Source organism: Juglans microcarpa x Juglans regia, chromosome 3D (assembly GCF_004785595.1).
Source record: "Juglans microcarpa x Juglans regia isolate MS1-56 chromosome 3D, Jm3101_v1.0, whole genome shotgun sequence".
Classification (NCBI taxonomy): Eukaryota; Viridiplantae; Streptophyta; class Magnoliopsida; order Fagales; family Juglandaceae; genus Juglans; species Juglans microcarpa x Juglans regia.
In genome coordinates, this window is record NC_054598.1 from 15,032,711 (window position 1) to 15,104,519 (window position 71,809).

The window sequence follows — 71,809 nt, forward strand, 5'->3', positions numbered from 1 at the left end:
GTGTTTGTCTCAACAGACTTACATAAAGAAAGTCCTCGAGCGCTTCCTAATGAATGGATGTAAACCCATTGACACCCCTGTTGCAAAGAGCGATAACTTGTCTAAAGTGATGTGTCCTAAGACTCAAAAAGAAAAGGAAAAGATGGCTCGTGTCCCTTATGCTAATGCTGTGGGTAGTCTGATGTACGCAATGATGTGTACTCGACCTGACATATGCTATGCAGTTGGCTTAGTGAGTCGATTCCAATCAAACCCCGGACTAGCTCACTGGAAAGCGGTCAAAAGGATTATGCGATATCTCAAGGGAACTGCGGACTATGTGCTGTGCTATCAGGGTTCAGATTTGCAGCTAAGAGGTTACAGTGATGCCGATTGGGGCAGCGACCTTGATGAGCGCAAATCAACCACTGGGTATGTTTTTCTGCTCAACCAAGGCGCCATTACGTGGAGCAGCAAGAAACAACCCTGTATAGCTTTATCCACCATGGAGGCAGAATACATAGCTTGTTCTGCAGCAGTTCAAGAAGCTGTTTGGTTACGGAGGTTCCTCAAGCATTTAGACATTGGCACGGATACTTCAGATCCGGTGACAATATTCTGCGACAGCATGGCAGCTCTCGCATATGCTAAGGACTCAAAGTATCATGGAAGAACCAAACACATAGATATCAGATATCACTACATCAGAGACATGATAGCGCAAAAGGAAGTGGTTCTGAAACATCTTTCTACGAGTCGCATGATTGCTGATCCCTTAACGAAGCCTATAGCAAGAGATGTCTTCGAGTCTCATGTTAGGAATCTAGGACTGCGTAGACTATAAATGTAATTTGTGTTCCAAATGACATAAAGATGTAACATTTCCTTTGGGATATTAATACAATATGATTCAGTTCTTGTCTTTATCGTATTGTTTTTAATACGCATACACAAGATATGTCAACAGGCTTAGATCGGCTCACTCACACGAGCGATCGCCTCTAGCGCTTAAGTAGCGAGTAGAGATGAGACATTGTGTCCCTAGGTACTTGTCCAAAGAGATAAGTTGGTTGACACAAAGTTATGTCGCCTTAGTGGGAGCTAAGATGAGGTCCATTGATAGGACTATGCATGGGTTACCCCACCATCCATGTAACCTGTAGTAAGCCAGATGCGAGTTCCTCTTTGACGCCTTGGAGACTTGCAAATTGAGGAATTCGGGTTAGACGCTTAAGGAGCGGCTAGACTAAGATCTGTACGGTGTTGATATAGACATATGCTCTTTGAGAAAGAGAAATCCACCGTAGCATGTGTTTCATACTATATGTGCTTATACGACCATATGAGTAAGTGAGTAAAATATTTCCCTCTTTCTCACTGTGTGAGTCTCATTTCTTAAAAAAATGTCCTTTACTTTTGACTATGTCACGAGATGGAGGTTGTGATGTTTGCTACTTTGACATGCTGTCTATGGCCATGATTGATACGGTCTAAAGAGGCATTGTTGGGAAAGCAGTTCGACCAAAATTGAGTGATATGAGTGTAAAGGGAAGACTATTCGATATCGTATCTTCGATAGTGTTTGCTGACGTCATACAAATGACGCTACATCTTGGTAGCGGCTAAAGGTTGTGAACACATTGAAATATGGAGGTAGTCAAGCATTGTTCTGAGTTTTTTTTTAAACTCAAGAGGGTTTCGAAAATGCTTGATCTTGATGCGATCGAATAAGTCTAGGACATGACCAGACACCTTAGGGATGTTACTATGCTGGTCTTCTCTGGGAGAGATTTGGTGTATGTACTCCCTCCTTTCTACAATTGTGCTTGGTGGTCGCACGGCCTATTTATTTGTATGAACAAAATTGAGAACATTAGAGAGATGCTGACCTGGGGTCATGCCCACTGTGTGCGAGTGGGAGATATTAGTTGGAGGGGCGCCCACGTGGGGCTGACCCCTCCTGCTGGTAACGCATGGCTTTAAGCCATGCGTTACTTGTAACGTATGTAACGCATGGCTTAAAGCCATGCGTTACACAAGAATATTGAAGGCTGGCCTTTAAGGCCAGCCGTGCATAGGAGGACTATATATAGTCCTCCTCAATTGTGTTTTGTGTACACCTATCTAAAAACAATAGAAAAAAGACTCTCTCTCTTTTTGTTCTCTCTTGATAAAATACTTAGGCTGTGGATTTGTAAGTGTTACTCTAGTTCTATACTACGTAGTACACTTTCGCCACTAAGAGGAAACGCTTGGAGTTTATCAATCTGGAAAAACTCGTGGAGCAATTCTTGAAGCTGAGCTTGAGGTACTTTTTCCGCTGTGCATTCTAACACTCTTTAAATTAATTAATCTATTATTAGAGAATGCGTAGTTTGTATTCTGCATTATGGGGGAAGAATGTGGAGAAAGCAACTTAATTTAAACTCATGTCCTTTACATCAAGAACAATAGCCCCACCAACCAGGAACACCTCAGACTCCATTGTTTGCTAGGAAAGGGTTTTTAATTACAAATTAGGATGTCTAAGAGCCAATGTATATACAGACATACAGCAAGTTATGAACATTATTGGGTTGAAAAGCATGGAGGAGTTTGAATCCCATCAACTTCTATATTTAAAGCTGTCAAGCAATTACAATAACAAGAAGAAAAAAACTGACCCTTTAAGACCTTCCATTATTTAAAATGAATGGCTGCCACATCCTGAGCCACAACAAGTTAAGGGCCTTTGGTATTATAGTATTGAAGGTGTAGTCCCCTATACCAGCCATGTTTGAACAAGAAGTAGTCCATTCATCATTTAATATGCAAACCAAAGTTTCCCAACACCTCACATGGCTTACATACACTGACATTTATATCAGAGATGTTTACACACTTGAATTTTCACTAGAAGTCGATCATTAACTAATTTCAAACTTTGGGATTCTAAGAAGTTATTTTACAGATCAAGTGAGTCAAAGATATTGATCAGAAGCTTACCACTTGTCTCTGGATTCAAGCTGCAGGACCTTCCTCATAACCCAATAAAAATAAAAAAACACGCATCTTTTTCCTTGGATTTCTAAAGTTTCTTCATGTTTCATGATCTGGGTCTCAAAACCGACACTCTGACTGGAGTTGGTGAGTCTTGCAGAGTTATGCCTCCAAATTGCAGATTGATTTATTCGAATTATTGCCTGATGCTCGCCTTATTATTCAATTACAAATGTGTACTGTTCCATTGATTTGGTCCACATCACTTTCCACAAACTCACACGAGGGGGGGAGCAATGGAACAAAGTTCAACTTGTTGCGAAGAAGCAGCCTGAGACCGATGTCTGCTTGTACTAATAAAAAAAAAATATATATCAATTATTTGCTATGATTGCCACTTTGATGATCAGTTTACACGAACCTTTCACAAAAAGCTGTGCATTGTGGTGTGTTTATACATATATATATATATATATATATATATATATATATATATATTCCGCATGTAGATGGTGGGGGTGCTTTATTTGCCATTCCACTAGGTTTAGTGATTAAATTATAGAAAACATGGGATTTGAACGGGGGAGCAAATAAGCAAAATACATAAATTAAGTGATTAGAATTACACCAAAATGCTTTCCACCGGATTATGATCTTCAGTGCGTTTACTTTTTAGGTGATTCTATAGTTGAGGCCTTAAAATCTCAAGGAAAATGTATATTGTTTTGCCTTTTGTAGTACTTTCGTATCTTAGAATATCAAAATTGACACATTGCATTCTAAAACTATAAAAACAGTGAAACTTTGCATCATCAATAAATTCTAGCCATTAAAACAAATGAAAAATAGATAACGTGGAACAATCTTGGTGGACTTCAAATATTAATAGAGGGGAGTAGTGCTACACCTAGGGGTGTAACCGGTCTGGTTTGATCTGGTTTTGGACAAAATTAGGAATCGAACCGGTATGCACTGGTTTTATATTTTTAAGAACTAATTCCGCACCGGTATGGTCCTATTTTTCTAGTATATTAAAGTATATAATGCTATAGTGATAATATATTGTAGTATATTATAATTGTATTATAAACTATAGTGATATAAGATTTTAAAATTTAATATTATATTAATAAGTAATTTATCATATAATTCAAAACTATTTTATATATAATTATATATTATATATAAAAATTTTATACAATACAAAAAATTATAATGTATATATATATATGAATTGGTCTGGTCCGATTTAGGGCTGAACAAAAACTGACGAAACCGGCCGCCACCAATGCAAACCAATCGGCTGCATCAAGAACCGGCCGGAACCGGTGGAGAACCGATCGGCGTGCGGTGGTTATTTGCTCAAACCAAAGTTGATCAGTTCGGTCCCGATTTGAACCACTGTCAAATCACCGAACCGGCCGATGGTATATTATGTTTCAGTCTTATATATGATGCCGTTCCACTTAGGCGTTGTTTATGCATGTAGTTGTGTTTTAAACACAACTGAAACAACATCGTTTGGTATTAAATCAAACGGCGTCGTTTTAGCCTTAACGTATAAAAAGAAAATAAGTAGAACGACGACGTTTATTTTATCAAATGGCTTCGTTTCAATATTATATCGTCTTCAACCTTCGTTCTTCTTCCCCAATCGATTTCTAGTTTCTCTCATCCTCTCTCTCTCTCCTCTGCAACTCTCTCTCTCTACTCTCTCAAACCACCATCGCCGCTAGCTTAAACCGAGAAACCGATCGTGAATTGCCGGAGTTGATATGGCCGGTTTTCTCCTCTCCATCGACCGGTTACGGCTGGTTGCTCCTCTATATTTCCTCTTATCGGTCGGCATCGGTCTTGCCCAAAAACCACATTGAAGGTGTCGATTTTCACCCCTAGTCTGGTCCGATCCAGATTTAGAAAAAGAAAAATGGGAACCGGATCGAACCAAAGTCGGTATCGGACCAAACCCACAGGTCCGATTTACCGGTTCACCAGTTTTGTTTTACATCCCTAGCTACACCCACCAAGGGTGTAGCCCAAGCATGTTCCCGAGACGACCAAATCTTTATTTTTATAGATTTTTTTTTATATCTTTAAACATTTTAAAAAAAATTACAATATCATTAAAAAATACATCCTTAATCTCAAAGTAAAAAAAAAAGTGTCTGGACTCAACTCTGGGCAACTCTATCATTTTCCTAATAGAGGGTAGCAAAATATTAATTTTGTATATAGTTTGGGGAGAAAAGTGTTAAAAATCTCAGTAGTTTGAGTGTATAAAATGTAGTCATCCCAAATCTCAGTTAATCATCATTTTTAGATTATATTATCTAACGTTTATTGTTTTAATATTTATTATAGATGCTACACAATGAATTAAAAAAATACATAAGAATATTTTAAAATTAGTAAACGCTGAAATAATAAGATATAAACTAATTTTCTAAACAAAATTGTTGAAAACCAAATGGAACATTTGGGGCTTTCTAATTACCAATAGGTTTGAGACTTCCTAAACAAACTTTTGGGATTTTGTATCAATTCTAGGACTTAAGTTGTGTTTAGGTAGTAAGATAATTCAGGTATTCTGTAAATAGTAATGGAAAAGTAACGATATAATAATAAATATTAGTAAAATAATAAATAGTAGTGAGGCATTCTCAAATACCTATTTTCAGTACCTAAACTAAACCTTAGGACGAGAGATACAAACATACGGAATGAGATGAATATTATAACATTTATTAAATATTTAATATTATTTAAAAAAAACCACATACACATCAAAGAGTAGTATAAATTTGGTTTCACATATCTATCTATCTTGCTTTCCCACTCTATCATAGAAATCAAGAAAAACAGTGCAGAATCTTAAAACAGCGTGAGAAATGCGGATAAGTTGGCCGGATGTCCCAATCCACAGAGAAGAATCAAATTCGCACGCTTTTGGTATGGTCAGAACCTTAACTAGTTTAGAAACACCATCCTTCGTCATTCCCTAAGTCCAAAATCTTGACCCCGTCGACACCGCCGAGCAAGTACGTCCAATTTCACACCTTTCTCACTTTTTCCACGTGGCATTCACACCCACAACGGACGTACGTGCCGGTGCCTACTCGTCCTCGGCCTCCTCAAATACAGTAATCCCCATATTTACTTATTTATTTCATGCACATCTCACTAAACTCACTGTTTATATGAATCTTGCCGTTTATTGTCAATTTGAACTATATATATATTATATTGTATTGGCAATTGCATCAGCACAAGTTAGTTGGGACGGCCTGCTGAGAAAGGACCCGTTTTTACTATATTTGTTGGGGTGTGGGGTGGGAGCTGTGTAGAAAGAGACTGCTGCTTACTCGACGGCCTCCTTCCTTCCTTCCTTCTTCTCCTTATCTATCTTCGTCGTCTTCATCTTTTCGAAAGAGAAAAGAGAACAAAAAAAGGATAGAGAGAGAGTGAGTGATGGGCAATTGTCAGACCATAGATGCAGCAGCCCTGGTAATACAACACCCAAGTGGTAAGATAGAGAGGATGTATTGGCCTGTAAGCGCCAGTGAGGTGATGAAAACGAATCCCGGTCACTATGTTTCTTTGATCATCCCGTTGCCTGTACCTGAGGAAGAGAACAAGGAGCAGAAGACCGTCCGGTTCACCCGCGTAAAACTTCTCCGGCGAACTGATACGCTTGCTCTTGGCCATGCTTATCGGCTTGTCACTACTCAAGGTACTGTTTTTGCTCTATTTCATGAACTCAACAAACTTCTATTAGTTGGAGTGTCAGTAGTTGTTTTGCTTAAAATTAGCTTTAGATGTTTATTGCTGTTTGTAGAGGTCATGAAGGTGTTGCGGGCAAAAAAGCATGCCAAAACGAAGCAGCAGCAGCAGCAAGAATCAGCTGGGAAGTCACAGACAGTGCCAGAGAAGCCGCGTTCAGGTTGTGAGGCAGAAGGGAAATCAGATATGGAGAAGACATCTCAGGTATCTTATCTATCTGCAAGCCATTGAGCATCCAAGTTTTATTAGCTGTGCCTTCTTATTAAATATTATGTTACATATGATAGAATATTTTAAATACTGTGTCAATCTCTGAGTTAGTGAACTGGCCGTAATCCAAAACCATGCCTGCTTGAATTATCTGTGTTTATGACAGCTGTAAACATTATATGAGCTTGAAATCCTTCTTGTCGAAGTACCATTATATGATTACATCAAACACATATAGTTATGTCATTCAACTATATATATCACAATCATTTCGACATTAACAAATAAGCGATCTAGTTCTCAGAATGGAAAATGACCAACTAAACTGGCAGAGGTTCTGCTGATGGTATATCCACATAAGAGATATTACCTGCATAAAGTACTCATCTTCCATTTGAAAAGAAGCTGTTGTCATCCATCTGTACTGATCATATAAACATGCCAAAACTTTCAGGTGATGAAACATGAAAGACAGCGAGGAAGGACACCATCAACGAACTCAGCAGTAATGAGATCAAAATCTTGGCGCCCCTCATTGCAGAGCATCTCTGAGGCAGGAAGCTGACTGGTAATTTCACCATTCAATTGTACAATGGTGTGTGTCAGACTTGTTGGATAAAGTAAAGGATTGCCACTTTCATACCCTGATGATCCACATAGATGGACTCCCAAGATGAGCAGAAGGATTCCTCAAATCCATGAAGGTACCAAGATTTCAATCCATCATCAACCACAGCTCCAAATTCAAATAATTTCTAGTGGGACAACATCTCACTGTGGATACAAAAGGGGCGCTTACTGTATTGAAAGTGATATTTTGAAAAATATACAGAACTTGCCTCGACCTTTTCTTGTGAGTTCGTCCCAATGACCATGAGTTTAATTACAACACGGAATTTTGACTTTTAGTAATATAAAATTATGAAGAGAAATCAATTCGGTAGGTTGGAGTTCCAAACTTCCCAGTCCTGATCGACGTAGTTTTGTGCCCATAACAGGGATGCCCTTGCAGCCAAAGGTGCTCCAGGTAACTGTTTCTGCTTGAGAGCAACCAACATATTTGTGAAAGGCTCCACCAATAATGTCCCTGGTCCTCCATACTCCTTGTGCAAGAATTCACTAAATATCTGTCATCCAATTATGCGCTAGTTACGTCAATAAACTCATGATAAATTCAAATTGAATTTGAATGTTTCACTCGTAGCTCAAAGCATCACACAATACATATATAGTATCTCAGAATAATTGGAAAATCTGATGCAAGCTGTCAAGAATATGGTGTTGATTTGTAGTTAGGAAACATATTTCTTTTTGGGGTCAATAATTGAGTCAACTGTTTTCAAGTCAAGCAAATGCCACGCTCCCAAAAGAAAGGGAACAAATGCTAGTTTATGTCAGCAGAATCAGTGCTGTCAAACAGTCACTAGTGAGAGTAGAAGCAGTGTGATTTAAACAAGCTGCAATGACTACAAGACTTGGATTATGGGACAGATGGTGATGCGACCAGCATTGTCCATGAACCATGAGAAATTCTTTGGTAAACAGCCATAAGAGATCACATATAACTGGCAATAAAATCCTGTGATTGAAATGACAAAAGGAAGATACAAAATCTACTTTTTTCTCAGCAGTGCATCCAACCAAACCAAATTTAAAACTAAAGTCAATTTAAAAATTGGTAAGATGCGTATTGGAAATGCTTTGAACTAATTTCAACTCAAGCAAAAGCCAGGCTCGCTAAGAGAAAAGAAAGGGAACAAATGTCTGCTTATTTCAGCAGAATCAGTACCATGAGAACTATTATCCCAACTGAGGTTTTGAGCAATGTGATTTAAGCAAGCTGAGATGATTTTAGGTTTAATTATGGCTCAGATGCTGATAATGACCAGAAGTTTCCATTAGCATAAGAAATATTTTTAGACAACATCCTCGGATTGATACGACAAAAGGAACATACAAAATTTACTCTTTTTTTCCTCGACAGTGCATCCAACCAAATTTAAACTCTTGTCAATTTAAAATCTCAATTTACCATTTGCTGTTAACTTTTTTTTTTATAAGTGATTTACTATTTGCTGTTAACGACGGGACACCCATTGCTTTCTTCCCATAAAGCACGACCAGGTTGCACATTATAGGGAATTAGTATCGAGTCTGAATTTTTTTTTTCTTAAGTAGATTGATCCAACTATTTTAGGATTCATGTTTGTAGGATGTGCTTAACCATTTGCCTTAGCAATATACTAACATCATATTACATGAACTACTATGAAACCCGTAAGGTAATAACCGGCTAAAAAATAGGATCCACCATACGCTGCGGAGTATCTTTGCTCAGAGCTGCCAGCTTATGTATATAATCTTTAATCTTTTATCCCAGAAGATGCTTACAATAAATATCCGAAAACTAGAAATTTCCTTAATCTCTCCTGCTTTGAATTTTAACAAAATCAAGAGATACTTTAGGCTGCGTTTAGATGTTGAACTGAGTTCAGCTGATTTGAGTTCTTTATGAATAATAATGAGTAGAGTAATGGAGAGAGTTATGTGAGGCTCATCTAAACTGAGTTTAAAGTGTGTTTACATGTTTAGATGAGTTTAATACTTTTTATGAGAAATTGAAAAAAGTTGTGAGTCCCACGTATAAAGATGTTTGAGTTGGGATGAGTTTAGTAATTTGAGAGTTAGGTATTTAGATGTTAGATTCAGTTTAAAGTTAGACTGAACTCAGCTGATCTCAACTGAATTTAGGAACCAAACGCAGCCTTAGACACAATGGAAGGTCACAAAGTGACTTAGTGGAAGGTCACAAAGTATTATCACTTCCAGAACCATATCCTCATGTTAGTACTTAATTCTCAATCACCAAACAGTTCCCGAACAGCTTAGCCGACTGGTATAAACTCAACTGGAATCTGGGATGTCATTTATTAAACAATCTGATTTTGAATAGAAAGTTTAGCCTAATAAATGAGCCCAGCTCATACAAATTCACTGGAATCATCTAAGCTCATGAGCTGCTCGAATCCTAACTTAGCTCGATTTTTTTGAGCTCATCAAAATATATACATCTATGTATATCCCAGTAGCTGCATAAATATTAGAGATTTAATACTCTAAAAAAATTACAGATTTAGGGTTATGTGAAAAACAATAAATCTATAAGTTTAATGTAATTTTTATCAGCCAAAGCATAATGAATCAGCTAAATAAAGTCATTTTATAATGTTTGCCTTTTTGTTTTGCTATTTGGAATAATTTGAAACTGGAATCTGAATCGAGTTGAGCTTGAGCCAACACACACATATATTTGTCAAGCTTGAACAGTCTTTACTTGGCTCTATATGAAATGATCTTGATCATCGAGGAGAGGATAGCATATTGCTGAAGTAATAAAAAGGTAATAATCGCAAATATGGTTAAATGTGCACTAGATTATGAAGACTCAGCTTTTTTTCACTTCAAGCTGTGTATTGCCCGATGTAATATCTATTTTATATCTGTTAGAATATTACCATACTTATTCTAGAATATATTCATAATATTTTAGCATGAATGGTAATATGACTTATTCTCTACCATATTTAGTTAATTAAATCAATCAGCATCATCATTTCCATTCTTTCTCTAGCCTAATTCACCTATAAATAGGGACATATATTATGTATTTAAGAACAACTGACAATAACAAACATATAGCTCTTAAAGTCTCTCTTCCTCATTCTCTCTCCCTATTCTCCTTTTTTATTTTTATTTTCTACATAGTATTAGAGAATACCCAATCTTGGTATCTCTTATAGAATCGTTTGTGTCTGTGCTCCATCTTTTTGTTAGTAGACACATTCCTTCACTTTGCTATTTACATATCACACCACGTCCAGTTTAATAGTCTTTTAGCACTTGAAAGGTACGGTTTTTTTACATGCCAGTTACGTCCCTTTTTCAATCTGATTTTTCTCATATCAGACTACCAACCAACTGTATGAGTTGTCTTTGGCATTTTGACATAAGAGTCACTAATTTCCTAGTGTCTCTTGTAGCCTTTTTTTTCCCGTTCGTGATAAGTCTCATATTCAACGTGTTATTTTGTGTTGTTTCCTGTTCACCACATTTTTCCAGAGGTTTCCTACGCACTTAACATATCGCAATTCGTGATAAATCTCATAGGCTGCCCTCATTTTCATCATCAATCTCATGCATTGGTTTGTTTCTGCCCACCGTCCACTTGCCCCACGCACCACAGAGACACCTTTTGTCGGGTTGTTAGTTAGATCTCTAGGTTTCATCCACTGAGTTTGAGGGGATGTTAGAATATTATCATATTTATTATACAATACATTCATAATATTATAGTATGTATATGGTAATATGACTTATTCTCTACCATATTTAGTTTATTGTATAAATCAATTAGTATCATTGATTTATTATATTTTCATTCTTTCTCTAGTCTCTCATTTACCTATAAATAGGGACATATATTATGTATTCAAAGATAATTGACAATAGCAAATATGTAACCCTTGAAGTCTCTCTTGTTGTGAAGTCGCTCGAGCGGAGTGTCGGGAGCGTGACTCGAGCGAACATCCAAATGAACATCGGCTCGAGAGGATTGTCGAGCGAGTGTCGAGCTAACACTAGGGTTTGTATCTCGCTCGAGCGGAGTGTCGAGCTAGATTCGAGCGAACTCTCGGACTTAATCTTCGCTCGAGCGGTATGTCAAGTAAAGTCGAGCGAACTTGGTTCAAGCCAACTGTCGAGCCAACTTTCAGCAAACACATTTTTAACTCCAAAACCAGTCTCCATATATACCTCAACAATCTCCCACTAGGAGACTGGGTCTCCACAAGCCAGCCACTGTTTCCCGCCAAGCTCTATCATCTCTACAGCTCATAGCTCCCGTCTTCAAGCTAGAAGAAGCATTGAAGTCAAGTCCAACTTCAGTCTTCCATGTACATCGCCCTTAGTCAGCACATCCACAGGGCATTCATAACTCTCACTACACCAAGAGTATCCCGTCTCGAACCGATCTTGGCAACCTGAGCCAACTTTCCCGAGCTTTCATGAGGAACGGCAAAACTGACTCCCTTTGGCTTCCTCACAGGTTTTGCGCGATCAAACCTGCCTTTTTGCACTTTTGTATTTCCCTGCACATCACTGGATCCTAATGTTAAATACAAAGAGTTAGATCTCTTACCATGCGCTAGGACCAACGCACCCTTAGTGATCTTCCAAGCTCCTCCAGAGAACGCTACTGCAAAACCATTGTCATCAAACTGTCCCACAGAGATAAGGTTTTTCTTCAGATTTGGAACATGTCTGACTTACTGTAAAGTCCACACGCTCCTATTTGGAAGTGTGATGTGCACATCACCCACTCCCACTATATCCAGTGTCTCTCCATCAGCAGCATACATCTTCCCAAAATACCAACAACATAATTTTACATGATTTCTCGATGTGAGGTGCTATGGAACGAAGACCCTGAATCCAACACCCAATCATGAATCGGACTATGCATTGCAAGAAGTAAGGCATCCTGAATTTCATTTGCCACTACATTCACAGCATCATCATCAGAACTTTCTTGATTCCTGCAGTTTCTCTTGATGTAGCCCGGCTTGCCACAACTCCAGCACGTGATCTGCTGCCCAGATCTCGTCTTGCTCTTCCCTCTACTCTTGGAGTTTGACCTCTTATATCCTCTACCCCTATTGTCAACAATCAGGGCTGATCCAGAACCCAAGGACTCACCCAAGTCTCTTCTACGTACCTCTTCAGTAAGCACCATGTCACGTATGTCATCGTAGTTCAGTTTTGCCTTGCCGACTGAACTACTCACAGCCATCCCCATGGCCTCCCAACTATTTGGCAATGATGCCAACAGAATCAACGCTCTGATCTCATCATCAAACCCAATCTCTACAGAAGACGATTGATTTGTGATCGTATTGAATTCATTCAAGTGTTGGGCTACAGACATACCTTCAGACATCTTCAGATTGAACAATTTCTTCATCAAGTGTATCTTATTGTTCGCAAACGACTTTTCATACATACCTGACAAAGTTGGCATGAGATCTACCGTAGTTCTCTCCTTACTGACATTGTGTGCCACTGTTCTGGACAAATTCAGCCGAACAAGACCTAGAACCTGTCGATCTAACAGGGTCCACTCAGCATCAGCCATGCTCTCCGACTTCTTTCCCAATAGTGGAAGGTGGAGCCTCTTCCCATAAAGATAATCCTCAATCTACATCTTCTAGTACCCAAAATCAATTCCGTTGAACTTCTCGATCCCGGGTGCATTCATTTTATCTCTAGCCATTATTCTCCTTCAGATCCGACCTTGGCTCTTGATACCAGTTGTTGTGAAATGTTATGCAAAACACACACACCAACGATGACAAATAAAGTAAAAGCAACACAATCAAGAACATGACTCACAATATACGTGGTTCGGCAAATTGCTTATGTCCACAGAGCTATAGAAATCTTATTAACCAGAGGAAATTACAATCACTTAATCTCAACTCACACTCTCTAGAGCTTTTTGCTCTCTCACACAATATGCATTCACTAGACAATCGTTCTCTCTCAAAATATGCTTGAGGCCATCCAACACAAGTCTAATATGATATATTTATAGTGAGTGGTGCTAGAAACGTAATCTGGCAAAAAACTTCGCTCGAGTGTAGTGTCGAGCGTGACTCGAGCGAACATCCAAATGAACATTGGCTCGAGCGGAGTGTCGAGCGAGTGTCGAGCTAAGACTAGGGTTTGCGTCTCGCTCGAGCGGAGTGTCGAGCTATATTTGAGCGAACTCTCGGACTTGATCTTCGCTTGAGCGATATGTCGAGCAAAGTCGAGCGAACTTGGCTCGAGCCAACTGTCGAGCCAACTTTCAGCAAATACTTTTTCAGCTCCAAAACCAGTCTTTGCATATACCCCAACATCTCACCCCCTCGTTCTCTCTTCTCCATCTCCTTTTCTATATTATATGTTATTTCATACAATATCATCTTGGAATGCCAGAGCCTCAAATTTCATCATCATTTGCAGGAAAAGTTAACATTTTGGAACGATTCCATTATGATGATGATTCCATTCATGATGTGTTTACAGAGACTTGGAAAGATATATTAGTTATACTTCCATAATTATATGCTCTGGTTGAGTCAAGATGCTCCATTTGGATGCTAAGAGTATCTCAAATCATTTGTGAATAGTGAAATAATAGTAAATAATAGTGAACTGTTTATATACAGACGCTTATAGAACTTTTCGTGAATTATTTCTTGAGATCCTTTTCAGGAGTCTCGTAGCAAAATCGATTATCGACAATATCCTTCATTCGGACGTTTTTTCAAGTAGTTAGTGCTTAAGTACTTCTAAATTCAAGAGAAGGATGATCTCCCAAAAACATGATCATACGCGCATATGTATTAATGCAACAGGCACCCACTTCTAATTTATCTCAGATAACCAGAAAACGCCAGGGGAGCATTCAATTCTCCAAAGAGACCGATCTTATCTCATAATATCATTGCAAGCTGATTAACGGCCAGCACCGATTGATACTTAGAAAGTTAGAAACATCAAAGCACTCAATTGCTAAAAATAACAGACACCCACTCAATAATAACCTGAATATTTGGGCACATAAAGTAGAAGATCAGTACCTCTGTACAGATATCTATGACCTCATCAAGGTCATCCCCGAATGTATCCTTGTCCTTCAAAAGCTTCCTCATAAGCTCAGACCTGAACTTCTGTGTCTCCTGTAACAGTACACAATACGTAAGAAACAATAAGACCTACATAAATATACACCCGAGACATGTAGGTACGTACAGCTACAGCGAATTCTGGAATGGGGTCTAAGGTTGTATTTGAACGATGAGTTGAATTGAGTTGAGTTGAGTTGAGATAATAAAATATTATTAAAATATTATTTTTTAATATTAGTATTATTTTAAAATTTAAAAAATTTGAATTGTTTATTATATTTTGTATTGAGATTTGAAAAAGTTGTAATGATGAGTTGAAATGAGTTTGGATCTTAAAGCCTATTATAATTAAAAAAAAAAAAGGTTAAAATATCAATATATTTTAATATAATTTATACTGGACGCTTACCAATTTTAATATGTTAAAAATTAGACTTATAAATAATTTTAAAAAATAAAAGGGAAAGAAGTAGAAAAAGAAAGAAAAAAACAGGAGAGGGAATGACAGGAAGATTCTCAATATAGAAAGGCAAAAGAGCATGACAAGATTAAGCAAAAAGGATTTTATATTATGAAAAATACATTTGTCTAAAACTTAGAAAAACCTAGAGAGTTGCACTACAAAATTTCTTTTCTTTTTTTTTTTGTTGGAATAATTATTAAAAAAAACAAATGCATTGGAATAATTTATACAAATGAAATAAGAGCTGTTGAAGTATTTTCTGTTAAAATAAGCATCAGGTCATTTGTATTTTGAAACATTATATTTGATAATTCACAAAATTGATAGGAATTCCAACTTGGGCTACGTAAAAACAGAGAGAGTATTAATTCGAAAGCTTGCACATGAGTAGCACTAGCCACTAGCTCAGCGAAACTCGGGTCTAAATTCTTTTTTTAGATTAATATGGATGAAAAATGCACTTGAAATTTAACAAGTAATTTAAAAAAAGCTACGGGCCTAAAATTTCTTTTATTTTTATTTTAGTAGAATATGAATTTTTATTCAACTTTTAATTAGGTTAAAGCTCATTAAATAATTTATAGACCAAATTTACGTTTCTTTTGTAGTGGCCCAAGATTTATTCTAAAAGCCCAACGCGACTACTTAATATCTCATGCACGTTTCTTTATTTTGTTTTTCTATTTCTCTAGAGTTTCGGTTATCAATATAAATACATGCATATTCTCACGTATATAGAAACTTCCCCAAGCTAGGGCTGCCGCACGTTCACTCCCCCACGTCTCCACGTCTAGGTAGCACCAAACTCATGCTCACAACCCAATTGTTTTCCCACCATTTGATCTTTTCTTTTTTTATAGCTAGCAAATCCCACACTTAGCGATAGCAAGGACGCCATCAACTTTTCCTCCCACCACTGTTTAGAAAGAAAAAAAAATAAAAAAAAAAAATAAAAGCTATTGTGCACTGCTGCAGCACCCCAACACGCCCAGCCACTTAGCCACCGTCACATGGGATCAAGGAAGTCCCGCCGTGTGCCACCACCCCCTACTCACGAAAAAAAAAAAAAAAATGATGCACCATGAGACAATCGAGTACTCCATGGCACTCCAAGGAAAGTGCATCACAAAGACCCATGTCTAACCATTGTAGCCAGCCTTGAACCATCGTGAAAACGACCCAACTGTCATGTACCAATCGCCCAACAAGCCTCCACGTCCCTTATCTCAAGCACCTAAAATAGAGCACGTTTTCTCTTCCTCACCATGCACAACAGTTTCCACCCAAGCCACACAGGCACTGCCTTACACCACTACACACCCATTCTAACAGCATGTTCCTCCACGTCAATTCCACCGTGAACCACCATGGGAATAACCGAACGGAAAACTACCCGCTGAGATCTCCCCTGCACGACGGAAGCCACTAGCCCCACTGCCCAGCCCCATGTGAAATCGGCAACCACCTTGACTCCCTTCCATAAACCGTAGCCTTCCCACACCCAAAGCCACGACAACCACCAAGTGGCACAAGTAGGGGTGTAACCGGTCCCGTTTTGGACAAAATTTAGGACTGAACCGGTATATACCGATTTTATATTTTCTAAAACCGATTATACACCGGTTATCCTCCTAAACTGGTATCTCCGATTTCCAGTCTGGTTCAGTTCGGTTCGGTTTTTTTGTTTAAATAATTTGTAAATTTTTCATAAAAAATCTGTTAAAAAAAAACCTGCTTTAAAAAAATATGTTTTATTAAAAATCTGTTACTATTTACAAAAATCTACTATGTAAAAAAATTCTGCAATAAATATCTGCTTTATATATAAAAAAAAAAAAAAAAATCTGTTATGTAAAAAAAATTTGCTATAAAAAATCTGTTTTATAAAAAAATCTGTTATTTTTAAAAAAATCTGCTATAAAACAAAATGTTATACAAAAAATCTGCATTAAAAAGAAAATTATTTATGATATTATTTGCTAATTTGTTACTAAGTTAAAGTATGTCAATTTAATAATACTATATGTTATACATTATGGAATATATATTATATATTATATAATAATACATTGATACTAAATTATTACTAATACTATATATTATACTAATAGTGATATTAATATTATATAATAATATAGGGTCATAGTGATAATTATATAATATCTTACATATAATTATAATATATATTATTATATATAATTATAATTTATATTATTATATATTATATAATATAAAAAATATTATATATATTACTAAAAAAATTAATTTAAATATATATTATAGTGAACCGTCCGGTTTTAAAAATCATAGAACCGGAACCGGTCCGGTTCCGGCTAGTTTTTGCATTTTAAAAACCAGTTCCAGACCGGACCGGTCCAAAATTGGATCGGTTCCACTGGTTCGAGCCGGTTCGATTAGATTTTCCGGTTAAAATTTATACCCCTAGGCATGACCATGCCCATGTCCAAATAGTCCCTTGTTTTCACCACTTAAAAATAGAGCAACCTCCAACCATTAGTTCCACATTAAACCGCAACTCCTCGTGTTAAGCATGACCCCACCACAAACTACCTAGACACCACAAGCATCGCGCGGTGCAGCCCTTGCCATCCTCGAGCAACCACTCAGTCACCGTGAGCCTTACCTCAAACCACCAGTCGTTGCTCCAAGAGTGCCGACGCACGACAGTTCACACTAGAAAGTTGTTGGGCTTGAGACACAATTCGATCATTTGACCACCACTAATGCCATGCTCAGCTACTCTGTCCATGGTTGCACCATTGTGCACGACCTCCATCCCCCTTGATAAGCTGTGCCGATTCTCCCCCCCCCCCTCTCTCTCTCTCTCTCTCTCTCTCTCTCTATAATGCTTTGCCGCCCTGGACAACCATTGTTTCTTACCCATGCTGGAGGTTCATGGTCAAACCCATGACCAACGTCGGATGGCCACGCTACTAGTAAGCATCTCCCGTGCTCTTCACTTGTTAAAAATTTAAGTACTTAGAAATAAATTACATGCATGCCAGTAGGTAATCCAATGTTTAGTAACTATGAGGATATTATGGTAACAAAATTAAGAGAAATTAGATGGTTGGAAATTAAGAATATTTTAGAGTTTAATCACATGGTCATTTGGAGAAATTATGGAAAATTAAAGTATTTTATGAAGTGACGATATTTTGGGATTCCTAGGATTTTAGACATTAGAAAAATATAGATTTTTACTACCAAGGTTAAGTACGAAGTACGTGTTCAATTGGATATTTACGCAAGTTACATAACTATTTAATAGGTGATGATTGATATTCCCTTGGCAGTATTGTGAGAAAATTCAGAAAAGTTAAAAAGTCCAGCTAAGCGAAGTTCCTATGCTAGTCTTTACATTAAAGAAAATAAATGAGGTTGATTTTGAAAATATACATGTTTGCTTTGAAAAGAAACTTGAAAACAACCTCAAATTAATATTCTGCATACTCATGAAATCTATATAAGAATGAAGTATTTTCTATCATGACTGATGCAGACATGAACATATTTTTGTTGCTTTTTATTTCTAAATTATGCAAAAAGAGTGAATATGAGATCTAAAGAGCTTGTTGTGATTAAATAAAAATGTTTTGATTATATTATTTTGAATATGTGAAATGATCTAAAACTATTCAGTACTCTATTCTGATACAATGTGTCATCTGAAAACCTTAGCATAAATGTTCTGATTCTGTATCTGATAATAATCTAGTTTCGATATTGTCTCTATTCTGTTTTGTTAAGGCCCCGCTATGGGTATAATAGTGGCATACGGCTCCGTCACGGTTATAATGGTAGTTTATAACTCTACCACAGGGGTTAAACATAGTATACAGCCTTAACATGGGTATAATAGTGGTATACGACACCACCATGGGTATAATAATGGCATACGATCCCGCCATGGGTATAATAGTGGCATACGGCCCTACTGTGGGTATAATGATAATTTATAACCCTACCACGAGAGTTAAATATGGTATCTGTTCTAATGTAATGCTATGATATGATATGAAGATGAGGTCTCAGTTTATGATATGCTAAAAGATTTTATCTTTGAATAAGAATGTTTATAAAAGTTTTGCTCTGATATTTTTGATAACATGTTTTGATTACGCATTCCGAAAACAAATATTTTGATTTTGCATTCTGAAAGTAAATGTTTTGTTTTGCATTTCGAATTTTTTAAATGTTCACGTTTATATACTAATATATATTCTCTGCTTACTGAGTTATTGATAACTCACCCCTTATCTTCACAATATTTTTCAAATAATTTGAATATTTTAGTTGAGGATCAAGATCATGGAGCACGATTGAGATTATTTAAGCATAGAAAATTTTTATGAGTATTGACGCTTTTTGTTAAGTAATTTTTTTTGTGTTTTGATGACTTTTTTTTTTTTTTTTGAGGTTGATTATATTATATTGAGGTTGTTAGTTTGAAACAATAATTTCTATATGACATTGAGAATCTGAAGTCGTAAATATATTGTTAAAATGTATGTTTAAGTGACAGTGAATAACTCTCCAATTCCATCCGAGACCTGGGTGGTACATTACTTCAGAACTTAATATCAACATGGGCCGGCCCATGTTATTGGGCTAAAAAGTTAAATCTGAAGCCTGGAGCTAAAAAACATTAAAAAACAAAAAAAAAAAATTCTCATCTTGTCGAGTCGGTTCTTCTACAGGTTCTCTCTGGAGTTTCAAATTTCCTTAGGTTTCCACTCTCTTCTAGTTCTTCTTTTCCTATTCTTACTTTTCTCTCCCCTTTTCGGTTTCTCTCCATCTCTTTCTACTTATCCATCTCTCCTTCCTTCACAGATTATTGCAAGGGTTTGCTCTTCCTTCCTTTCTTTCTTTCCATTCTTTCTTGTTCTGGTTTTCGCCTTTTGTTCTTGCCTTGAACAACTGAACAAGTAGTTTTCGTTTACGGGTTTGTTCTATAGTGTGAAGGGTTTTTGATTTGGGTTATTTTCCCGTTGTTGATCTCTTGAGGTTTGAGGTAACACTCATGGATGCTCTGTTTCGTAATTTTGTAGATGTTTTCATTTTTTTTTTTCAATATCTAGTTTTGATTACTACAGTTTCGTAATTGAAGATTTTTCATCTCCCGTGGTAGTTGTATTTTTATTTTGTTTTCTTTGACCCGCGTTTGGTCTGTTTCAACGCTCATTGATGCTCTGTTTCATAATTTTGTACTTTTATTACAGTTTCATAATTTTTAAAATTTGGCCTGTTTCTTGCATAGCTCGTGTTGAATGATCCATTGTTAGAGAGCTACTCTGAAGTTATCACATGCTACTTTGATGCTACATTGCCTGTACTTTGTTATTCTTTTACAACTTCTTTGTTGTGATTTTGTTTTGGTTTTTGTAGAAAATGCCCGGGTTGAGAAAATCTACTTTAGAACATTGAATCCAGTGCTTAGTGTGTTCTTTGGCCCGTGTTTGGTTTCAAAGTATTTCTCTTTGTACTCTTTGTCAGATTTACTTTTATGATGTTGTAAGATGTTTGATTCATGGGTTTTATTAAGAATTCTTTTTGTTTGAGATGGTTCGTGTCTTTTGTTTTCATTCTCTTATTTATTTATATCACAATTATAGCATGTTTGCTACTTATCCAAGAAAAAAAATATGTCACTGTCTTTGTAAATGTGATTTCTCCCTAACAGCTCAGCCTCTAATCTTGGATGCCAGAATAAAAGCATGACCAATAAGAGATTTAAAACTAAAATTCACATTTAACAGAAACAAAAGGACTTATGAATTTGAAAAGACATTAGTTTGCAGCTGGAATTGTCAATTATGTATTTGGGCGTCTAAGTTTGCTGCTGAAAAGCATTAGTTCACAAAATTCATATGTTTGGAATCATTAGTTTGTGATATTGTGGACTGACCATGTGAGAAGCATTAGTTTGCTGCTGGAAGTGTGGATCTGAATTTGAAAAAGCATTAGTTTGCTGGAAGTATGCCTTCAAAAAGCTCTCTTACCATTTTTACTCTACCCTGAGCAATGTATTGTGTTGGGTGAAATTTGCGACTGCATATATGCTGTTGATATTTTGTGATAATGTGGTGATAGTGGGACTGCAGTTTATTGTTTACTTTGAGAAGGCTTGTTTACTGAACAGAACATTGAGCATTCTATTGAAGCCAGCTGACTTCTTCCAAAATGAAGAAGTTACAACTTCTGTGCAAGTAGAAAGTAGCACAATTTGTTGCTCAACTGGATATGCTAAATTTATAGATTGTTGGATTGTGAAAATGAAAATGAAAATGATTGTTGGAGATTATTAAAATAAAAATAAAAAGTATTTAAACTAATAAAAAAAATGCATTAAAAATAGATAAAAAGTAAAAAATAATAATATTTTATTATTATAGAGACTGCAATGGCTAATCCAATGTGGAGTTCAAGATTTGAGTGATTAGCCAAAAGCCAAAAAGTGACATTAGCCAAACTTTGACTTTACTATAGCTAATCCAATGAGGATGCTCTTAGATGTACCAATCTCTCTTCCAGTTCTATTCCATTAGGTTTTCCACTAAGTTTAGGGATTTATATTTTTAACTATTTTCTCTCTTATTTGATTTTTCTTAATGTCAGGGAAAAGCCTTGAATATTTAGTTCCACTTGAGCTTCTTCGCTTGGAGTTTGAAAGAATGGTTAGTGATTTTTTGTTATTTTAATCATTTAATTCATTGTGTTTAATCATTTACTTCAATGTTCAGTTTTTCCTGTACTTAAAAATTGTTCTTTTAATCTATCTTACGTATTTTATACGACAGAAAATTTTGATAACAAGGATTTTAAGAACTTCAGAGCTCATCGTAGTTTGGAGAAATTAACTTGTCAATTTTCACAGGATGAGAAAAAAATTCTGATGTTTTGCTTATTGGGTTTAGGACTTGGGGTGTTGTAGAATAGGTTACTATGAGGTGAACTTCATGACCATTTTGTTTATCATAGTCGTTTGATTTAGTGTGTTTTGCCATTTTTTTGGCATTCTTAGGGCCTTGTTCTTATGCTTCACAATAGAACATGTTTTAAGCCATTTCACGTTCTTTTGTGGTGTATGGGCTATAATTTTTACTTATGTCCTAGAGTATGCTGCAGTCTGCAATGACACTATTTTTCTAGCCCAGAACCATGAAATTGGGATACGTGTCAATATGTAACCTTATGTACACTAGCTGTGCTTAAGAGATGGAAGCGAGCACTATCTCTTTTAGTTATATTCAATCATTTGTTATTACATTGCAAGGTGGCCAGGTTCTTGTGGGATGATGATATCTTTGGCATGAATTATTCCTAGAAGGGGGATGGATATTTTTGAGTGTTGGAGAGGTCTTAGGGGTATTATCTAAATTCCTACTGTGTGGAAAATGATTCCTCTTTGTACTATGCGGTGTTTGTGGAATGTGGATGGCGAGAAATGGTTGGTGTTTTGAAAATTGGGAGCACTTTTTGGATGAATGTAAGAGATTCTTTTTCAACACGCTATTATTTTGGGCTTGCTTCTGTCATTGATTGTAACGGACTAGTTTTCATAGTTTACTTGTATCCATTTGTAGTTCCTAGCTGTTGTTAGGTGTATTTTTTGTATACTTCCTGGGCTACTCCATGTTTTAATATTAATAAAATTTTATTTTATGGATAAAAAAGAAGGTATTCCATGGTGAAATTGAAGAGTGGGGATATAAGCATATGATTGGACAGAGTATATGCCATTTTCTCGTCCAAGTGTGCAGTTTATACGGCAGAAACCTTTTTAAGCTATTTTATCCCTTATTGTCCATGCCTTTTCACATAGATTTCTGGATATCCTTGGGTTCTTTACCAAGAAATCTGTCACTCTGTGGTTGATATTTTTCTTTGAAAGAATACAATGGCAGTGCACTTCAGATAGTTTTTTTCACTGCTAATAACATGCGTACCATGTTGTGTGATTGACAAGGTTGTTTCTTCTTTGTACGAAACAAGGTGGTTAGTGAAATGCTTAGAAAAGGTTCAATGTTTCAACATGGCATGTTAATTTTTCCTTTGTGGGTTGGGTTTTTTTCTCTTTTCTTTTATGGGGTGTGGAGTTAGGGAGTGCTGCTGATACGTTAATGTCATTCACCATGGTTTGTCACAGGTTGTGATTAGACAGGACTATTGACGATCTCTTTTTTCTGGGTTTTTATCATAGAATCTCATATAAACATGCAGGGGACTCCTTGAACTTGAATAGTTTTTCCTTCTTTTGAAAACTATCATTTTTATTCCCAGATACTTAGAGCTGTTAATTTTAGTTTCAATCTTTTAATTATTGTTGGTTGATTGCAGGCAACTCTGGCTGATTCTTTCCTTGCAGACCTTGATGAACTATCTGACAATGAAGCTGATGTTATTGTGAGTATTTTTGTTGTGTAAATTACACATCATTGACTTTGTGAAGGTTTTTTGTTAATATTTTTCAGCCTAGGCATCATGTGTAAATGTGCTCTTATCTTGCAGGAGGAAGAAGATGTTGATGCTGGAAATATGGAAGAAGATGTTGAAGGGGAAATGGCAGACATAGAAAATCTTAACTATGATGATCTGGATAGTGTTTCAAAATTGCAGAAAACCCAGAGATATGTTGATATCATGCAGGTTAATCCATATCTTGCATGCGCTTCTATTTTGACAATGGCATGTGCCATGCGCTTTTATGTTTATGTTGCAGAGTTTGTTCTACCTTTCTTTTTCCTTCTTTTTCCTTAATCAATTTAATATGATCAGTTCTATGGAACAGGTTTGTTTTAGATTTCTCTTCTTTGGGAGATCCAGTGTGGTCTTTTTCTTCTTCCTCTTCTGGTTTTTTTTTTTTTTTTTTTTTTTTCTTGTTCTTCTCTTTGTGCCTTGCTAAGTTTTCTTGCATGGTTAGGTTTAGAATTTTACTGTTCTCTATGCTTCGATCATTGCAGTGGATATGCGTATTGTGTTTGATGTAATGGTTAATAGTGTGTTTGATTTGCAGAAAGTGGAAGATGCGCTCCAAAAAGGCTCTGATATCTCAAATCTTGGAATGGTTTTGGAAGATGATCCTGAATATCAGCTGATTGTGGACTGTAATGCTTTGTCAGTTGATATTGAGAATGAAATCATTATCATCCACAATTTTATTCGTGACAAGTACAGGTTGAAATTTCCAGAGCTTGAATCGCTTGTGCATCACCCAATTGATTATGCACGTGTTGTTAAGAAAATTGGGAATGAAATGGACTTGACCCTGGTTGATCTGGAAGGGCTATTACCGTCAGCTATCATTATGGTTGTGTCAGTTACAGCATCGACTACAAGTGGCAAGCCTCTTCCTGAAGAAATTCTGGATAAGACCATTGATGCTTGTGATCGAGCTCTTACTCTAGATGCAGCAAAGAAAAAAGTCCTCGACTTTGTAGAAAGTCGAATGGGATATATTGCACCAAATCTTTCTACTATTGTTGGGAGTGCTGTTGCAGCTAAACTTATGGGGACTGCTGGTGGTCTTGCTGCATTAGCTAAGATGCCTGCATGTAATGTTCAGCTTCTTGGTGCTAAGAAAAAAAACCTTGCTGGTTTTTCCACTGCAACGTCACAATTTCGTGTAGGGTATATTGAGCAAACAGAGATATTTCAATCAACACCCCCTTCTTTGAGGATGCGTGCTTGCCGGCTCTTGGCTTCCAAGTCAACACTTGCAGCAAGAGTAGATTCCACGAGAGGAGATCCATCAGGGAACAATGGAAGAACCTTACGGGAAGAGATCCGTAAGAAAATTGAGAAGTGGCAAGAGCCACCTCCTGCAAAGCAACCCAAACCACTTCCAGTGCCTGATTCTGAGCCTAAAAAGAAGAGAGGTGGTCGTCGACTGAGGAAGATGAAGGAAAGGTATTGCAGTTCTTCAATTCCTTTCTTCAGCTTAATTTATTTTTCAGATTTTAAAACGAATCAAACTTTATGTAATACCTTTTCTCACATTTCATGCTCCAGATATGCAATAACAGACATGAGGAAACTCGCAAATAGGATGCAATTTGGTGTACCTGAAGAGAGTTCTTTAGGTATGGTGTTGTCTTCCAGCATATTTGAGTGTTAAGTAATTGCTGATTTGAAATTATATTATTTTCTAATATGCACAATGTTATCATTTTTGGTTTATAGCGTGTACAATTGCTCTAATTAAACCCAAAAGTATATTTATGGCATGCAAGCCCTACAAATGCCTGTTGTCTAAATATGGAGTGTTCATTTTCAAGTTATGTTCCTGAATTCTGTACCTCTTATTTATGTATTTTGAAAGCGTTTTTGAGGGTGAAGACATATTATCTCTACTTGTTAGCATATTTCCTGGAGTATCTACTGTTATATCGTTTTCATTTGGTATCCGTAAATACTGTCTGCATTTGTAAAACAAGAGGCTATTTTGCCGCTTATCAATATCTTTTTTATATTCCTTTCTTACTGTATTATGTTCTTTGATGGTAGGGGATGGACTGGGAGAGGGTTACGGAATGCTCGGTCAGGCTGGGAGTGGCAAGCTGCGTGTATCAGTTGGTCAGAGCAAACTTGCTGCAAAAGTTGCCAAGAAGTAAGTTTTCAACTGTTTTTGTTCTCTGGCCATGCTGCTAGCCTGACAAGTTTATTAGTAGTTTCTTCTCTTTGTAGATGTAGTATTGTCTCAGATTATCGTTTCTATTTCAGTTGAGCATTCTATCAGCTAAATCTCAACATCAATTTTGCCTCTTAATCTCTATGGGCTACCTAATTCTTTCAGGTTTAAGGAAAAGCAATACGGAAGCAGTGGTGCTTCCTCTGGATTGACATCAAGTTTAGCATTTACCCCTGTGCAGGTTGGTATATTACTTCTTACCTCTCCACGAACCCTGTGTATGAAGTGTACAAGTTTCTTGACCTTGAATATTTTAGAAGCCCAAATTGATCATACCTCATGATAGTGTTCCTTGACATGCTTACTTTCATTGTCTCCCATTAAAGTTCTATTTTCAAAGATGGTATAACGGTTTGTGATTGAATTGGATTTGGATCTCTATTACGAACTCTGTGGCGTAACAGTGGAAGAGGGATAGAAACATAAAGTGGATCTCATAACATTTATAGCTGCCCTATAAAATTTCTCAGGGGATCTCTATCCGGTTGAATTAAGAGGGATGGGGATCCTCTCCAGGTGATAGGACTCAAACTCATAAACATTTCAATGCTATCAATATTTTCTCTACAGGGGATAGAACTCTCAAATCCACAGGCTCATGCACACCAACTTGGCAGTGGAACTCAAAGCACGTACTTTTCTGAGACAGGAACATTTTCAAAGATCAAGCGGACCTGAATCTTCTTGTGTTCATCCCTCCTTGCCAGTCTGAGTACATTGAATGATGCTAGTTTGAGGGACACTGAAAGTATTCAACACATATCTGTATAAGGAACTCTTGCTGTAAGATCCTTAGATCCAGATCGCTTTTAAGCATTAGTTGGCATTTAACCCGAAATTGTTGAAATGGCATTGATTATGAATCTTGAATCGCATGGATTTTTTTCCCCCTGTTTGGCGAGATTGAGTAATGACAACCAGGAGGTGGGCTTGGAAGCAGCCATCCCAGAAGCCATAAATGAGTACTAAGGCAAGGGGTGTTACTCGGCTCCTGTGAAGCGAATGGAGGGAGCGGTAATTGGTCTGTTCCGATTCCGATATATGCACACTTGACTTGGCATTTCGACATATTAGAGTAGGAAAGGAGAAGGAATGCTTGTAATACTTTGATATGAAAATTACTAATTAGACCTCGTCAATCATGAATATAACAGTTAAGATTGCTATTAAGATTGCTTGTATACAACAGTTTTTTTATTTTTTTTATAAAGAGGGGTGTGGGGTTTCGAATCCATGTTTTTCATTTGGAGAACTGGTTATCAGGCTCTTGTATACAACAATTAAGCACTAATTTCTTATACATGACACAAGGAGAATTTTCTCAAATGGGCACCTCCAACTTGAACATTGATAATTTAAACTTGGGAAGTAGTAAAAAAGATGTTTGCCTCATATACACTATTTGAAAGACTGCTTTCATTTCATTTACTGTTGTTCTCTATTCTCGAACTTGAGATGATCTCCAAATGGGAGATGCATTAGTGATTAGGGGACGGCTAGCGAGCCAATTTCAGCTAGAGTTAGATTCAAGCAGGACTCGACATAACGTATCCATTTGAAAGTAATTTACTAATAAAAAACATATCCATTTGTAAGTAATTTTATTGAGGCATATATTATGAGGGATGCTACTAATCATCTCATACCACACACTTTACACATTTTAAAATTATTTTTTATTTTGTTTTATTCTTGTTAAACTAATTGAGTTGTTCTACTTATTATCCATACACTACATACTTATAAGAAAAATAAAAATAAAAAATTAAAATAAGTGAAGTGTGTGGTGTGTGGAGATGATAAGTAGAATTATTCATATATTATAGGGTTATGCTACTGAGCAAATATATTTGCAACTATGAAATGTGCAACTGCCGCGTAATCGCTTTGAAAAAAGTAAATAAAATATGAGATCACATGAAAAAAATTAATTTTTTAATAGTAGATATCATTTTTTTTATAGCGATTACTCGGCATTTATGCACTTAAAGGTTATATGTAGAATTATTCTATACTACTAATCATCTCACACCACACATTATATATATATTTTAATTTTTAAAATTTTTCTGTTAAACTAATTAAATTGTTCTACTTATCATATATACGCTACATACTTATTATGGGAAAAGAAAGAAAAAAATTAAAAGAAGTGTGGTGTGCGGAAATCTAAGTAGAATTATTCTATATTATAACAAACTTTATCCTTCAAAATAAATAGGATAGTACTCTCTTTTTTTAATAAGTGTATTATTCATCTTATTCATTATATGAGACATACACTATAATTTAGGTCTATTTCTAGTTGAAATTGGCTTGAGATAAACAAATTATGCGACACTTAACACAAATTCAACATATTCAATTTCAGCTGGAACTTGACCCAGCCATACTATATTCATCAAAATGTTTGATATTTGACATCAATTATTAGTATTGTTCATCGAGTTCTAATCCGAGAATCCGGATATATCTAGACCAAAATTCGGATTTCAACCGGATCAGATTAATCTGGATCAGATTCGGGCCGAATCCGGATGAATCCTGTTTTAAAAATCTGAAACCCGGTTTCCGGGCTGTGTAACCGTTTTTTCTTTTTCTTTTTTTCTGCAAATGCTGAACGTCTTTCTCTGCCTTCTGTCTTCTGAAGCTCTGTCAGGTGATGGGATTTGCTACTTCAATTTATTGTACGGTCGGTTTATTCAAGTGTATGCTATAGCATGTTAGTAACATCTTTTTTTGTAGTTGTGAGCTCCTGTAGTAACGTCTTTCTTTGTAATTGTCGGCTCTTTCATTTCAGGTGATGTGATTTGCTACCGGACTTTTTGTACGGTCGGTTGATTATAGGTTGTGCAATAAAAAAAATAAGATATGATATTAACTAATTAGAAATTATTTATTATATTTTACTTATAAATTTATTATTTAATAATACATTATGAGATGAGATGAGATGATAAGAAAATGATAAGAATTAGAATGATGAATAGATTTTTTATCGTGAAAAATATTTACCCACAATATTTTTTAAAGAAGAAAACTATTGTGTCCACTAATTTATCGCTCTACTTGACTTGACTGTTTGGAAATTTTCTTTATTTAAAAATTATTAAAGTGATTTTAAGTGTATTAATATATTTTTTTTATTTTTTAAAAATATTTAAATATATATTAAAAAATATAAATAAAAAATAATAATAAAAAGTTACAAAAGTAACTAACGATCAAAGTGAGCGGGCTGCCCAACTCCTTTTTAAAACACTTTACACAATAAGTTTTAAATAAGAGATATTTTTATAAAACACCTTATAACAATAATATTATTTTACAAAAAATACTCTTATTTTATAATATTATTGTGAAATTTATTATAAAAATGTATTATGTGTATATATATCATTACTCTTTTATAATTTCACCTTGGTTCTTTTTGCTGCTTGTATATCTCGCATACCTCTCGTGTTTTTGCTTTCTCACTCTTTACTCTGTGGAGGGTTTTTTTGGGTTTTGAAGAACATCAAAACATTAAAACAAACATAAAAAAAATAAAAAAAAAACAGTTACCTAGGTTTAAAACCTGATATCCAGACCGAGTGTATCTGAATTTTTCTATGCGGTTAACCGATTATCCAAATTTCAAATTGGGCCGAGAAAAAATCCGATCCAGATAAACAGGACTATGAACAATATTAATGTCATGCACAATATATAAATGGTAAGTAATAAACGACATTTTAAAGCTGTTACCTTTTTTAAACAAGGAGAATAAATTACTATACTAGAAAATAAGTATTAATATCTTGTTAGGGAATGTCTGATATTCCTTAAATGTCGTGGCGTGTAATTTTTAATTTAGTGTGGTTTTCTCTCATCTTTGAAAGAGCTTTTAAATTACAAGATATCATGTCATTAAAAATTACACTTTTAAAACATGACATCTCGTAATAAAAAAAAGATATTATGTATCCTTATTTTGAAAAGAGTAAAGCTATACACCACATTACCATTCTACTTTTATCTCACTATATAAGATGTGTCACATTTATCACAATTGACATATTTATCATTCAATAAAATGACGGTGTGATGTATAAAATTTTCCTTTCGAAACCTACTTAATATATCCCGAAACTACTTAATAACTATATATGCCAATGCTAATACTCTAATAAACACAAGCATTAAAAATTTAAATGTTTAATTAACTTCACGAGATCACGACATTAATTACCCACATCAACTCCAAATGGCCCATGCATTCCTCACCAACTCTTTAATTGTCCATGCAATAAATCCTACTCTCAAGTATGTAATCTCTCTAAATACATGCATTAAATCCTGCTTCAAGTGTTTAATTAGTCTTTATCTCTATTTGTCAACGCCAACTCTCCCTGCTTTGCAGAGCTCCACCAAAGGTTCATTAATTTCCCACTTGTTGCCGTCACGTTTCTAGTGCCATAACCCTATATATATATATGCATACGACCACGCATACGACCACACAACAGATACACACAGCTATTGCTTACCATTGCTAGTCGGAGGATGTGTTCTCTTCTCTCTCGCTCTTTAACTTCTCCTACTTCTTCTGCTGCTTTGTTTTCTAGAGGTAATATTGGTACTTGCCTCTCGACTTGTTTGTTTTTTTTCTTTTGTCGTTTTCTCTTTTGTTGTGATGCTCAACGTTTCGTTCATGTTGATTGACATCTCATTCGAATGTCGTTCCAAAGACAATACGATCAAAGAATCACAGGGAAGTTTTTCTTTTGTCAAAAGTATTGTCAAAACACTCCACGTCGGCTTAGTTGGAAAGACCTGTTGATCTTTCAGTAAGAATTTTCATGCATGTCGACTGACCTGCTGATGACCCAAGAAGTGCTGAAATATATTTTTGTGTGTTTGGATGGAGAAACTGTATATAGGTGAAGTCGTCGTGACCAATGAGAATTATGTTTCAAACATCCACAAGTTATATATTTTTATATTATATTCATTTCCTTCTCTCATTTGCTACTTGTCGATGCGGCCAACTGCTTACTTCCATTAGTATGATCTGTTGGTTTAGTTTTGCTAATCTTCACCGGATAATGATAATGGCATACTATGCCTGTTTGATTTGTAGTATGTAGGTAAAATATTTCTTTCTTCAGGTAGGAATATTGCTAGCCCAAGCAGAGGAATATCGAAATATAGCACTGCTGTCGCAATCGAGAATCCAGTCGATCCACCCGTTGAAGTAAAGCATACTCAGCTTTTGATTAATGGGCAATTTGTTGATGCTGCATCAGGTGAGATTTCCCAGCATTCATACACATCTTTGCTAGATATGTGCTACTTATTTGCAACCTCAACTTTTATGAAATGGGGCATCCTAAGACATTCTTTTTTTCGTTTGACATGTATTGAATCTTATGCTGTGGCTTCCTTCGGCCTCAGGAAAAAGTTTCCCGACATTGGATCCCAGGACAGGGGATGTGATTGCTCATGTTGCAGAAGGTGATGCTGAAGATATAAATCGAGCAGTTGCTGCTGCTCGCAAGGCTTTTGATGAAGGACCATGGCCAAAGATAACTGCATACGTAAATTTTCTTTATTGTGCTTCTAATTTTTCATCTGCAATTCGATGTCTCCGTGCTTGTGCAATTGATTTCTTAATTTATATCTCTAGGAAAGGCAAAGGATACTCTTGCGCTTTGCTGATTTGATTGAAAAGCACAATGATGAACTTGCAGCACTTGAGACTTGGGACAATGGGAAACCATATGAACAGTCTGCTAAACTCGAAGTTCCAATGTTGACACGTCTAATGCGATACTATGCTGGTATGTAAATCCATAGAATATAGTTCATCTTTTGCTATATAGATTTTGAGTGTTCTCTGCATTTTATCAATATTGCTGAGATTTATTAGATTTCTATGGCAAAACTTTCAGGTTGGGCGGATAAGATTCATGGTCTCACAGTTCCAGCTGATGGACCCTACCATGTGCAAACCTTGCATGAACCTATTGGTGTTGCCGGTCAGGTTATTCCATGGAATTTTCCTCTTCTCATGTTTGGTTGGAAGGTCGGGCCAGCATTAGCATGTGGCAACACGATTGTTCTGAAAACAGCAGAGCAGACACCTTTATCCGCACTCTTTGCAGCAAATCTATTGCATGAGGTAGATAATGAACGAAACTTCTGTTCTCTTCTATTTCATATTGGGGTTTTGATGTTTGATGTATTGTGATTCGAAGGCCGCTTCATTCGCCAAATCTCATGAATAACATCTGGGAAACTTCTCATTAATGTTTTATCCTTACATATGCAAGATTCTACCTCCTGTTTTCAAAATAAAGTGTCATTCTTTGGCTGAAAAAAGTAAAATTTCTACCTGCTTTGGCTGATAAATTCTTTTACATGATTGTGAGCGCTTGAGTGCATGGAGAATTTCTTTGAAGTGACCTTTTGTGAGAACTGGACCCGAAGCTTCTTGATTGGAGATACAAAGCCTCCAGCATCTCATAATTATTTGAACTGATTATAAAGCTGTCCGATGCCGTAGTTGAAACATTGGACAAGATAAAATGGGCAAATTTCATACAGGTCTCTTTATATTTTGTTCTGATTGTTGATCTTTGTGACAGGCTGGACTTCCTCCTGGCGTTCTAAATGTTATATCTGGTTTTGGTCCAGCTGCTGGTGCAGCTCTTGCTAGTCATATGGATGTGGATAAGGTGATTTAAGTCTTTGTGGTACTGCTTGGAAATCAGCAATGATAAGCGGGGATACCAAAAGTCTAGGACACATTCTCACGTTGTACTGATCCTTGCTTACATGCCCTCTCAATGCAGTTTGCTTTCACTGGATCGACAAGAACAGGACAATTTGTTCACGAATTGGCATCAAGAAGCAATCTTAAGCCAGTATCTTTGGAACTTGGAGGGAAATCCCCCTTTATCGTATGTGAGGATGCTGATATAGATAAGGCAGTTGAGCTAGCGCACTATGCCTTGTTCTTTAATCAGGTTTGTTAAAGAAACTGTTCTGATACAATGATGGGTTCACAGGAAGTTACATTTCATTTTTATTGATCATGATTTTGTGCAAAATGCAGGGACAATGCTGCTGTGCTGGCTCTCGTACATTTGTGCATGAGCGTGTATATGATGAGTTTGTAGAGAAATCAAAGGCTCGTGCTTTGAAACGTGCTGTTGGTGACCCATTCCTTAAAGGGATTGAACAAGGTCCTCAGGTGAGTTAGCAAAGCTCATCATATGTACTCGCTGACATTTATAAAATCCACCAATCATATCAGTCAATGTGACTGAAGATGATAGAATCTAAAAGAAAGAGTAGCATTGCTCTCTCAAAAACAGGTTAGCAATGCGCAATTTGAGAAGATCCTGAAGTACATAAAATCTGGTGTCGAAAGTGGAGCTACCCTAGAGGCTGGGGGAGAGAGACTTGGCAATAAGGGTTACTACATTAAGCCCACAATTTTCTCAAATGTTAAGGTATTTCTTTTGGTCATAACATCATGCATCTTTCCACAGAGATTGAGATATGGATACAATGAAACTAACAGTAATTTGTATCAGGATGACATGCTGATTGCAAAGGATGAGATATTTGGCCCAGTTCAGTCCATCTTTAAATACAAGTGAGAAACCCTGACAATTTCCAAGCACATCATGGTCTCCCTGAACTTCATTAGGAGCACTAATGTTTTTGGCTGATTTCAGGGACCTTGACGAGGTGATAAGAAGAGCAAACGCAACTCATTACGGGCTTGCTGCTGGGATCTTTACAGAGAACTTAGACACTGCTAACACTTTGACTCGAGCATTAAGAGTTGGGTCAGTGTGGGTGAACTGCTTCAACATATTTGATGCTACAATTCCTATGGGTGGGTACAAGATGAGTGGCCATGGCAGAGAAAAAGGAATATACAGTTTGGAAAACTACTTGCAAGTGAAGGCTGTTGTCACTCCTCTGAAGAACCCAGCATGGCTCTAATTAATTCAACATGCTTCTCTCCAAGTTGTGTCGTTCGCCAAAAAATAATAACCTCCAATTTCTAGGCTCTAGGGTATGATTGCATGAAGTTGATGATGATGATGATGATAAAGTCCTTGTTATTTTATCAACTGAGATTTGGGAATTTGTGGGTGTATGAATTTAATAATCAACTGTCTATATTTACATCGAATTCACTATTTTCTCATTTTTGTTTTAGTTTACGGAACTTAAATGATCCACCCAATAGCATGCCTCTACTCAGACTTTCACCGTTTCAGTCTGATCCAGCTATGGCCTCATGATTAGATCTTAATGAGTTTTTGCATGAAGTTGATGATGATGATAAAATCCTTGTTTTTTTTATCGACTGAGATCTGGGAATTTGTGGGTGTTTGAATTTAATGATCAACAGTCTATATTTACATCAAATTCGCGCTTTCCTCATTTTTGTTTTAGTTTTTACTAAACTGAAGGCTGCGTTTGTATGTTGAAATGAGTTGAGTTGAGTTGAGTTGAGATGATAAAATATTGTTAGAATATTATTTTTTAATATTATTATTATTTTGAGATTTGAAAAAGTTGAATTATTTATTATATTTTGTATTGAAATTTAAAAAAATTGTAATGATGAGTTGATATGAGTTGAAATGGATTAATGATTCAAACGAAGCCAATGATCCACCCCCAGCATGTCTGTACTCTGACTTTCATTGTTTCAGTCTGACCTAGCTGTGGTCTTGAGATTAGATTTTATTGAGTTTTGCTACTCGTAAGCTTGGTATGTCAGATGTATGCGACGGACTATAATGATAAAAAGAATTAAAACACCAATATTTTTTTTTTTAACATAGTGAGATCTACTTGAATGGTATATTTAGTTTGTCAAAAAATAGGGTTGCAAATGGACTTTTGCAAACTTGATTGCCTTTGTTCAAACAGTCTAGACCAATGAATCCACACCCCCCCCCCCCCCCCCCCCCCCGACCTTGGGCCAACATTCTCCAAATCTCATTCGCCGTAAATGAAGATGAAGACCAAAAATCCTAGCCCAAGGACCCCACTAGAAAGTTCTCCATCAAAGGGCATAACATAAAATGCCCTTTCAACCAAATATTATGGAGAGAAAACCCATGGCCATGAATCATATCAAAACTCTCTCATTTTAGATTTTAGTATCATAAACTGGATTTCAAACTATTTGCCACTACAAGACTAGACACCACTTGGGCTGAAAGAAACAAAAAATGCACAGAGGAAATCAGTAAAACCCAAGAGCTGCAACTTTCCGAGTGGCAGATTGTCTAGAGAAAATAATCTAGCTTAGAGCTGCATTCCACAAAAAACACCCCCCACACAGAGGCAAACCACCACTGCTAGACCATCTAAAGATAAACTACAATGAGGAAATAAGAAATGACTATTGCATCATTACAGCCTTATGCCATGACCCCAAAGGAAGAACGGTTCATAATTGGACAAAAAGATGCTTAACCATTGACCCAACAATAGGAGAAGCACTCGAGCACTCCTAGATGCCTCAAAAGCAAGAAAGCTTCATCTGAAAGGAGTTACCATCGAAGGCAATTTTGAAACTGTCTACAAAGCTCTAACCCATAAAGATTCAATAGAGATATAGCAAATTGCACCAATCATCAAAGCATACGCAACCATTGTGCAAGAAAACACCAATTGTGTTAAACTTTCTGAAGTTTCCGTTCCGCAACTCCATTTTGTTGCAGAGTTTTAACACAAGTACGTTCATGAATGATGTTGTGATCATGGAGATAGGTTTGAAATTTGTGGGAAATAAATTCTTGTCCATTATCAGTTCTAATTATTTGAATCATGGTGTTGAACTGATTTTGGATAAGTGCAAAGAAATGCATGAGATGGGTATAAGCCTCAAATTTATAACGCATGAGGTAGATCCAAGTAATGCGTGAAAGATCATCAACTAAAAAAGTAATGAGCACCACAAAGTGAAGAAGTACGATAACCACCCCATATGTGATATATCTTAGAAAATGCGATTAAAAGCAAAAATACTTTTATTAACATGAGAAGGAAAATGTAGCCTTGTGTGCTTAGAACAAGCACAAACATCACAATCAGAAATAACACAGGGATTATCTAAAAGACTAGGAATTATTAAGTGGGAAGGATAACCTAAGCGTTGGTGTCACAAGGTTTTTGTTCGTAGTAGCTTGTGTGGAAAGGGCCATAATGGGTTTGAGCCGGTACATATAAAGCCCATTGCAAGCTCACCCGCTCCAATTAGCCTCATCGAGTGCGGGTCCTGAAAAAAACAATTGGTAAAGGACAAGAAACAATGCAAGAATTATCAATAATATCCTGAGGGACTGAAAGGAGATTAAAAGTAAAGTAAGGGACATAGAAGACATTTTGTAAACTTAGGGTTGGAGTGAAAACACAAGTGTCGACACCTTCTATGTGAAGAGTGTGGCCTGTGGGTAACCGAACATGCCTCTCAGGAGAAGAAATAGAAAGGGAGATGAAGAGGGTTTGGTCGTGGCATATGTGGTCGCTGGCACCGCTGTCCACGACCCAGTCATGGTGGTTGTCGAAAAGAGGGGCGGAGGAGACGTTACCCACGAAGTTGGCTGAGGAGGTGGTCGGAGTGAGCAAGTTGAGCAGCTTTTGGTAGAGGTACGACGATAAACTAGGCACCAGCGACGAGACTGAGGAGGTGTAGGCGTTGTTCATGGCAAGTGATAAACCAGAGGGTGGTTTGTCGAGTCGAAGGGCCGCGGCTTGGGTCTTGCTTCTCGGTCTGGTGGGTAGCCGACGATCCGCCAGCAACGGTCACACAGGTGGCCGGGCTTGCCACATTCTGAGCATCGGAGGGTGGTATTCATGAGATTGTGGCCATGGGCGGCAAAAGCTATCAAATCCGATGATGGTGATCAAAGGTGGAGGAGACGCTGCTACTCTTCCTGAAAAAGAATAGAAAAAATTTTGGCGATGGGGGGAAGGGGTTCCATGGCAAGAATCTATGTTCTTAGTTGTAAGAAGGAGTCATTGAGGCCAAGCAGAAATTGATAAACACGTTCATCCTCTGCTTGTTGTTACAATTCTTTGAGATCATTGCTTTGTTGTAAATGGCTAAGTTCATCCCAAATTTTTTTAATCTGGTTGTAATACTCATGAACAAAATGGGTGTTTTGGTCAAAGGATGACAGTTCACTTTTGAGATGGTAGATACGGACATTTTTGTCATGACAAAAAACTGGATTGAAGATCGAGCCAGACTTCAGGAGGGTTGTTGTGAAATTTAAGGGAATTGACGATGTAAGGACTGATGGAGTTTAGAAGCCAGGTAAGGACCATGTCCTTTGTTTGGTTCCATTGGGTGTAGTCGGCAAAGTTGGGATCAAGTGGTGGGAGAGTGCTATCAACAAAACTTAATTTGTTCTTGGCGTTAAAGGCACGGGTCATGGCTTGCTGTCATTTTGGAAAATTATCCCATGTGAGAATGCCAGAAACAAGGATAAAACTAGGAGAATCAGAGGGATGGAGGAGGTACAGGGAGGAAGAAGGGTGGTGAGGGTTTGAAGAAGAGGTCATGTAGGCAGTAGAGAGAGGAACGTGGTTAGGCTAATATCATGTTAAACTTTCTAAAACATGAACCTTTTTATTTATGGAATATATTTTTACAATGAAAGAATGACAAATAAATAGATACATGAGGCTAACCTTTCTATGGTAACAAATAAAGTATGAAAAGAATGTACAATGGCTAATTTATAAAATCATGGTGTTGCTAATTTGGTGCTAAGTGTGATCCTGTCAATCAACTGGAAGAGTGCTTGTGCTTCTTTAGTGCAAACTCAACTGTGCATGACTGGGCAAAATGGGTTGCATCTCTAAAGAGTAATGATAGATACAACCTTAGGGTTGTCTCGCATAAGCTATTTGAAAAAAATGGGGCCTACTATGAACGGGTCTCACTTTCTTTCAATGGTATGCATGAGAATTACAAGTTTAATGCCTATTTTCCTTTCGAAAATGGAAAATAATTATCCGACCGAGAAAGGCTACCGATGGTGTGTTTTTTTTTTTTTTTACCTTAATGGTTAAGGAAATGTTTTTAATGTTTTTAATGAATTTGTGATTTTTTTTATTTTTTTAAATGTTTAAAGGGATTTAAAAAATGCTTGAAAAAAATCACACAAAATAAAAAAATATATATATTTTACACTTATCGGTAGAAAATGTCGAGACCACCTCTCAATGACCCTAGCAATCCCCTTGGAAAATAGTTTATGCACTCCTATCACCTTGCCAATTCTATCCTCTTCTATTTTCCATAGAGGAAAGGACCCTTGACACATCCCCTGCAATTGCCTATCTAATTTGCAGTGTGTAATACTGTCTTTGCCCATATTTGATTACGGAGAAAAAAAATAGCTACCTTTATCTTAGGATTGCCAACACTATTGTGGATTATACAAAATGTGGATTAAGATTATAGATCTGGATTTGGAAAGTATAGAATTTCTCTTATATATGTTTAGGTAACAGATATATGAAGGTTGATAGTGGTAATAATAGCATATAAGTAGTAGAAAGAGAGGGGAAAAGGTCTTGTTTAGTAGAAAGAGAGGGTAGGAATGGTGGTGGAATTAGGAAAAGGTCTTGTTGAGTAGATTGGGAAAAAAGATAAAGGGAGGGGAGTGGTAGGTTGGGGAAGATGGAGAGAAGGAAAAACTATCTTTGTGTGTGTGTGAGAGAGAGAACAAGGAAGGAAAAGAATGGGTCTTTACAGCTTCGTTTGGATAGTCAGATGTCGGTCTCGTTTGGATAGTCAGATAAGATTAGATAAAATGAAATGAAAAATCTGAAAATAGTAATAAGATGGTTTGTAAATAATAGTGAAATAATTTGAATTAAGATTTTTATTGAGTTTTGAGAAATGAGAATATAAAAAATTGAATAAAAATATCATAATGTTAAAATATTGTTAAAATATATTTTTTAATATTATTTTTATTTTAAAATTTGAAAAAGTTGAATTATTTTTTGTGTTTTATATAGAAGTTTGAGAAAGTTGTAATGATTAAATGAAAAAATATGAAAGAAAAATTGAAAAGTGTTTATGCTTTATGAGTGTTTGAATATTGAGATGACATGTGATGAGATGAGACCAACTACATATACAAACGGGGCCTAAATGAATGAGAAAGATCTCAAGGAGGAGAAGTGAGGGTAGGTGGAGAGGTGGTATTTGAAGGAGGAACAAGGAAATTGGAGCTGAACATTTGCAAATAGGAGTTAAAACACAAAACTTTTCAGTTTTTTTTTCTTTTTTCTTTTATATAGAAAAGTTCAAATTTTTTTTTTTCTTTTCTATTCAAGCTTCATATATACATATATCTATATATTAAACAGTTACAAGATACAAGAGTCTAGAGGGTGGGAAGCTCCAACAATTATCTCCAAACTAACTAATTCAACACAAGAATAGAAGAAAAAGCGGGATCTGAAGACAATGGCTCCTACCTGTTTTCCACAAGGGGAAGCTGCTTAAAATGATTTTTTTAAAGTTCGATAAATGGCTACGACACTACTGCGACTAAAAGTCGTAATAGATTGTATTGTACTGCACTTTGATCATCCATTTTGGTTGAAAGAAACATCAACTTCCTTTTGCTCACAATCTTTGTTAGGATAACCAGTGATATAAGAAAATAGCATTCGGTAGATTGTTTGATATGCAGGCGAACAAATGTCAGTAGCTGTGAAAGTGCATGGGAATTATGCACCACTACTAGTGGGAAGACGTTTGTTGGATCTACAAGATCCAAGGCCACTGATCCCATTTCTGCCGAGCGTGGAGACAGGACACGCACGGTGATGCTATGATGTGTGGATCTCACGCTACCCGAGTGGATGCGATTTTTCCAAAAGATAACAGATCAGCAACAAAGGAGTCTTGTGGAGCCACACGTAATGGTTGAAAGTGGCTGGAAATCAGTAGATTGGCTCATCTTAGTGTTATTTTTGAAAAACAAAAAGAAAGATCGGAGAAATGCCAGTCAAACACGTCGAAAATATTGGAGGGAAAGAGGGGAGGAGGAGCCGAAGCTCCCACTCCCCCTCTAGACGATGGAGGAGGATGTTAGGAGATGGTTTTGAGAGAACTTTTTGAAAGAAGAGAGAAAAATCTTGGGGACAAATGGTTGTCGTGATTGCCATTGCGATTATGATGACTTTTGACAATACGTACCAACGAATGATTCTATATAAAAAAGAGATATATATATATATATATATATATATATATATATATAGAAAAGTTAGACAAGAGGCCCTTGTAATTCTTGGGATTTGATTTTTAATATGATATTTTTGAGATATGAATTTAGGTTTAGGATTATATATTAAAATAGTTCTGTGTGATTTGATTTGTAAACAAATTACTTCATATATTGTAATTTTGAACTTTTTATTTTATGTGTTTTCAGTTTTGATCAAATCAGTCCCTACGTTAATAATCTGTCAATTTTACAGAAGCACCAATCACCTTAATGTCACTGTTTTCAGGTGTGACTGCCTGAACATAAGACCATCTTTCTTTACCTGTGAAAACACAATAAAATGATGTCACAATCAAAAGAAAAGAACGAATCTCATTCAGGAAACAGCATGGCATGTTACATAGAATGAATCTGATTCATGTATCTTTTGTGGCCAAACATGGAATTCACCTTCCTTGCACAAATGAACATGGACCAGAAAAGTCTCAATCCCAAGCTATCAGACATGATCCACCATAACTTTTATGTATTTAGTAATTAAGTTGTGCTTCTGTTGCAATAAAACTTCCTTAAAACTCTCTCATTACAAGTCAAAATTATGGGCCTCCACTATTAATAAATGTGTTTATATCCAAATTATTTTCATCCGACAACAAAAGAAAAAAAACAAGTACTGCAGCGACTGCCCAACCGTATAGGCTTTTCCTTAGGTTTCGTTTTGTTACTTTAGATGAGATATTTTATTAAAAATTAAATAAAATATTATTATAATATAATTTTTAGTTTAAAATTTAAAAAAATTGAATTATTTATTATATTTTGTGTGAGAGTTTAAAAAATTTATAATAATTATATAAAATGAGATGAGAAAAATTTATATTCTCGTCCCATGTCACGGGTGGTTGTTCAATGTTTTGCATGTACTTGATTTATTTTCAAAGTAGTTTGGCATGTACTAGATTCTCAATTCCTTAAAATATCTGTATTAGCTGCTTAAAAATTTATTGAATAACCTAATAAATCTGAAATTTAAGCTATTACTTAAACTCGACTTGAGGGAGCACATGATGAAGCTTTTCGACGTCTAGGTTTCTTCGGTCCGATTTCTAGCGAATAGAGTAGTACTACTATGATCACACTTAGGTAGCGATTTCTAGTGAATAGAATACTACTATTTGAGATTTTATATTTATGTTTATATTAAAAAATGTTTAAAATGATTTCTAAATGATTTCTATATTCTTATTGTTTTTTATTCACGTGTGAGTTCTTAGAGCATTGGTATTGGTTTCATCAAAATTATCTCTAAAATTTGATGAAAAGTATATGATTTTTATAAATTCAAAACTTTCCTAACCATAACTCCACATTGAATTAACTATTGAATTCATCAAAATAATAATATAATATTATTTTTTTAATAAAAATATTTTTATTTTTTTCATATTTTACAATTACATTAATCATACGTTAATTAATAATTTAATTTGATTCTTACATTATTATTACAAGACCGTTGGAGATTAAACGTGAATAAAAAAGACTTTTAGAGATTAAAAGTGAATAAAAAATAGATTTGATGAGTGAATAGTAACCCTTCAAATTTGAAGAAACCTATCCATTTACTGTAACTCAAAGTTTTATACTTATATTTTTTACTAATCCAATGCAACCCTATTTTGATGAAATTTATCAAATTTTATATTTGACTAGACTTTTGATGAAGTCAATACCAATGCCCTTAGCGCATCATACATTGAGTAAAATGATAAAATACAGTGAAAATATGAGGGAAGGAATTAATTTAAGTAAATTGTAAAATACAGTGAGTAAAATGATAAAACTGAAATTGAAGGAGTAAAAAGATGCTCCAATAAAATTCAGAGGCTTATTTATTATTATATAGGGGAACTGTTAGGCACCGAGAGGTGGTCCCGAGAGTTCTGACCGACGATGATAAGTATAAAATGTACTTTTTATATTTTTTATATATTTTTTAAGTATTTTTAAATCACTTTAAACATTTAAAAAAATAAAAAACTCATTAAAAGTATTTTTCTTAACTATTAAGTAAAACAAATAATAAAAAAAATCAGATCGGTAGAACTCTCGGGACAATTTATCGGTTGCTTAAACATCTTCCTTTACGTGGTACGTAATCCTATTCCTATTTCATTACTTTCAAATTAAAGTATTTCATATGAATTATTTGGACCAAACAATGTTAAGTTAAAGTATTTTTGCGTAGGTTTTATGTACTCTAATCAAAATAATTATTTTATATTAAAAAAATACACAATCAATCAAATTAATAAAATACACATTAATAAAGTATACAGAAATATGCAAAAGAGATATCGAGTAATATATAAATACTAGCCGTTATATAACGTGCAAAGCACGTTTACCCATTTGTCTAATTGAAAATGATGTGTCTAAAAAAATAATATGATGTGTAAAAAAAAATATGTTTTTCTAAAGAAAAGTAATTAGTTAATAATTTAATACACAGGAGCAGAAAAATAAATTTTAATAAGTATCATAATGATAATAAAACGTTACAATAATATGAGTAATATGAAAATTAAAAGATTTTAGATATTTTAACAATAGTTTTCTTAGTAAAAGATATGAATTGTGTAAAATTCAACCACAATACTCAATGATCCAAGGAGCACTGAAAAAATACAGAATCTTTTATTTCTATATTATTCTCATATTTTTTCATCATTAAAGTAAGTCTCTTCTATTTTGAAAACTCCAAAAATATTATAATGGTAGAAAATCATTTTTATCTAAATAATTTTAGTTAATTAAGAATATTATGAGATTTAAATTAAATTACAAACTCTAATTATTTATATGATTTTACTCTCTTAAAAATATTTAACAAAACTCTATCATTTATTTAATGATAAAAGATTAATATTTTATAAATTAAAGTTGAATTTATATTTTAATTATTTATTTTAAGTTAGTTTAATCTCTATTGTTAGATCAAATCTGGAAATTAAAGATGAAGAGTTTTGATTTAAAATCTCAAACCCTAACTTTTCCCCTTATTTTCCCTCCTCACTCTCTCTCCTGCCTCTCTCTAGCCGCACGCCCCTTTCCCTCTCAATTTCTCTTCTCCTCGGCTCCTCCCAGCGCCACCGCCCGTCTCTACCACGCCACCATCAAGTCCAGTCACCGGCGACCTTCCTCACGCCAATCTCGTCCTGATAGACCTCTTTCTCTCCCCCCACAACAGGCCGAAGCCCATAGCCCTCTCTTCCTTTACACGCACGGATTTCTCCCCGTGCGTGGTGATTTTGTGATTAATGTGGTGATTTTGTGATTTGTGAGGTAATTTTTGTGGTGATTTTGTGATTTGTATGGTAATTTTGTAATTTTTGTGATATTTTTATAGTAATTTTATAATTTATGTGATGATTTAATGATTTTGTGGTGATTTGTGTGATGATTTTGTTAGGGATGCGTATGCATATAGCGCTGTTTATTATTGTTTATGTAGCACAGTTCATACTGTAGCTCTGTTTATTACTGTATCGTACACTGTTTATTACTATTAGTACTATAACACTGTTCATTACTGTAGTACGTTCTTTACTGTTCACATTTATGCCACTTTTAAGTTAAAGAAGATGTAAAAAGCTATTTTACCTCTCTATTTTGTCCACTTTGTTTGACCGCTGGTCAATTTTTTTTTATTTAGTAATTAAAGAAGTAATTTTAAATATATTAATATTTTTTTTATTTTTTAAAAATACTTAAATATATTAAAAAAATGTAAAAAAAAAACTTTACACTGGGTGTATCGCCCAATGGTTAACATGGGATGGCATAATAATCGCATCCAAAGAAGATATATATTTCGATAATTGTATAAGGAGATAGAAATGCTAAATGCTTCGAAGATGTGTTCCGAAATCTTTTTTTTTATTTATTTAGTGATTAAAAAAATATTTTTTAATAATACTATAAATTTTTTATTTTTTTTATAAATATTTATGATAATTAAAAAAATACATAAAATAAAAAAAATAAAAAATAAAAAAGTACTTTTTACCTGTTCGGTAGACTTTCCGGCTACATCTTTCGGGAGACGTAGAACTGCTCGTACGGAGAAGATGATCTGTATTTACGTGCTGTACTGATGGGCCAGTCACTTCCGTGGACTTTTCAGGGCCGCATCAGTATCGCAATAATTACTTTCTACTCACTTCTGTTCCCATTTATTACGAGAGAGATAAATAAAATAAAAATATGAAGTCATGTAATGTCAGATTAAGATATTGTTTAGTTATTCAAATTTCAAGAGATAAGATAAGAATCATAAGATATCATAAATTTATATCAGAATATAATTTTTATTTTAAAATTTTAAAAATTAAATTATTTTTTATATTTTATTTAGAATTTCAAAAGAATCATAATAATTAAGTCAGATAAAAACTTAAAAACTCAAAAATTTGAAATTTAAAAATATTATATTTAAATATTAAAATAAGAAAAAATAGATTGAGACTGTTAATAAAAAAAAATGGGACCCAAAGGTATCAAGATATCATGCTTAAATAGATAATAGTTATTATATTTTTAAATCGATGTAGATAATTATTATCCATATTATTTATATAATAAGATTTAATTTTTAATATTAGATTTTTAATTTTTTTTCTAAATCAAATTGTATCATCTAATTACTTTTATTAAATAGGTTATTCACCGATGCTTATAATTAAGATTTACCATGCAATAAATAATCATTATGATGTCGCCTGAAATTTGTTGTGTCAGTTGAAAAATAAAAGAAATATATTATGAATTAAAATTCAAAAAAAAAAAATAGATACATCATATGAAAATTGTGACATCAACATTAAAAATTATGAATTCTAATATTATTTGTATCTATTTTAATAGAAGAATTATTACATATACAAAAAATAAATTTATAAATTGATGTGATTTTATATAATATATAAGATCTACTTTACATTAAAAGTAATTTTATAATTTAACGTATTGTATCAAGTTACGTCAATTTGTAAATTTATTTTTATATAATTCTACAGCTAAATATTTATCTTTTAATAGTAAAAAAAAATGGTACAATTGTTATACAGGATTTTCATATATGAAGCTACACACCCTGCATAACGTTTTTTTTTTATTATTATTTTATTTATTTGATCTGCTTGCGATGGTTTCTTTCATTTGACGTGAAAATGCCTCTACTGTTGTTATTTACTTCCACCCCGCCGGGGGGGTGGGGAATGAATACAAGATAAAATACCCAAAAGATTGATTCCTTTCACTTGCACTCTGGTGGGAGGACTTTGAATCTGGATCTATCGTTACAATACGAGTAGAACATAAGCTTCCGTCTAGCCCAGTTCATTGCCTCAAGCTGCTTCTCCGATAGCCTTACAAACTCAGCTCCCTCAACTGGGTCGGAGCTAGAAACACCGGCCTTTGAACACGAAGAAACTTGCTCTGTTGGATTCAATATGCACCCACTCAGTTTCATATCTGCAAATGAAACCACAAAGGGAGCATATTTATAGTTAACTGGGTATTTTCCTCCATGAGTCGCCCACTCCGATCCATCCCAAATCGTTGCGTAAATCGACATTGGTTTTGATGGATAAACGGAAGAGAAGCCGCTGTTGCGTGGAAACTCTCTTACAGGTATGTTGTCCACCAAAAACCTGCATTCATTATATATATTTGGGACTACTGTAAGATTAATTGGTAATCAAACTCTCTGCGTGTGTTTGTGAAATTTTGTTCTGCCTTACACTATATGATGATTATTCCAGATGATGCTGTATTGATGGTGCTGCTCTGTAGGGTCAAACCAGAAATAGAATTTCTCTTCTCTTCCGGTGCTGACACTTCCATTAGCGTAGATATTTGTTTGGAGGACCCAGTCATTTCTTTTGTCATGACCAAGCAACTCGATGTCAATTTCATCATGGTTGTGAGGGTAAGTATCTGCATTTGACAACTTCCAATTCCCCTTTTTTGTCAGTCAGTCTATCTATACGAGCTAAAAAAAATTCATGCATTTTAATTATACCATTCAACCATGGATGAAAAGGCAGCTTACATAGAAGGCTACTACAACTCCAGGAGAGAGGCCGGATGGCAGCTTAATTGCAGCACTGAAGAATCCATAGTAATATTTGTTTTTGGAGACCATTCCGGATCCTGTAAAAATATAAACAGATGGACATTACAGAAAGTTCCAATTTTAAATGCGGATGGTAAAATCTTGTAAAAGGTGTGATTTTACCAGAGGACTTGTCGAGAGCAAGGCTGGCCATGGAGGCATTACTGAGCAGCCGGATATTTGAGCCTCCAAAGAAGTTAGAAAACCCTTTATCGATGGAGACAGGAGGGAAGTAATCCGTCAAATGCGCGACTGTTGGAGGCGTGTAAGGTCTTTTAAGCGAAGAGACCATTAAAGCCATGCAAAAGATTAAGAGGCCCATGAAGAGCATTTTCTCTTGCAAAATTGCCATGCTTTAATTTGGTAGATGGATGAACGGATGAACGGAAAAAGTGGAACAGAGTGGGCTATTTATTGGGAGGATTTGGGTTGGTTCGTGATCTTTTTTGCTTAGTTGTTACTAGCTGGCTCTGATCTATGTCCTAGAATATGTATTATCTTTTTCCGCGTTGATCATTTTGGATCTTAAATGACAAGGAAAATTGAGAACATTCATGTGGGTATGATTCTGAAAAGTATGGCAGTGCCAGTGGGGCTGTGCCTATTAGCTACCTAGTGGCGTGAACAGGACAATTAATTAACTGCAATTGAGATTGATTTGGTACCGAGAGAAATAGATATAAAATTATTCTCAAATTGATAATCATAGAAGAGAATCTATACCCATTTAATGGATGGTACTAATACACATTCTACCTCTAAATATGTACCTTAACTCGTAGTTAGTACCGAGTGGGGAGTCCATATGCATAACTCAAAGCTGCAGATTACGGATTACGTATGAGTTGGGTTGGGTGGACCAAAAGGAGAACAGTTGTTTTGTCTGTAATGGAGAGAGCCTGTATGCCAATATCGTTGGCTTTATATATGCAAAGCATCCACCACCATTGCCGTCTGGGACTCTGGGTGTTTTGAGTGAAAGGTATATATATATTTATAGATCTTTCAATCCTGATTGAACGGACCGGGTTGTGAAAAGTGAAAACACCTGAAACCGACTCATCTGTCCGAGAATCTTTTTTGTCTATAAAGGAAGAAAAGTTCGTTCATAAAAAAAAAAAAAAAGGAGAGAGAGAGAGAGGAAGTGGCGCTGACTACAAATTGTCTCCTTCCTCTCTTATTTTCTTGTTCTGTTCACTCCAACAAAATGTCTGTTTCGAGGTAGTGGCCAATCTGCCAGCAACTTTTTAGCTGGCTCTGAAAGTTGCTTGATATGACTGGTAACGATAGTGGCTGCCATATAATGCAAGGAAAGTCCATGGAAGCGCTTCAACTTTTTAGTTTGGGTAGTAGATTATAAATTTTTATTATTTTTTTTTTTCACTTATTTTTTTATTATTATTTAATATTTTATTATTATTTACAAAATATCAAGTCACTTCTCTATCTAAATGTAACTAATTTAGATATCAAAACTATTTCATCTTATTATTATAATTTTTATAAATTTATACATAAAATATAATAAATAATTTAATTTTTTTAAATATTAAAATAATAATAATATTACAAAAATATTTTAATAATATTTTATTTATTTTTCATTTAAAACTATCGTATCTCCGTCAAAACCCCACCTAATTTGTACCGTACTAATGGTTCCACCTACCAAATTTCTGCATGACCCGCATTTTGATTTTTCACTTTCAAATTGGTTAATTGTAATATCAATAAGCTGATTAAACTTATGATACAGAAATGATTACGTGATATTTAAACATTTTAAAAAAAATAAATATCATTTTTTTTATTTAAATCTCAAGTTTTGAATAACATACTATCATTTTAAAACAGAGTTACCAAAATAGTTATAATAAATATTTGTATGTATATTGTTGCTCACGAAGAAAAATGGTTGAAATTTGAATCTTTCGTACCAAAACTGATCAAAATCCAACTGTCAGAGATAACTTATTAGGGATGTAACCGGTCCGGTTTTAGACAAAATCTAGGACCGAACCGATATGTAACGATTTTGTATTTTTTAAAACCGATTACGCACCGGTTACCCTCCTAAACCGGTACTTCTGGTTTTACCAGTTTTCAGTCCGGTCCGATCCGATCCGATTTTTTGATTTTTTTAAAATGTAAGTTTCACAATTTGTCATTAAAAATTTGTTTTAAAAAAATGATTTAAAAAAATATGTTTAATACTTTTATTAATATATTAGACTATTAGTATAGTTATAAGTTATATATTAGTATTAGTTATAAACTATATATTTAATATTAGTATTAGTTATAAATTTTTAGTAAAAACTTGTAGTATTAATTATAAGTATAACTATAGTCATTAGTCTATATTAGACTATTAGTAGTAGTTATAAATTTTCAGTGATTTAGTATTAACATTTTATGTAATAATTTATAAATTATAATAAGAAATTATTTCATATATGAATATATATAATTATATATAAAAATTTCACATAAAAATTTATAATTATACATAATATATAAAACTTATATATATTAATATATATAATATTTTGTATAAAACTTATATATACAATAATACAAATATTATTTTTTATATATATTTTTTATCAACGGGTCCGGTCCGGTCCGAAAACTCCTAAAACCGGAACCGGACCAGACCAGTTCAAAACCGATAAAATCGATCCGGTTCAGTCCGATCTAGACCGGTTTTCCGGTTTCAATTTACACCCCTATAACTTATAATGATTACATAAGTTTGAGTTGGAACCTAATAAGTAATATGATACGTTGCACAAATTAACTCTCTTGGCCCTTAAGTGGACATCTCTAACTAAGGCATTACTTTCAAAGTTGAGGTTTCTTAGAACCTTAAAGACACCGATATGTCACATGATTGTTGTTGAGAAGCTGGAAAATGGGGTATATTGTATCATTCAATCTGAATAATGGAAAATGGAATCAGAACATCAACATGTGCCCAAACTCCAAAGGAAAGAACAAAGCTTGCACCCCTTGGTTTGGATCGAGTTCCTTAAAGTCTAGCCAAATCCACAAGCAGATCGAAAATAAATCTTTTGTAGGATTTGTGTACTTTTCTTCTCCGTTTGTAAAGTGTTTACAAAATGGCCAACTGGCTTCATGATTGTGTATTCTCCTTTTCTTTTCTTTTTTTCAGATTTTTTCGTTATGTTAGATCGGGAGGGGGACTTCCAATATGGGATATGCATTTAACCACTGCTCGCTCATTTTTTAAAATTTAATAAAATATTTTAATTTAAACTCTTTTGTTACTATTTAGAAAATTTTAAAATATTCTAAATATTTAGATGAGTCCTTAACAACTGCTCGTTGCTATGCATTGTACCTCACCGGTAGTCTTTTGATATCTAGCTGATACAACCTTCATATTTTGACTAGTGCGTGATGTCACACTTACACAAAAGAAACTGTAGAAATTGATAGAAGATAAGCAGCTCAATTAGCTCAGTTTGGATTGAGAAGTGATCTTAACTCATCACATCTTATTTCATTTTATCATTACAATTTTTTAAATTCTCACACAAAATATAATAAATAATTCAACTTTTTCAAATTTTAAAATAATAATAATATTAAAAAATAATATTCTAATAATATTTTATTCAACTTTTAACTTTCTTCTCAACTCATCTCATCTCAACTCACTATCCAAACGTCATCTAAGAGGGTAAGTAACCTCTCGAGAAAGAGATAAGATTTGTATTGAGATAATTGTTCAAAAAACCCTACTTGGATCAACCCTTGAATAAAAGGTGGAATATCCCTAACAGTTTCCACAGAGCATCCTCCCTCCTGACAAAACCCTCCCGTTAGAACACCTTGCCCACAAGGTGTGGGTAGGCTTCCTTCAGCACGATGTAGGGCTCCCATGTCGCCTCCTCCATCTACTGCCCTTGCCAGTGGATCAGCAGCTCCACCACTGGTAAATTCTTCAGCTTCTTCATTCGTCTTGCTAATACTTCCTCCATTTTTGGCTTGATTGTTCCCTCTGAGTCAACTAGTGGTAGGGTTTGTAGTTTTGTTGTACCCTGCCCCAATTTCTTCTTGATCTGTGAAATATGGAATACTGGATGAATAGTTGATGATGGAGGTAATTCCAATTTGTAGGCTACCTCGTTGATTCTTTGTAAAATTCGATAGGGTCCATAAAACCTAGGAGACAGCTTGGGATTGTGTCAACTAGTCATTGAGTGCTACCGATAGGGTTGAAGCCTTAAGTAGACCCACTCCCCTTCCTCAACCTGTTGTTCCTTCCTCCTTAGGTCAACATACCTCTTCATTCGATCTTGGACCCTTTGGAGATTATGTCTTAGCAGTTGCAGGATCTGATATCGAGATCTCAAGTCCTCATCCACAGCCTCTACTTTAGTGGTTCCCGAGGTGTAAAGAAGTAGTCTAGGAGGAGCATAACAGTATAAGGCTTCAAAGGGGGTAATACGTGTAGAAGAGTGATAGGTGATGTTGTACCACCACTCAACTACAGGGATCCAGTGAGCCCAAGTTTTAGGTTCGTCACCCACAAAGCATCTTAAGTAATTCTCTAGGCACTTATTCACTACCTTACTTTGACCATCAGTTTGGGGATGGTAAGAGGTACTGAGGGCTAGTTGTATCTCCTGTAGCCTAAAAGGTTCCTGCCAAAACAAGCTTGGAAACACACTTCCTCTGTCAGAAATAATAGATTAGGGCATCCCATGTAATCTGTGGATATGTTTAACAAAGAGTTGTGCTACTATTTTGGATTATAAGGGGTGAGTTAAGGGAGTAAAATAGGCATACTTGTGACACACCCAACCTCTGCTTGGGATGAAATGAAGACTTAGAGTGTCGGAACATACAATACAAGGTTACATATTCCGTACATGACAGTTATTATGTAATGCATCATAATATACAATTAGTAGCATGCAATAATCGCAGAAAAAATAAAGGTGAAAGTATAACTTATGCCAGACTAACTAAAAAATCACAATTTATTAGTGATCATCAAGTTCAAAGTACAAAACGTAGCATAATCTTAGTATAACTAAGGGTCAAAGTCAAATTATCTATTTCATGCGTTCTAAAGCATGAAGGACTTGGGCTATAAACATCAGGATTAAATCGAATCTCCTCTCAAGGTCTGGCTCCTCCTCAATCAGTCGGATCCAGTACTCCATCTAGCTCATCCTCCTCGAGACCTGACACAAGGGGTGAGATTTACTCGAAATCTCAGTAAGTTAAACAATCAACGTGCACAAAGATAAATTAAGCATGAAGAATGATAAATATGCAATGCATGAAATGCAGAAACATCAGTATGCATGCATCCCATCCAGATTCCTTAACATTTTCAGAGAAATGGAGACACATGTTTTCATTCAATGAACATTTTTACTTCCATTTTTTAAAACATAACTTCATCATAAACTTTCATCATTATTAACAATTCATATAACATCATAATGTGTGGTAACGTCACAGTTTTCAATATGCACTGTGAGTACCTGCCGGTGACCGTAGTACAACTCATGTTGAGACTACATTGTCTATAGACTTATTCTCAATGCATTGGTAATATAACATAACATCATAACGTGTATATCCACCAGCATTAGGTGTCATAACATATTGACTTTGCTTTGACATTCTTTAAAAATAATCCATTCAAATCTCGTTGACAGTTCTTTGTCAACCCAAGAGTTACCACTCCATTCTTAAACACTCCAGATTGGACAGATGAGTTTCAATAGGATAATTCTCCATCCTAGCCTTTCGGGTCGTGACAAAAATTATTTTCATGCTATACTTGAAAAATGTTTTTATGATATGTGCATATCTGGTAAGCTTTATGCAAAAATGACATTAATAGATGCAATATGTAAAAGTGGTGAAAAATATCACACGTCATGTAAGTATATACTCAATATATCATATAACATGAAATTTTATGCTCAAAATGATAATTGAAATATGTAAACATTTATCAATAATTCATAAATAATCTATTAAGGTGTAAGTCAGAGGCCAACTTACAAACTTCTTGAAAAATTGAAAAATGTCGTAGCAGCTGAAATCAAGTATATACTAAGTTAGGATTAATACTACTATGGATGAGGTTCAAAAATAAATATTTACAAAAATACCCCTAGACTTTCAAAAATTGTCATTAAGGCCCTAAATTTTCACTAATTGCATATGAGCTCCAAACTTAACCAAACTTCATGGACTTCATATTTTTGGCATTCTAATACCATATATACCCTTGGATTTCTAAAAATCAAAGTGAAACTTGCTCAAACAATCCCAACCAGTAGCATGGACTTTAGTTGATACATAAGTGTGTTTTCAACTATTGATTCTTATGAATGCATGCATCTGAGATTTTATTTAATCACAAAAAATCACTAAGGTCTTTAATGATATGATGAAGGCTAATTATTGGATAATCAATTTTATCCCAACACTTAATCATGGCTAAGAATCCTTAATCACCAACTTATTCAAAACCAATACATGCTTTGATGATCAAAACAAGATAGAATTAAATCCTATCATGGCATGCTTTTAATCAAAAATTAAACCTTCCATAATCATTCTAAGACAATAATAAATCATATAAAATCATAGTTAAGGCATGTCATAGCTAAATTTTCCACTTAAAATCATTTAAACATTCAAACCATCTTTTAATGACCCGATTTTGAACTAAGCATGATGTTCTTCTCTAAACTTCACCAAATCTCATACCAACACTTAAAAACAAAGCTTGACATGCAAAATAAGATCAAGAGCAAGAAAACTTATAAATTTCGTGGCCTTCAAAACTTTCAAGACAACTTTGCTCAAGAACACTCAAGAACTCACCAAAAACCTACTCGATTTCACTTTATTACTCTCTAAGGGGGAGAAGTGCTCTCAAGACTCAAGAGAAAACTTGGAGTTGAGGTGCGGAGGAAATGAGGAAGTGAGGGAGGTATTTATAGGTGGCCAAGGGGGTGGAGACATTGGCTTTGGTTCAAGGGGATTGGTGGAGGTGGGTGGTGTGTAAGAAGCTGAGTTTTCCTGATTTGCTTCCATCAGCTTATGTCACCTTGTGCAGGGGGAATAGTGGCCTGAAACCACCATGATTTCCTCCTTACTGTGGCTACAATGGTCCTACAGAGGTGGCCAGGTCATGGGGCATGGATTAGTCAAAAAAAAGTCAGACAAACCACCTATACTGACCAGCGGGTTGAAGTGGTTTCACTTGGCAATTTTTGAGCTTAGGTTTTGGGTAGTCTTTGGTGAGAAAAACTGAGTCAAATTTCTCATGATGGCCATGGAACCTCTTGAGGATTGGGTGGTGATGGAGGTGGCATGAGGTGCTGGCTCAGCCAAGGCAGATGGTTGGTTAAATATGAACCCAACCGGTTCCCACTCAACTAGCCTAAGGGTGCAATCGGTTTGGCTTCTTGGTTTGGTTTGTGAAACCAATTTTGTCCAAGGATTATTCTGGATTTGAAGGGGTCTCATGAGGTATCTAAGAACCATATTATCATTGAGGAAATGACACAAAAATATTGGGCATAAGGGCAAAACAGTCCATGCACTCAAAGGGGATACACATTAGCCGATTGATGAAGTTTTGGGGTTTGATATGTCATTTTCCTTAATGAGGTTTATCTAGGGTATTAGTAAGGTCTAAGTATGATAAAATAGAATAATAAATCAAGAAAATTTTGGATTAAAAAATTAAGACGAAATTAAGTTTAAAAACATGGCATAAAGGTCACTAACATTATGTATGATTATTAATGGTCTTAGCCAACTTTCAAAACTTAATTTAGACATTTAGGATATGATATGGGCTTAAGGAGACCCATGGTATGGTGTATTGGGCTTTCAACTTGAATAGTCAAATAAACACAAATATGGCTTTGGGCCTTGTGGGCTTAAAATGGCCAAGTGTGTGGGTTGATGACTTATGGGCTTGAATGAGAGGAGGCCTCATTTCCAGATTTTGAGGGTTGAAAAGAGACTTCAAGATCCACTAAGATGGGCTTGAAAGGGATTGATTTGGCCTAATTGGGTCATGGGTCAATTCTACACCAAGTTTGGCCCAAAGACCTTTAGCCTTCCTTATGCTTGGGCCAAAGTTAGCTACTAAGTCTTGAATTCCCTAAGGGCTTGGTTCAAGGCTTCTAAAGTTAGGCTCATGAATGTTCTAAGGTCCTAAAGGCCTCACTAAATTTGCTAGTAGGCTTATTTCTCTAATCATTTGCTTAATGATACTAAGTGCCAAGGTTAAGGCTAACCTTATTATCAACATTGATGTTAGTAATAACCTAAAATTAAAAGGTTAATCTAGAGCGTTTAAGGGTTAATCCTAATGGTTAATTAGGTAGAGTGTTACAATACTTAGTGAGGCGATCCACAACCACCCAAATACTGTCAAACCCCTTGGATTTAGGCAAGCCTTCCACAAAATCTATAGTAATATGCAATCAAGGTTGAGAGGGAATTGGTAGTGGTTGCAATAGCCCGCTGAGTTTAGATTGGTCTGACTTCACCCTTTCACATATCTCACATTCTCTTATGACCTTCTTCAAGTCAAAAAAACATCGGTTGTATGCCAAATTCAGCAAATGTGAATTTTGGCTCAAGGAGGTAAAAGTTTTAGGGCACGTAATCTCAAGTCAAGGAGTATCAATTGATCTCAGCGAGATCAAACTTGTGGTAAATTGGAAATGTACGACCAATGTGCACGAAATTCGGAGTTTCTTGGGATTAGCTGGTTACTATCGACAATTTGTGGAAGGGTTCTCGAAGCTGTCAGGACCCCTATGTGACGCCCACAATCCCCGCTTGGGATGAAACGGAGGCTTAGAGCGTCGGGACATGCAATACAAGGTTACATACTCCCATTCATGACAGTTAATATATAACTAACAGTATGCAATAATCGCAGCGAAAATAAAAGGTTAAGGTGAAAAATATGCCAGAATAACTAAAACATCCCAACTTCATTAGATAATCATCATGTTCGAAATACTAAAGTAGCATAGACTTATATACAAAGTCATATCATTCTCTTAATGAGATCTAAAGCATAAAGGACTTAGGTTATGAATATCAAAATTAAGTCCAGCTGCCTCTCCAAATTCGACTCCTCCAAAATCATGCGAATCCAATGCTCTATCAATCTAGTCCTAGTTGATTCCTGATACAACTTCTATTATTCCGAGTGGAAGTACTCTCATAAAAAGGTGAGATTTACTCGAAATCTCAGTAAGTTAAACAACTAACTGACACAAAGATAAATCAATCATGAAAAATGATAAATATGTAATGCATGAGATGCAGAAAATCAGTATACATGTCTCACATCTAGATTCCTCAACATCTTTTAAAAAGAAATGAAGACACGGGTTTTTACTCAATAAGTAATTTCGTCATCATTTTTTAAAAGACATAACTTTTTCATAAAAATTTTATCATAGATTTTTTTCATCATAGACTTACATCATTATCTTAATTAATAACATAACGTGTGATATTGTCACAGTTCCCCATATGCACTGTGAGTACCTGCCGGTGACCGTAGTATAATTTACGTTGAAACTACGTTGTCATAGACTCGTTCTCAACGCATTGATAAATAACATAACATCATAAAAATCATAACGTGTACACCCACTAGCGTCCAGTATCATAACATGTTGACTTCGCTTTGACATTTTTTAAAAAGAACCCATTCGAAACCTGTTGGCTGTTTTTCGTCAACCCGTGGGTTACCACTCCATTATTAAATACTCTAAAGTGGACAGAGGAGTTCCACCTGGATAATTTCTCATCCTGGCCTTTGGGGTCATGACAAAATGATTTTCATGCTATGTTTTAAAAAAAATTATTTTTCATGACATGTGCATATGTAGTAAATTTCATGTAAAAAAAATGACATTTATAAATGTAATATGCAAAAATGATGAAAATGACATATGTTATGTAAGTATGCACTCAATGTGTCATATAACATGATAATTTATGTTCAAAATGATAATTGAGAATAAATGAAGCATTTATCAATAATTCATAAGAAAATTATCAAGATATATGTTAGAGGCCAACTTACAAACTTCTGAGAAAATTCGAAAGTAGCATCATAGCTGCGTAAATAGTGTGTATACTAAGTTAGGGTTAATACTCTTATGGATAGCTTCAAAATCAAAGCCTTAAAAATTAGGTATTTACAAAAATACCCCTATACTTTCAAAAATTGTCATTTAAGCCCTAAATTTCACTAATTGCAAACGAATTTCAAATTTAACCAAATTTCATGAATTTCATATTTTTGGCATTCTAAAACCATCTAAACTCTTAGATTTTTAAAATTCAAAGTAAAACTTGTCCAATTAGTCCCAATCCGTGGCATTTATCCTAGTTAATGCCTATGTGTATTTTTAACTATTGATCCCTATGAATTCATGCATATGAGATTTTATTTAATCATTAATGATCACTAACATCTTTAGAAAAATTATGAAGTCTAATCCTTGAGTAATCAAATTTATCCCAACACTTATCAAAGCTAAGAAATCTTTAATCACCAATATGCTTAGAACCGATTCATGCTTAATGATCAAAATAAGATAGATTTAAAACCTATCATGACATGCTTCTAATCACAAATTTAACCTTCCATAATCATGTTAGGATAATGATAGATCATATCAAATCATGCTTAGGTCATGCCATAGCTAAATTTCCAATTAAAATCATTCAATCATTCAAACCTTCCTTTAATTGACCCGGTTTTGCATTAAGCATCAAAACCTTCTCAAAACTCAACCAAATCGTGTACCAACTTGAAAAAAAAAACTTGAAATGCTAGCTAAGATCAAAAGGAAGAAAACTTACAAATTTCATGACCTTCCAAGCACTCTAGACTGCCTTACATAAGAACACTAAAAAACTTATCAAAACTCACTCGGTTTGAACTCTTTTGATCTCTAAGAGGAGGAAATGCTCTCAATGCTCAAGATGATGCTTGGAGCTATGGTGTGGGTGAAATGAGAAGGGGAGGGAAGTATTTATAGGTGGCCAAGGGGTGAGGGAAGTTGGCATGGGTGCTTGGTGATTGGGTGAAGTGGGAGGTGCTCAAATCTGGAAAATTTCCAGATTTGCTTGCATGAGTTTAGGTCACTTGTGCAAAATGAAATCGTGCCCTAAACCACCATAATTTTCTCTCCACAGTAGATGCGAGGGTCCTGTAGATGAATCCAGGTCATGGGGCATCTTTTGGGTGGCAGACGATCCCTTAAACCACCTTTGAAAACAGGTGGATGAAGGTGGTTTTGAGGTGCCAGAAAATCAGTTTGGTTTTGGATCTTTTTGGGCAGCAAAAATGAGTCAAAATCCTTCATGATGGTCATGGGACTTCTTTGTTATTGGGTGGATAATGAGGTGGCATGGGGTGGTGGGGCAAACCATGGCAAGAGGCTGGTTCAAATTCAATCCAAATGGTTCCTACACAAACTAGACCAAGGTGCACCCGGTTTGGTTCTTTGAGTTGGTTTATGCAACCAATTTCATCCAAGACTCAAAATAAGTTTGGGAGGGTATAATAAGGTGTTTAAGTACCATATTAACCTTGAGAATAAACCACAAAAATGTGGAGCCCAAGGGCAAAACAGTCCAAGCATTACAAAGGGGAATGCACAAAACCGATTGAAGCATGGTTTGGACTCGTTATGTCATTTTTCTTAATGACATGTGGAATGGTTTAGCTAGGATATTAACATGGTTTAATGGAGTATTAATTCAAGAAAATTTGAATTAAAAAGTTTAAAAAAAGATTAAACATGATTAAGCTTTGAAGTATAGCTTAAAGTGCACTAACCTCAACTATGATGGTTAATGGCCTTAGCCAATTTTCAAAACTTAATTTGTGTACTTTGAGTGTGATTTGGGCTTAAGAAAACCAATGGTATGGTGTATTGGACCTTTGGTCTTTGAATGGTAAAATGAGTCCAAATGTGATTTTGGGTCATAAGGGCTTGAAAATGGTCAAGGGTCCAATCTACACCAAAAGCCTTATGCCTTCTTATACTTTGGCCAAGACTAGCCTTGATTTCCTAAGGGCTTGGTTCAATATTTTCTTGGGCTAGGCCTATGAATGCACTTGGGTCCTAAAAAGCCTCATCAAAATTACTAATGGGCTAACCTCTCTAATCCTTAACTCATTAACACTAAGTACTAACATTAATGCTAATCCCACAATCAACCTTAATGAAAGTGATTAACCCAAAAATAAAAGTCTAATCTAGAGTACTTATTGGTTAATCGAGAGTTAATTAAGCGGGGTGTTACACCTTACTACCATAATCAGGAAGAATGCTAAGCATATTTGGATAGAAAAGTGTGAGCAGAGTTTCATGGAACCTACATGAACCCCATAAGCCCTACGTGGCTTTAAATGACACATCCAAATCAGGACTTGGATGTGTGCTCATGCAAGAAGAGCGGGTGGTTGCCTATGCTTCACGATAACTGAGGAAACCCATGAGCAGAATTACCCCACCTATGACTTGGAACTAGTCACCGTAATTTTTACTTTAATGATTTGGAAAAATTACTTGTATGGCACAAAATACGAAATCTACACCAATCACAAGAGCCTCAAGTACTTATTCAGTCAACATAATTTAAATATGAGGCAGCGAAGGTGGTTAGAAACTATTAGCAACTATTAGTGTGAAATCAAGTATTATCCTGACAAGGCTAATGTAGTGGCGGATGTGTTGAGTCGGAAGACGCAAGAGGATGATGCCACAGGTCCCACCTTGGAAGTGGAGTCCCTTCTGCATAGCATGAGAAGTTTGCTGATCAAGGATCTTCCTGTTGAGGCATCCCTGACCACAATATAAGAAATTGTACCTATGGAATGGGAAGAGGTGAAAAGCGTCAGATGGAGGATCCCAAATGGGTAGAAATCAGGCAGAAGGTAGAAAAGAAGGAGGGACCAGATGGTTGCACCCTCAGAGATGATGGGTTGTTGTACTATCAAAATTGAAACGTTATTCCAGCTAATCAAGAGATTAAGGATAAGATATTAAAGGAAGTGCATCAGACTCCACACACGGCTCACCTAGGAAGCACAAAGATATATCAAGATTTGAAGCAACACTTTTTGTGAGAAGGCTTAAAGAAAGATGTAACAGAGTATGTTTATAGATGCGCGGTTTGTAGAACAGTCAAAGCAGAGCATTAAAGACCCGCTGGAGATTTATAGTCATTTCCATTCCAGAAATGGGAGGATATATCCATAGATTTTGTAATTGGATTACCAAGAACTTCGAAGGGAAATAACTCTATTTGGGTCGTGGTCGTTCGCTTAACTAAAAGTGCTCACTTTTTGCAGTTAAAAATACCGACCTTATGAAGAAGTTAACTCATCTATTTATATTAGAAATAGTGCGACTACATGGAGTTCCAAAAATGATTATATCAGATAGGGATACGCGTTTCACCTTTCGTTTTTGGCAAGGCCTTTAGGACACTCTAGGCACCAAATTGAAATTTAGTAATGCCTATCACCCTCAGCTGATGGGCAAACTGAACGGACAATTCAGACTTTGGAAGACATGCTGAGAGCGTGTGTTTTGCAAGAAAATGATTATTGGGAGAAGCTCTTACCATTAATTAAGTCTGCGTACAATAATAAATTCCAAGCCACCATTCAAATGGCACCTTACAAAAATTTATACGGAAGGAAATTTAGGTCTCCTTTATACTGGGATGAAGTAGGAGAATGAAAGATTTATGGTGCATAGATTCTTCAAGAAATGAAGGATCAAATCCAACTAATAAGGGAAAGGATGAAGGCCGCCCAAGATAAGCAGAAGAGCTATGCCAAACGTCTAAGAAGGAACCTTGAGCTCGGAGTTGGCGATTAGGTCTATCTCAAAGTATCACTCATGAAAGGAGTTTTTCGATTTGGAAAGAAGGGGGAAACTAAGTCCAAGATACATAGGACCTTATGAGATACTAGAAAGTGTAGGAGAAATCGCTTATAGACTGGATCTTCCTGCTGACTTCCAAGGAATCCACAATATCTTCCATATATCTTCCCTCGAGAAGAGCTTCGAAGGACAAATACCAACAATTGTTGATACGAGGGATATTTCGCTCCAACCTAACCCAACTAATGAAGAATTTCCTGTTCAGATCACAAATTGGAAGGATAAAGAACTTTGGAATCAAAAAATTCCTCTGGTTAAGGTTCTATGGCAGAATCACGATATTGAGGAAGTTACATGGGAAAAAGAAACCAACATGAGAAACATATACCCTTATTTGTTTGGCTTGAGAATTGTTTGACATCACATCATGGCATTCGCATCCATTCATGCATGGCATCCATTGTTATTTTGCCATGTGAACCGTATTCTTTCTCGTCATTTTCAATTGCACCTTGGCCAATAATGGTAGGATTTCCCGTCGGACTTATATGACCCCAGTCCACTTTAGAGACTGAGAGCTGAGTAGTGACGGAGACGGCCAGACCATATTTTCAACACATTTTGGGCTCAACAGGAGAGGCTGGAGTACCATAGGACTCACATCCTCAACCATGATAGGAGAGGTAACATCCATATGAGGAGAGCATTGTCGCATGAGGAGCGTCAGCCTTATGACCCCGTCCAATGGATGGGACAGACTAGCATCAGATGGCTTAGACATCGTATGAGATCGACTCTCTCAGTTACGCCAGATCAGCCTGAGTCAAGCCAGGCAGTCGAGCAGCTTCAAGTCGAGTAGGAGTCGCTTATTCCCGACCCCATTCCCCTTGACACATCAGATCTTTATGACTCTTCTCCAAGTCGCGTTTGTTTTCGTGAGGAGGAAAACCCATGGCTTGAGGATGAGGAATAAGGGCAGCGGAGACTCCATGAAGAGAGAGTTAACACTTTTTACGAGTTGGAGGAAGATGAGTATTATTATAACACTCAAGATGAGATGTCAGAGGATGACGATGAGAAACCCCCATCGAGCCCTGAGCTTTAGCATTGTTGGTGAGTCACACTTAACTATTAGGATTAACCTTTAAATGCTCTAGATTAAGCTTATGATTTTGGGCTTTAAATATTTTATTATTATTATTATTATTATTATTATTATTATTATTATTATTATATTTTGTTTGATTATTTTATTTACTTACTTCAATTTTGATAGTTATATTAGGTTAGACCATGGCACTTAATATCATTAAACAAAGGTTAGAGAATCAAGCCCATTAGTGATTCTAGTAAGACCTTTAGGACCTTAGGACATTTATGGGCCAAGTCTTAGAAGCCTCAAACCAAGCCTCTTAGGAATTCAAGACTTAGTAGATAGCCTTGGCCCAAGTATAAGGAAGGCTTAAAGCCTTTAGGCCAAATTTGATGTAGATTGACTCATAGCTTAATTAGGTCAAAACAAGTCCTTTCAAGTCCCATCTTTGTGAACTTGAGGTCTCTTCTAATCCCTCAAAATCTAGAAATAAGGCCTCCACTCACTCAATCCCAAAAGCCCATGAGCCCCACACTCATGGCCCTTTTTGCCCAAAGCCTTGTTTTGTTTTATTTCACTCTTCAAATTGAAAGCCCAATACACCATATCATAGGTTTCCTTAAACCCATGTCATACTCTAAGCACCCAAAATTAATTTTTAAAATTGGTTAAAACCATTAATCAACTTGCCCAAGATTAGTGATCTTTAAGCTATGTTTTGAAGCTTAATTTTCTTTCTTAATCTTTTTTAACCTTTTGATCTATAATTTTCTTGTTTTATTACTCAAATGCATCACTTTTAGATCATACAAAGACCCTAGATAAACCTTCATACATGTCATTAGAGGAAATGGCATATCAAATCTCAAAACTACACTAATCGACACACATGTATGCCCTTTGTGTGCATGGACCGTTTTGCCCTTAAGCCCAACCTTCTTGTGCCTTTTTCTCAAGAGCACTATGGTCCTTTAACACCTCATATGATCCCTTATAACCCAGATGAAGGCTTGGACGAAATTAGTCTAAAAAACCAAACCAAATAGCCAAAACCGATTGCACCTAGGAAGCTAGTTGGATAGAAATTGAATTGGTTGAGTTTCAACCACCCATCTGCCATGGTTAAGCCACCACCCCACGCCACCTCCAGCACCACCCAATCCCCAAGAGGTCCTCATGGTCATCATAAGAATTTCACTCAGCTTTTCTACCCAAAGAAGGCACCAAAAATCGTAAGGCATCCAAGACTACTTCACTCAGCAACCGCCTCCCTTGCATCACCTTCTTGAGCTCCACCTTCATGATTCACTTGGTAGCCAACCCTCCACCTTCTACCACCTAAGGAATGCTTCAAGAAATGGCTTTACCTCTGCCCAATTCAGCCTTAAAGAAAAGCCAAGTAGAGGAGTCAAAGTGATTATGAAATCTGACCATGGAAACCACTTGAATCCGTCAGCCCCCTTGGATGGTTTTGATGGTTTTTCTCATCTTTCTTCTGCACCACGACTTGACCAACATCCATAGGAGCAATTTAGCAACTGGATTGAAGAAATCATGGTGGCTTTAGGGGACTATTCACTCTACACAAGTGACACCAAGTGATAGAGTGTAATCTGAAAAATCAGCCCTTACACGATCGCCCACCTCAACCAATCCCCATGGACCAAGGCCAACGCCTCTACCCTCTTGGCCACCTATAAAAGTCTCCTTCACAACCCCCCCCCCCCCCCCGAGCCCCCAATTCTTCCACACCTCCTCTCCAGCTTTCCCTTGAGAATAGAGAGTCATCTTCTCCCTTAGTCTTGAAAGAAATCGAAAGGTGAGTGAGTTTGAGTGTTTTTAGAAGTTCTTGAGAGTTCTTGTGCTAGGAGCTTGAGTGGACTATGAAATTTGTATGTATTCTTGATCTAGATCTTATTTTACATTTGAAGTTGAGATTTAAGTGTTGGAATGATTTTTGGTTGAATTTAGAAAAATTACCATGCTTGATTCAAAAAAGTTCATTAAGAATGGGTTAAGCGTTTGAATTATTTTAAGTGGAAAATTTTGCTATGGCATGTTGTAAGTATATTTTGATATGGTTTATTAATGTCTTAGAATGATTTTGAAAGGTTTTATTTTTTATTAGAAGCATGACATGATAAGTTTTAATTCTATCTTGATTTGGTCATCAAAACATGCTTGGATTTTAAGTAAGTTGTGATTAAGACTTGAAGCTTGATTTATTCCACCTAGGTTTGATGATTAAACATTTAGAAAACCTTCCGATTGGGATAATAATGAAATTTTCATGTTTTGGATGAGTTTTGAAAGCATGCCATGATGATTTGCACTAAGGACATCAAACTTGATTAATGGAATATTAATGAAGATTAATTTTTTTAGCCATGATTAAGTGTTGGGATGAATTTTCTTATCCAAGAATTATACTTTATCATGTCATTAAGGAATATAGTGATTTTTTGTGATTAAATAAGATTGCTTAAGCATGCATTCATAGGGATAAATAGTTAAAAACATATGAAAGCATCAACAAGAGTGCATGCCATGGGTTGAGAGTGTTTGAGCTAATTCCACTTTGAATTTTACAGTTCTAAGAGTATGGATGATTTTAGAATATTAAAAATATGATATCAATGAAGTTTGGTTGAATTTGAAATTTGTTTGCAAATAATGAAAATTTAGGGCCTTAATGGCAATTTTGGAGAGGTTAGGGGTATTTATGTAAATACCTATTTTGAAGCCTTTGTTTATGAATCTAATCCATAATAGTATCGATCCTAACTTAGTACGAATTTATTTTCAGCAGCTACTACTTTTTTTCAGAAGCTCAAGAACTTTGTAAGTTGGTCTCAAACTTACACCTTGATAAGTTATTAATGAATTATTGGTAAATGCCACATCCATTTTATAAATATCATTTTGAGCATGAAACATCATATGATACATTGAGTATTTGATTACTTGCTTACATGATATGTGCAATTTTTACCATTTTTAGCATATTGCATATAAATGTCATTTTCACATAAAAGTTTGCTACTTATACACATGTCATGAAATACATTTTTCAAGCATAGCATGAAAATAATTTTTGTCATGACCCCAAAGGCTAGTATGGGGAATTATCCTAGCGGAACTCCTCTTTCCACTCAGGAGTGTTTAAAAATGAAGTAGTAACCCCTGAGTTGACTAAGAACAGTCAACAAGCTTCGAATGGAAGACACACGTTATGATGGGTATACACATTATGATGTTATATGATATTATATCATATTACCAATGCATTGAGAACAAGTCTGCAGACAACGTAGTTTCAACGTGAGTTATACTACAGTCGTTGGAAGGTAGTCATAGTACATATGATGAACTGTGACGATACCACACGTTATGATGTTACGATTGGATATGAATTTCTAATAATGATGAAATGTTATAATGAATTTACATTTTTGGCGGTTGAAGTAAAAATGTTCTCTAAAAAAATATGTCTCTATTTTTCTAAAAATATTAAAGAATCTGGATGAAAGACACACGCACATTTTTCTGCATTTCATATTTATAATTCTTCATGCATAATTTATATTTGTGCAAGTTGGTTGTTAACTTACTGAGATTTCATGTAAATCTCACCCATTGTGGACCCACAATAAAAAAGATAGAAGTTGTGTAAGGATTTGAAGAGGACGGGGTAGATGGAGCACTAAATCCAACATATTGAGGAGGAGCCAGATCTCAAGGAGAGACTAGACTTGATTCTTATATTTATAACCTTAGTTTTTAATGCTCTAGAATGCATGAACCGTTTGATTTAACTTTGGAGGCTTTTATGTTTAGCTATGCTACTATGTGGTCTTTGAACCTACGATGGTCATTACTGCATTTGGAATATTTTTAGTTATTCTGGCATAAAGTTATGTTTTCACCCATAATCTGCTGCGAATATTGCATTCTGTTAGTTGCATCTATAGGATGCCTTGCATATTAAATGTCATGTAAGAGAGTATGTAACCTTCAGTTACATGTCCCACGTTTTAAGTCTCATTTCCATCCCAAGCGGAGGTTGGGGCATCACACCTTCACTAAGAAATTATGGGATAACTGTCTTGCCCCAGACTGACCAAATAACTTTGTTGCATAGGCATCCTGCTTGTAACCTTCCTTGATCTCATTCCACCAGTCAACTGTAGGAATAGATAGGGTTGTAAGACTCAGACCCATTTCCTATTTAGAAGGCTCATCCCTTATGGATAATGCATCTGCCACATGGTTTTCCACCCCTTTCTTATACTCAACTCTCATATCATAACCCAACAGTTTAGGATTAGGGCATTTATGGCGAGGATTCCACTTGGAATCACAATAGTAACAGAGGCCTTTGAGGGTCCTTTTGGGGCTATTGTGTGGTTGGTTAGTGGCTGCTTAGAGGAACTTGGCCAGGGAGTGGCAAAATCCCCTTGTAACTTCTCTTGGTCACTCCCACATGTTCCTCTTGAATTTTTGCCAAACTATAGGCAGTCAACAAATTATCAAGATTAAACATCCTGACAGGTAGCCTTATGTCATATTTCAACCCACTCAGAAAACAACTGAGTTTCTAAGATTCAGATAACCCTCTAAATATGTTTGAGAGAGCCTCAAATTTAGACTTATACTCCTCTATTGATCCAGATTGTTTCAGCCTTGGCAAGGCCTCTATAGGGTCATCGAACAAGGGCCAAACCTAGTAAGTAAAGCCTGTGTAAACCCTTCCTAGGTCCCCAAATTGCCAAATTCTTCTAGGTCCTAGAACCAAACCAAAGCTTGGCCTTCCATGTGAAATGAGGCCAACCCTAGCTTGTGATGGGGTAACATACTATAAAATGGAAAGAAGTGGTTAGCCTTGTAGAACCAACCCATGGGATCTTCCCCACTAAAACTAGGGAAATCAATGCGTACTAACCTTGGTAGTGTTCCTGTGGCAGGTTCCCAACAGTCCTCACGCTGCTGTTGTTGCTGTTGAGAGTTCTTCCCATTTGAGGAATGGTTCCTTTTTTGTATCTCTATAGTCAAAACTGCCATCTACTGTTTTAGGGCGCCTGATTGCCTCTTGAGCACTGATGAGTGTATGAAAGTGCACTCTGAATACCTTATTATTGGACTAAAATGCTAAATTGTGAATAGAAATCATAAGAATTAATGTATATTCTTGAATTGAATTTCTATTTACTTTGGACTTTGGGATACTCCTACGTAGATTTTTATGTTTAATTTCAAGGTTTATAAAAAAGCAAGTCAAAGGCCAGTCAAATTCAAATGAGGATTTTTAAGTGGGCAAGCCGTTGGAACACCTTAAGAACTTTCAACGAGTGTAGGACTCTTCAAATTAAGGATAATGATGGGGTTTGAGAGTAATTTGAATCAAAAGAAAAAGTCGGAGTCCAAAACGCCCTAGGAGACAGTCTGGACATATTTTAGTATGTTAATCTTAACTTTTCACTCACATATCAGATTGATTTGATTCTTAATACGTTAGAAATATATCTTAAAGGGTTACAAATTTGTCTCTAAGAGAGATTCCTAAATTTGAACTCCTGAAGTGCGTGCATGGCTGCCAAGATGAGTCCTAAAATTTAAGCGATTTTTTATGCGAGAATCATGAAGACATTAGGATTTTTTTCCTCCCCTATATAAGCATATCATTAACACGAAATTTGAGAATTTTTTGAAAGGGAGACGGCTCAGTTTCGAAGAGAAGAGAAAATACTATTTTTATTTCTTTTTAGTTCTTCCATGGAGAACTAAATCTTGGGTAAAGCCTAGGGCGAAAATTGTTCAGTGAAAATATTTTGACTTTATTTCAATTCATTAATTAAACTTTATTGTTTAAGATTATAGGATTCAATTCTCTATTTGTTTTGGATTTTATAAGTTTGAGACAATTATATTAAATCTTGCTATGGTTTGATTTTGTTGAGCTATAGAATTATGAATATATGATTGTGACTTAAACAGACTTTTCATGCCATTGATGTAATCTTTTACTGTATTATCGTCTTTAAATCTAATATTCATTTTTATATATGAAAACTGTGGTTTGTAAAGGAAGAATAGATTCTAAAATTAAATTTGATAAAGTAAATGAATATAATGTCATATCTTCAAATTAGGAATTTGGTGCTATAATTCTTACTTGTGTGTATAGTTTGGATTGAAAAAGTTAGAGTATTGGATTAGGTTGATTGAAGCCCAAATCTTTACTTGTCTTCTTATCCGTGCCCTAAACTTATTTTAATTATATGTTTTAGGTAGAACTTTCAGATTCTTGTCATATTATAATTTGGATTTTTCTTTTAAGTTTACGTCTTGTTGTGTTTCTTTCAACTCCCTGTGGATTGACACCCTGAACTATACTATAACACCGAGTATTGGTTTGGGCGTAATCAAATTTTGGCGCCGTTGCCAGGGAGACGGTGGAAGAAACGATACAAATAATTTATTTTAGTAGTTTGTAAAGGTGATAATTTCGTTCCCTCTTTTAGCTTGCTACATTTTTTTTTTCTTTCAGTTCGTATTATTTTTAGTTTTTAGTATTTTGTTACCTTGCATGCACATATATAGAGACTTCTTTGGTAGATTTGCTTGTATGCCTGTGCTAGAGTCAGAATCAAATTTTTTAAATCCTTTATTTGACAATCCATCTAGTCCCGAAGAAATGAGTGAACACGAAAATCAACCCACTAGAACTCTTCAGGATTACCTCCACGCTACACGCATAACCACACCATCATGCATCAGGTTTCCAGCTAATACTCGCCAACTGGATTTTAAAACAGGAATGATACAGTTACTCCCTACTTTTCATGGCTTTGAAAATGAAAATTCATATATTCACATTAGGGAGTGTAAGGAAGTAATTGCAACTTTTCATAGTCAAAATGCAACTGGTGACGTTGTGAGAGTTAAGTTCTTTCCTTTCTTTTTCAATGATAGAGCTAAGAGTTGACTATACTTGTTGAGACCACGATCTATTAGGTCATGGAATGAGATGACTCAAGTCTTCTTTAATAAATATTTTCCCTAACATAAGACCAATGCTTTAAAAAGGCAAAGCTTCACATTTACACAAAAGGACAGTGAGACTTTGTATCAGTTTTGGGAGAGATTTAAGGAGTTGTTGAGTATATGTTCTCCCCATGGGTATATGAATTGACGCTTAGTGAGCTATTTTTATGAGAGACTTACACCTAGAAAGCACCAATTTGTGGAGATGATGTGTAATGGTGAGTTCTTACAGAATGATCCTGATGAGGCCATATAATACCTTATTGAGCTTGCTGAAAAAGCTCACACTCAGTTCGAACCTAGAGCAACTGATAGCACAAATAGGTCACGACCTGCAGGAAACCCATATGGTGGTGGAATTTACCATCTTAGAGAAGAGGATAACCTAAAGGCTAAGGTTGAGATGTTCACTAAAGAGCTAGAGGTGTTAAAGACTAAGGACTTAAAGCCAACACACGTGATTGATCATGCAGAGCTTTTTGGACCATGTTTTGTGTATGGCGGGGTAGATCACCTCACTCAAGAGTGTCCCGCATTTGCTGAGATGAGAATGATGTATGAAAAACAATGTAATGCCTTATGTATGTACAAGAACTCTTTTACACCTTTCTCTGATACCTAGAATCGAGGGTGGCGCAATCACCTATAGTCTAAAAACCAGCCACCTGCATAACCTCCTAGATCATATCCTGCATCATATCCTGCACCTTTTATCTTCTAGGAGTCCTTTAGAAGACACTTTGCATGCTTTTATTGAGGCACGGAGTAAAACTAATCAAAAATTTGAATATTTGATTATGCAGGTTGTTGAAGAAAACGAGGCGATAAAGAGTCATGTATCCAAGTTGATGAGCTCTTTGAGTGTGAATGAGCATGGCAAGTTCCCTTCTCAAACTCAATTCACACCCCAAGGTCAACATATGGCTCAAGGGAATTTGAAGGAGGTCAATGCCATTGTGACACAAAGTGGTAAGTCCTTACACATCCTAACAACTGATAAGATACAGGATGTTGAAGAGGAACAAAGTAATAATAGTGTCGAGTTGCCCAAGGAAGTCGAGGTAATCAAGAGCCCTGTTACGGTACCATTTCCCCAAGCTCTAAAATCTGGTATGCGAATTTTGGATTCTTGCAATGAAATTTTGAGAACCTCAGGCAGGTAAAGATCAATCTTCCATCTACTGTTTCAAACCTCTATAGTCAAAGCTGCCATCTACTGTTTCAGGGCGTCTGATTGCCTCTTGAGCACCATCATCTCAATCTCCACAGTTTTGAACTGTGACTCTATGGATCTGGTGAGATTGGCTAGACTATCCTGCAGCTGACTCATGCGTGTGCCCTAAGCCATTGTCACAGGTTAGAGATTGAAATCTCTGATACCAATTGTCACACTTACACAAAGAAAACTGTAGAAATTAATAGAAGATATGCAACTCACTTAGAGGATAAGTGACCTCTCGAGAAAGAGATAAGATGAGAGAATTCTTCAATTTTTATTCAGATAATTGTTCAAAAAATCCTACTAGGATCAACCCTCAAATAAAAGGTGGAACATCTCTAACGGTTTCTACAGAGTGTCCTCCCTCTTGACATCCACTAATAACAGACTAGAAAAAGATAAAATACCACAACGTGCATAAAATCATATGGGCCATGCAAGGCCTTACAACTAATAAAAGGGAAATATTAATTAAGCACCACATAAGTTCCAAGCCCACTGGCCCATTATCACAACTGCAATCCTTCGTCTCGAGCCGATCCACGTCCTGGCCCATTATCATCCCAAAGCGTGTGACACATGAGCTACATGAGATGTTTTTGTCAACATGCATGGCTCTCAACTATGATTGCATTTTGCCATCACAAAAACTAATATCCATCTATATCTGGAGTTTCATGCTTTTTCTACTAAGATATACCTCCATATAATAATCCCTTATGATCAGGAGCTTTATCCAAAAAAACTTTCAAACTATCTGCCTCTCTCTTAGAAATAGAAACAACCGCTTCTCTTTATAAAATTTATTAATCTTTTCCGATTAGTGTTCCTATCGAAGAGAAGGATAAGCCGCATTTTCCTCTCGGTTCCTTTTCTAGTATCTGTATGTGTATAAGTTTTTTGCTAGTGTTTTTATTCCCTCCTCTCCGCTGGCTTAGTTTTTGTTAAATCTACCGCACTTCGACGACCGACTGCCTACTAACGCCCTAACTCGCAACCCCCAGCCACCAATCTACCGAGATGAAACAGAATCACCGTGAAAGTTTCAGCCTGTGATAGTCACGCTCTGCTTGTTCCCCTCGTGGCCGCCATATGTCGCCGAGCCAAAATGCGTCCAATAGCTACACACTCCATAGTCGTAGATTCACCACCTCAAGATCTTTCAGATCTGACCCATCTCATCTCATCTCACAATCACCGGTGCGTGGTCTCCACATGCCGCCACAGGCTAGCGTGAAGAAAATCGATCCATCACAGTTCATCCCATTCGACGCCAATCTTTCTACTATGTTTCTGTTTTCCCTAACTGATGATCTTGAGAAAGGGAATACGAGTCTCTTCAGAAAATATCTCAGGACAACAAACTACAGTGCATCTTCAGCATCCACCACCTCTAGCAGTGGTATCATAGTTCACACAGCTATGCAAATTGTAAAAAACCGTCATTTAAGATGACACCCTCTTTGCATGGTATTGGTGGGGACAAAGTTTTTGGACCTAAAACTCGATTTCTTTTTCACTTTAACATTTTGGTTGTTGTAATTGGATATTTGTTGGGGAACCCAACCCCTTTTTGTGTATCTCTTTTTCATTTTTTAATGAAATATTTGCTTGCTTAGAAGGAAAAAAAAAACCATCTGTTCTTGACTGTAATATCTCTTTTTGAGTATTTATTGAGATCCCAAACTCCTCTTATTGTACTTTTTCATTTTATTAATCTATTTTTCTATAAAAAAAAATAATAATAATTGTCAGGCACGCATCAGTTTCCATTATTGAGTGAGTCTTGTTATATACACGGGGTTCGTGTACATAATCAAACATAAGTTTTTGAATTAAAAATAATTTTCGATTTTTTTTATAAGAATTCTCAAAGTTTCTATAACAAAACATGCCCGCAGCTTAATTCATCAATGTTATCTTGGGTTTGAAGCTGTGGAGTGATCGTGCGGCTTTTAGACTCCCTTGTTCGGGTTGATTGGGCTCTATTAATATTTTGGCCCACAACCATTTGGGCCCTTCTTTTCTCCTTTACACCCCCCTGGAAAAGGCCTGATGAGCCTTTCACGTAAGAACCCCTTCCTACCGTATAATATATATATTTATGAGTTTCGCCGCTCATCACATACTATAATATCATACTTTTTATTATTATTTTATTATTTTTTTTAGTTTTATTC

General features: G+C 35.7%; 5 protein-coding genes across 9 annotated transcripts; 3 read left to right on the plus strand and 2 right to left on the minus strand.

Annotated features, from left to right (window-relative positions):
- Positions 1-6,225: 6,225 nt before the first annotated feature.
- On the plus strand, positions 6,226-7,792 carry LOC121256596. The gene is made up of 3 exons (XM_041157438.1): positions 6,226-6,688; positions 6,794-6,942; positions 7,403-7,792. The coding sequence occupies exons 1-3, from the start codon at positions 6,427-6,429 to the stop codon at positions 7,511-7,513; spliced, it is 522 nt and encodes a 173-aa protein (XP_041013372.1). The 5' UTR covers positions 6,226-6,426; the 3' UTR covers positions 7,514-7,792.
- Positions 7,071-14,838, minus strand: LOC121256597 (protein PLASTID REDOX INSENSITIVE 2, chloroplastic-like). The gene is made up of 3 exons (XM_041157440.1): positions 14,803-14,838; positions 14,631-14,729; positions 7,071-8,075 (listed from the first exon to the last, which is right to left on the minus strand). Exons 2-3 carry the CDS (start codon positions 14,700-14,702, stop codon positions 7,881-7,883), a joined length of 267 nt encoding a protein of 88 aa, XP_041013374.1. The 5' UTR covers positions 14,703-14,729; positions 14,803-14,838; the 3' UTR covers positions 7,071-7,880.
- Positions 14,839-19,794: 4,956 nt separating this feature from the next.
- On the plus strand, positions 19,795-26,683 carry LOC121254994 (U4/U6 small nuclear ribonucleoprotein Prp31 homolog). Of its 3 annotated transcripts, none has more exons than XM_041155289.1 (9): positions 19,795-19,891; positions 21,781-21,839; positions 23,503-23,568; positions 23,674-23,811; positions 24,179-25,071; positions 25,174-25,244; positions 25,669-25,771; positions 25,958-26,033; positions 26,423-26,683. In XM_041155289.1, exons 2-9 carry the CDS (start codon positions 21,837-21,839, stop codon positions 26,528-26,530), a joined length of 1,458 nt encoding a protein of 485 aa, XP_041011223.1. In that variant the 5' UTR covers positions 19,795-19,891; positions 21,781-21,836; the 3' UTR covers positions 26,531-26,683. The 3 variants fall into 3 exon arrangements, with proteins under 3 accessions (XP_041011223.1, XP_041011224.1, XP_041011222.1); XM_041155290.1 differs by having other exon boundaries at positions 19,819-20,007; XM_041155288.1 differs by having other exon boundaries at positions 19,823-20,176.
- A 3,657-nt stretch (positions 26,684-30,340) lies between these two features.
- On the plus strand, positions 30,341-33,978 carry LOC121256589 (benzaldehyde dehydrogenase, mitochondrial-like). Of its 3 annotated transcripts, none has more exons than XM_041157433.1 (11): positions 30,341-30,461; positions 31,003-31,140; positions 31,289-31,431; positions 31,521-31,674; positions 31,786-32,015; positions 32,482-32,571; positions 32,689-32,862; positions 32,952-33,089; positions 33,214-33,351; positions 33,436-33,497; positions 33,580-33,978. In XM_041157433.1, the coding sequence occupies exons 1-11, from the start codon at positions 30,398-30,400 to the stop codon at positions 33,851-33,853; spliced, it is 1,605 nt and encodes a 534-aa protein (XP_041013367.1). In that variant the 5' UTR covers positions 30,341-30,397; the 3' UTR covers positions 33,854-33,978. The 3 variants fall into 3 exon arrangements, with proteins under 3 accessions (XP_041013367.1, XP_041013369.1, XP_041013368.1); XM_041157435.1 differs by lacking the exon at positions 33,214-33,351 and adding an exon at positions 33,391-33,410 and having other exon boundaries at positions 33,450-33,497; positions 33,580-33,882; XM_041157434.1 differs by lacking the exon at positions 30,341-30,461 and adding an exon at positions 30,479-30,774 and having other exon boundaries at positions 33,580-33,881.
- An 11,233-nt stretch (positions 33,979-45,211) lies between these two features.
- On the minus strand, positions 45,212-46,800 carry LOC121256391 (probable xyloglucan endotransglucosylase/hydrolase protein 33). Its single transcript, XM_041157178.1, has 5 exons — positions 46,436-46,800; positions 46,250-46,350; positions 45,939-46,147; positions 45,341-45,848; positions 45,212-45,296 (listed from the first exon to the last, which is right to left on the minus strand). Exons 1-4 carry the CDS (start codon positions 46,662-46,664, stop codon positions 45,452-45,454), a joined length of 936 nt encoding a protein of 311 aa, XP_041013112.1. The 5' UTR covers positions 46,665-46,800; the 3' UTR covers positions 45,212-45,296; positions 45,341-45,451.
- Between the last annotated feature and the right edge of the window lie 25,009 nt (positions 46,801-71,809).

What these genes read in the sequence shown, in the direction of transcription:
- LOC121256597 (XM_041157440.1), bottom strand. Translation starts at nt 14,702, where the DNA reads ATGAGGAAGCTTTTGAAGGACAAGGATACATTCGGGGATGACCTTGAT. An exon ending in TCATAGATATCTGTACAGAG is followed by an intron (nt 8,076 to 14,630) that starts GTACTGATCTTC and finishes ATTGGATGACAG; the next exon opens with ATATTTAGTGAATTCTTGCA.
- LOC121256391 (XM_041157178.1), bottom strand. Translation starts at nt 46,664, where the DNA reads ATGGCAATTTTGCAAGAGAAAATGCTCTTCATGGGCCTCTTAATCTTT. An exon ending in TGCTCTCGACAAGTCCTCTG is followed by an intron (nt 46,351 to 46,435) that starts GTAAAATCACAC and finishes ATATTTTTACAG; the next exon opens with GATCCGGAATGGTCTCCAAA. An exon ending in TGGAATAATCATCATATAGT is followed by an intron (nt 45,849 to 45,938) that starts GTAAGGCAGAAC and finishes TAATGAATGCAG; the next exon opens with GTTTTTGGTGGACAACATAC.
- LOC121256596 (XM_041157438.1), top strand. Translation starts at nt 6,427, where the DNA reads ATGGGCAATTGTCAGACCATAGATGCAGCAGCCCTGGTAATACAACAC. An exon ending in TCGGCTTGTCACTACTCAAG is followed by an intron (nt 6,689 to 6,793) that starts GTACTGTTTTTG and finishes TGCTGTTTGTAG; the next exon opens with AGGTCATGAAGGTGTTGCGG. An exon ending in ATATGGAGAAGACATCTCAG is followed by an intron (nt 6,943 to 7,402) that starts GTATCTTATCTA and finishes CAAAACTTTCAG; the next exon opens with GTGATGAAACATGAAAGACA.
- LOC121256589 (XM_041157433.1), top strand. Translation starts at nt 30,398, where the DNA reads ATGTGTTCTCTTCTCTCTCGCTCTTTAACTTCTCCTACTTCTTCTGCT. An exon ending in GGCCAAAGATAACTGCATAC is followed by an intron (nt 31,432 to 31,520) that starts GTAAATTTTCTT and finishes TTATATCTCTAG; the next exon opens with GAAAGGCAAAGGATACTCTT. An exon ending in ATGCCTTGTTCTTTAATCAG is followed by an intron (nt 32,863 to 32,951) that starts GTTTGTTAAAGA and finishes TGCAAAATGCAG; the next exon opens with GGACAATGCTGCTGTGCTGG.
- LOC121254994 (XM_041155289.1), top strand. An exon ending in GCTGCAAAAGTTGCCAAGAA is followed by an intron (nt 25,772 to 25,957) that starts GTAAGTTTTCAA and finishes TAATTCTTTCAG; the next exon opens with GTTTAAGGAAAAGCAATACG. An exon ending in TAGCATTTACCCCTGTGCAG is followed by an intron (nt 26,034 to 26,422) that starts GTTGGTATATTA and finishes TTTTCTCTACAG; the next exon opens with GGGATAGAACTCTCAAATCC.